General features: G+C 42.2%; 2 protein-coding genes across 28 annotated transcripts; both read right to left on the bottom strand.

Annotated features, from left to right (window-relative positions):
* Positions 1-26,158: 26,158 nt before the first annotated feature.
* kif20ba (kinesin family member 20Ba) lies at positions 26,159-55,748 on the bottom strand. 27 transcript variants are annotated; one of them, XM_028006975.1, is made up of 36 exons: positions 55,610-55,748; positions 55,037-55,139; positions 54,850-54,939; positions 54,633-54,755; positions 53,429-53,567; positions 53,157-53,347; positions 52,441-52,495; positions 51,765-52,007; positions 51,579-51,690; positions 51,432-51,503; positions 51,219-51,365; positions 50,431-50,593; positions 46,978-47,208; positions 46,533-46,672; positions 46,329-46,449; positions 46,135-46,246; positions 45,884-46,041; positions 44,230-45,093; positions 44,116-44,157; positions 43,846-44,073; positions 43,439-43,815; positions 43,218-43,356; positions 42,413-42,535; positions 42,278-42,326; positions 41,514-41,639; positions 41,262-41,374; positions 41,027-41,182; positions 40,791-40,958; positions 39,446-39,559; positions 38,914-39,000; positions 38,016-38,225; positions 35,781-35,822; positions 31,453-31,527; positions 31,272-31,371; positions 30,622-30,779; positions 26,159-29,294 (listed from the first exon to the last, which is right to left on the bottom strand). In XM_028006975.1, exons 2-36 carry the CDS (start codon positions 55,133-55,135, stop codon positions 29,214-29,216), a joined length of 5,448 nt encoding a protein of 1,815 aa, XP_027862776.1. In that variant the 5' UTR covers positions 55,136-55,139; positions 55,610-55,748; the 3' UTR covers positions 26,159-29,213. The 27 variants fall into 27 exon arrangements, with proteins under 27 accessions (XP_027862776.1, XP_027862773.1, XP_027862768.1 ...); XM_028006972.1 differs by having other exon boundaries at positions 43,846-44,043; positions 44,188-45,093; XM_028006967.1 differs by having other exon boundaries at positions 43,846-44,043; positions 44,074-44,157; positions 44,188-45,093.
* Positions 55,749-57,466: 1,718 nt separating this feature from the next.
* Positions 57,467-60,553, bottom strand: ankrd1a (ankyrin repeat domain 1a (cardiac muscle)). The gene is made up of 9 exons (XM_028007081.1): positions 60,397-60,553; positions 59,943-60,104; positions 59,079-59,207; positions 58,820-58,927; positions 58,642-58,740; positions 58,464-58,562; positions 58,279-58,377; positions 57,700-57,798; positions 57,467-57,619 (listed from the first exon to the last, which is right to left on the bottom strand). Exons 1-9 carry the CDS (start codon positions 60,421-60,423, stop codon positions 57,533-57,535), a joined length of 909 nt encoding a protein of 302 aa, XP_027862882.1. The 5' UTR covers positions 60,424-60,553; the 3' UTR covers positions 57,467-57,532.
* Positions 60,554-60,948: the final 395 nt, after the last annotated feature.

Below are 60,948 nucleotides of genomic sequence, written 5' to 3' on the forward strand. Positions count from 1 at the left end.
CTCATTAAGAGATTCCTCAGTAAAAAATTTGCTTTATGATCCGTTTTACACAGCTGCATATCTGGAGCTTTTTACTTTGCTTTTGGCAGAGTTAGCTGAACTCTGGATGGAGGTTCTGGTTCCAGTCGGATTCACACTTCCTCCTGTAGCTCTGACCCAGAGGTAGGGTCAGTACATCGTTTGAAGTTTTGGTCCAAAAGAAAACGCTAAAGAAGAGAAAATGAACCAGAATCTGTTCGTCTTCTTGCTGGAATTTCGCTCTGAATCACCTTCAACATCTGTTCATGTTGTGAAGCTGAAACCAACTTCTGATTGGCTGAAGACGACTTTGGAGCGGCCTAGTCAAAGTCAATGCTGTGGCATAACTTAAAAAGGACTCAAACACGTGACTGCAGTCGCTACTGCTAAAGGCAACACAATCGAGGCAATAATCTTTTTTCTTTCATAACAAACATCTTGATTTATTTTACATGTTATGTTTACTTATGTTTTCTAATATTAAAGCAGGTTTGAAGTTCTGAAACACTGAAGTGTGAAAAACAAGAAAGAAAAGATGAAATCAGGGGAAGTGTGAATCAGTCAGATTTACAAATAATTTTATGTTTTAGCAATCAAAAAGTTTTTAATGTGATGTAGATAAAGGAAGAAAAGTTCTTGGTGTCTCATCTTCAGCCATGTTTCTGTTGAGGAGGGCAAAAGTTGTTGATTAAAAGTTTGTGTTTGTTCTGATGAATTGGAGGATGATCCTGTGATATTCATTATCTCAGAGCGACAGTGAACCCAGCTGGAACCGTGTAATTACGAAGCTCCGCCGTGTAATTCTCTGCAGATCCACTCGTCTCTGCTCACCGCTGCCGGAGCGTCAGCAGCAGAAACATGACAGCGTCAGAGCAGAAAGGGTCAGAGAGCAGCCTGCCAGCCGCAGATAGAAAAGAGCCAGTGGTTCCTCCATCAGCGTCACGTCCAGCTGGACCTGATGGCGACCCGCTCCGGCCCGGTTTCTGCTCTAGGGATCTGCAGCGTCCCAGCAGCACTGAGACGCATCATCACCACTGGAGCAAAGCAGGAACTGTTAAGGTCCAGGTTTTATCACTTCCTTTATAAAATCATTAGTTTGCAGAAAACTTCCAAACTCCTCATCGTCCCTCCAGGCTGCTGCACAGCAGGACGCTCTGACTGATTAAACATTTCTTCTCCTGAGCAGGAAAACCTTTCAGGTCAGATCATTTTTTACTTTGTTGAGTTTCTGAGGAGCTTTAAGGAAGTTTTTCCCCCTTTATAATCTGGTAGACTTGGTTCGAGATCTTCATCATCTGCTCCACCTCCAGCTGCTGTGGTTCTGAGTCAAACCAACCTGTTACCCTCCTGGCCTGTGGGGGCACTGCACCAAGAACCACTGAAGGAAACAACACACAAACCTCTGAAGACACCGAGCGCAACTTCCTTCACCAAATGGAAACAAAATGGAGGCATCAGACTTCAGTTGTTTCTCCTGCTAGCGCTAGGCTAACATGTTTGTTTTGGTTGTATTACCCAGAATCCCCTGGGCTGTAGTCCACTTCCTGCTTTTGGTGCGGTTTACGATCCGCTTGGCGTTCACATATGCATTCAAACAGAACCAGAGTTCACTTCAACCAAACTCAGACCGAGGACTGGAGGACCAAAGGTCAGAGGTCGATTAGCATTCACACCTCACCAACCGGACCAGCAGATTACTTGCCATTTTATAATTGACCCATCAGTGGAATTAGAACAAGCAGGAGGTCGATTCTTTCTCAATTTTTTCTCTTATTAACACTTTCTGTGGAGTTTTGACCAATAAAACCTTTTCATGAGGAAGGAGAATCTGCAGGAACGTTCTGGAGTCGACGAAAACTTTTTCTTTGACCTCTGAACCTGTGAGTTCTTACAGATGATCTGTTTATAACAAGTGTTGAAAGGTCAAACTTTGAGAGAGAAGCCCACTGGGAACATCCAGAGTGGAAAAGATTGTGATTCATTCTGAGTCTGAGTCCCGGCGGAGCGTCTGATGGAGACCAGAGGAGGAAGAGGAGGACGTGAGGAAGAGAAGGATCCATGTTGACTCCGGTTTATTGAGTTCACGCCTGGCGTTGTTGGGTGAGCTGGAGCGTTTGTGCGGCTGAAGGATGAGCAGAACTGCAGCTCATATCGATTTAATCAGGATTTATTTCTGAATCATAATCTGCTGCAGCAGGAAGGACAAAATATGGAGACAATTGTTCGGCTGTAGATTCTGGTTTGAGCTCAGCATGAGGATGATAGATGTTTACTGTCTCATCTGTTTGTTGCACTGGAGGCTTAAAGCAGAGAGAAATCCCTCTACGGGAGGCTAAAAGGGTCAAATTAAACGGCCATGTAATAACTCAGTGAAACTGTGCCTTTGTTAAAATTACTTACATTAAATCATAACATCTTTGAGGTCAGAGTAGCTAAAGCACAACATAAAATCCAGATGTTTTTACCTTCTATCTCTCCTGACATTAACTCCTTATATTTTATGAACATATAAAATAATCCTACATCAGTTCTTCTCTTTTTTCTTGTTTATTTTCTCTGTTTTCTCAAACCTCCAGTCGGTCGTGTCAGACGGCTGCTGGTAGTGAGCCGCGTTCTAGTTCTGGTTCTGCTGGAGGTTTTTTCCTGATAAAAATGGTTTTTCCTCTCCACTGTCGCCACATGCATGCTCAGTAGGAGGGATTGCTGTAAAGTCAATGACAGAAAGCAAGTGACTTTTTTCAGTCGATCCGTCCAGGAGGAATAAATGCTGCTACCTGCTGGATGGAAACTTTTTAAATAATTTGAATAACAAATTGAGTTTAATGTTTAATATGTAGGATTATTGAAATGTCTGTACAACTGAACTGAAATGATTTTTTTGGTAAGGTGCCTCAAGATGAGATTTGTTGTGAAACAGCATCAATGGAATAAACTGAATTAAAACTGAAGCTTTTAAAATGGCAAAACATTCAGAAATATGTTTGAGCAGATTGTGTCTCTATCTGCGTTTCCATCATAAATGTGATCAAATCTTTGTCTGTATTCTGCTAATGTCAAAAAAATAAACAATTTTGAACTTGTGTTATTTCCATTAAATAAGAAATACAATTAAAATCACACATGAATAAGTTTGTTCACACAATTAGTCATTAAAAAAATCAATGGATGCAAACATTTACATGACATATATTCATGACTGAGCTCATCATCTATCAGCCAATCAGAGACGTTGGAGCAGCAAGCCCCGCCTACTTGGGAGCGGCTACGTTTACGGCGATCTGGGGAAACTGTAGTTGGTGGTTTTACAGAAGAGTTATGGATTCAACACATTGGAATGACATAAAACTCTGTGAACTGTGAGGCTGTGATGCTCTGGTGGAGAAAGAAAAAAACAAAAGCAAACCATCATCCTCCTTCCACTTCCTGTTATCTTCTTCGTCGTTTCCTCCAGGAGTAACAGCCAGCTGTTAATCATGACTTGTGTGATGTGAAAATGTTCAAAATACATCATAATGAGGCTGAAAAATCCATCTCACCCTATAGCAAAAACTTTTTATTGAAAAGCTTGTCTTTCAAAATAGGCGATTTAAGAATTAAGAAAATATATTGTTGTGCTTCCAGTTTGCTCAGTTCGATGGTTCATGGAAACAGCTGCTGACACTTCAAACAACCAAAGAAATCAGCAGCAGCAGCTCTTGCGAATGACCTTTGACCTGCAGCCTCTCCAGCAGCTGAAGAGACGGTGAGCTGGAGCAGGAAGTCCCACGCAGGCAGAACCTCAGTGACTGGATCAGAACCAGCAGCAGGAATTCATTCAGCACGTTGAAACTTTTCATTAAGGAAATCTGACCTCAGTGAAGCCGAGAGAAACACACAGCAACGCCTCGCTCGCCCTGATTAACCCGCTGAGAGAGAGAGACCTTCGCTCTGCTCAGAACTCACTGGGTTCTGAAGATCGGATCACATCGCTGGATAAACAAAGTCTGGTTTCTGCTGCAACTTTCTCAGCACATTAAACAAAACTAACTGTTCAGTTTTGTTATAGGTTTAAAGGCAATTATTGCTTCATATGGATGAAAAATATCCAGTTGTATCGTCAGATTATTTATTCATAACATGAAAAAAAATGTCTTCTCGTAAGTAAAATAATATTCCAGCTGAACGAGAACTAATTCGTTCTCAATATTAAGGAATTATTGACTTCAAACATTTTCATATTTCTCTCCTTCATAATGATTTTGTTCTTCAAACACAAAATGTAAAACGCAGCAGTGACGTCTGAGCTTGCCCCCTGCTGTGTGCTAATGTAACTTTGCATCATAAATCAGTTTTTAAGAGCGGCTCCTGAAATAGTTCCCTTATCACAAAGGAAACCTAAGCTGCTTCAGACGGCCGGCTTCCAACAAGCAACCAGGCAAAATGATTAATTACTGCTTACTTGATTCATTAAAAGATGGAAAATGTAAACAGAGCAGAATAAAAGCCGAATCGATCACTTTGGAACCTGTTTCATTTGTAAATGTGTGCAGAATGGCTCTGGAATATCTAATGCTCTGATTTGTGATGCTCTTTTGAAAATGTAGTAAAGTAAAAACTGTTGCAGCAGCAGATCAGATTAGGTTCATGGAGTGTGAGCAGCGTTGTTTATTGATGTGGATAATCTCTGGAGAAAACAGCTGAAGTATTCACCACCTCAACCTGCTGACTAATGAGAGCCGGATCAGATTCACACCTTCAGGGTGGAGCTGAGGAGCCACAGGCTGCAAGCTTCACATTCACAATCAGGAACATATTTTCTTCTCTCGGATGATTAATGCGTTAGTGTTGGATGTAACTGACAGCAGCTCATCAGCAGGAGATGTTTCAGGATGAAATGTGATGAACAAGGTCAGATTCTGGGTGTGAGGAAGATCAGCTGGGTGGCAGAAAACCATTTAAGAATCAGCAAAGATGAATAAAAATTATTCACACCAAGATTTCTTAACATCTTTATGTTTTGAATTTTCCTTCTGAATAATCATATTTATTTGGTGTTTTTCTGTCTTCTGCCAAATGTTAGTGTTTTATATTATAAGTGAAGCCTGGAGAGTTTGAGATGGAGCTCTTGGTCTTTGGCTTTTTTAGTATAACTCATATGGGGGGGGTACATTTATACAGTCGAATTACCAACAATACTTTGAGTTATTTAGCCTGTCAAAAGGGAAAATGAATATTCATTTTTAGCAGGCTAAATATTCAATTTGCACATTAAATATTTAGCTTCAAACTTAGCAAGCTAAATATTTAGTTTAGAGCTAAATATTTAGTTTAGAGCTAAATATTTAGTTTAGAGCTAAATATTTAGTTTAGAGCTAAATATTTAGCAACCAACTAATTAGTTAGCCAGCTAGATATTTTTAGAAATATTTAGTTTCTCACCAAATATTTAGCTTGCCAATTAAATATTTAGTGTGAAACTTTGGCATTTATGTACGAATGAATAATGTGGAGAAAATATCATTTTTGTAAAATGAAAGCCCATTTTTCTCTTACATCAGGCTAAACAACCAGAATCATTTCTGTCTTTTATTCCTTCTCCAGTTTCAGTTGAATGAAGGTGGAAGGTTAAACCAATGAGAAAGAAAATATCAAAAACAATGTTGGGTGTAAAGTTAAACAAATAAATGAAATATGAATCTCATTACTCCCCCCTCTGCAGTAAAAACTGGTTCTATTTATTTTTCTCCTTACAGTAATAACTTTGCAGACCTATCAGATTTAGTTCAGACTATTTTCTCCTGATAAAAGTAATCTCTGTGAGGAAAAAAGTTCTTCAGTTTCTGAGATGATCAATCACCAGGAATAATAACAAGTGTTCACTTTTTATTATTTGTGGACTGCAGGAGGAAAAGCTTTGCACCGCGACTGAGCAGCATAATAAAACATGAACTTTCTTTACTATCTGCAGACTGTAAAACACCAAGTAAGGAGTTTATTACTGAACTAGTGTCCGGTCTTTAGGTGCTGCAGGTTGTTGTTACATTTATTCAGGGATGATAAATTTCTCAGAAGGACAGAGAAAACTTTCCAGAGAGTTTGGATTGCAGATCCTGAGGAAGGGAGCGATGAGGTTCTACAACGGGATGGAAAGGTAAAGGAGTGAAGATTGTTTTCTAGGGATTTAACAGAAATCCACTAAAGCTGATTATTGGAACAATGTGATGTCCTGGTTTGGTGCCTGTAAGACTTTAAGGTGGGATCTCATTGCAGGTTTGGTGAATTATTTGTTTCTAAATTAAATGGGAAACCATCACTGTATGAGATGAAGATTAGAGGTCTGAGTGCAAAGCCCTGAGGAACGCCTGGATTAATTAGAACAGGAAGGAACTTGTTTGCTTTAAAGCGAGCTCAAAGTTTGATAACATGATGAACATTTAAATAGCATTTAATCCAATACTTTGAAACATTTTTTATAAATTTTAATGGGTGTAAAATGAAATTCAAACTGAAAGGGAACTTCAAAGTGAAACATCCATATAAAATACCAAGTACTGCAGCATGCATATTTTGTGCTTTATTTTCGTTGCATCTAATTAAGATTGTGCTCATTTTTCAGGACTCTTTGCCTCACAGCTGTTCCTCCATCTTTTCTTTTTCCTTCCTTTCCTAACAGAGTTATTACTGTGAGCTCACAGAGCATCAAAGAGGAGAAAACCTTTTTCTAAGGTGCATGAAGTGTAATTTAACTTTGATTTAGCTGCAGCAGCTCATACATTCACAGCCATTTGTGAAACAGCAATGCCTGGGATTTACCGTCTGAACTGGAAATGGACTGAACAGTAAACTGGAGATATGGGAGTGCTTCATATCTTTTCATTAGATCCGACAGCCTGGCCAGGAATCCAGGCAGCGAAATGTTCATGAGGCCCATGGAAACGACTCCTACTCAACCCATTGCCAAAGTCTTTAAAATTCTCATTTTTAAATGCTGAAGCGACGTCTGGATGAGATAAAGAGATAAAAAAAAAAAAAACGATGTTTGCTGGTAGTTTGGCTCCATCTCACCTTCTCATCCAGCTGGGATGGACTTTAGCCACAAAGAGTCTCCTCTTCTGATTTATGCTCTGGTTTTAGTCTTAATATTCTGAATTTGGTAGAGATTTCCTGCTGTTATTGAACATGTATACTGTTTAGATTTGAAGCAAATGTTTTAAATATAAATTTCATAGAAAAGTTTACAAAATTAAAACATTAAAACTTCTCCAGCTCAGTGAGAAGAAAACCTTTCAAACTATATTTAAATCAACTGTTAACTTAGTCATTACAAAATTAAAGTAATGTCTCTTTACATTTAATCCATTTTCTAAACAATATAAATGGTAAACTGAATGTTAAGAATAAAAAACATCTGTAAGTAAATATTAAAAGATGAAAACATAAATAGTAAATGTTTGTGTAATAATTTAGACCTGAAGATAAAGTTTTAGAGTCAGAGGAGATGCTGAGGATTTGATGAGAAAATGTTTCCTTCAGTCATTAGAGATTTAACTAGAACTTAGAAAAACTGGCTGGTGAACATCTGTCATCTCTCCACATTAAAATAAAACGACCATAAAACTAGAAACTGTTTATTTCTTCAAGTCTATAAAGAAACGGAGTGATTAAATAATCTTCTCCCCCAGAGCATCAATCCTTTAATCCTCACATTCAAATATGAATTCAGCATGAGGATGAGGAAGGCTCATTGGGACGACTTTGTTTGGCTAATACTCTGCAGCTGGAACCACAAATTTACATAGACCCACACATCATCACTGCCAGACCATAAATACTGAGTCCTCCACTACTTCCTGTCATCTTCCTTGTTGTTTCCTCCAGTAGTAACATCCGGTTGTTGATCATGTGACATGTGCTGTGAAAAAAGTGTTTCCATTGCAGTGGAGAAATACACATAATTAAATACACAGCTGAAAAACCACCTCATCCTTTCGCCAAAACTTTTCATGTAAAATGTGATTTTTTTCAGTTAGTTTCCATTATGCAAAATGTATGTTGGTAATTCTAATTTGCTGCATTAAATGATTAGAACCACAATAGTATTTCTGCTGCATCAGCGATAAATTTCACTCTCACCCTGCCAGCCTCCTCTGTATCATCAGTTTACCTTCAGAGCCTCGTTTTAAAGTGTCGAGTTGCTGGAATGAGTCCGAGTCCAGCAGAGCAGACACAGGTTGTCATTATGCTACCTGATAAACAGACGTGTTCACATGTTCTGACCCGTTCTGACCATAACAGGACGGAGGATCTGGAACATTTCTGAGTGATACAGATGAGAGCAGCGGATGTGAATCTCATCCTCCGAGCTGAGGAATAATAAAAACATTTAATCTGATTATGTTTTAAAGCGACGCAGTGAGCGGCCTCAGGCAGCCACTCACAGTAATTAGCTTTCAAACAAGCATCGTTTACTGTCAGAGATTCAGGAGGAAATCAGCAGTTTTTCAGGAGTAAATAGATTGGATATATGGAGGGGAGGAGAACTTAGAGACATTTAGCTGACAAATCAGAGGCTAAGCTCAGTTTTTCTTCCTGTTCATGAAGGAAAGGTACAGCCAGTCCTCATGATATTCTCTTCTGATGAGAATGACAGAAATCCATCAGAGGTTGAACTTTTACTTTTATAGTTTAGATTTTAGCAAACATATCACTTTTGGTTTTATAATAGCTCCATCTCCAGGGTTATGAAAAGTTTCAGATCATAGTTTTAGTTTCAGACAGAATATTTCCCAGAAGTATTGAGGATTATCAGGATGTTTTTTAATAAATCTCAGACGGGTCTTTGTGTTCTTTTGGGTCGGCAGCGTTCTGACCGTAAAGGCTATATTCTGTCTTTTCTTACTGTGACCTTTGACCTGACCTGGGGTTTGGTGCTTTTTAAAATAATATGGTTTTGTCATGGGGCGACCCATGTCTTCAGATAAATGTCTTCAACAATAAAGACAAGCAGCTAACAGAACAATGATGCTGACTTTATGTTGTTCTTTATTGTGAACGATTCTGGCCGTGCACTGCTAATGTTAATGCACTGCTTTATGATTTGTTTAAATTGCGCTCATCTCTTAGCAACAGATTAACAACAAATGTTGTTATTATTCAAAAATCCGAAGGTTTCTTCTGCTCTTTTGAAATGCTACTGATATTATAGTACTTAACAAGAATTGTTCAGTTGGTGAATTTTACAGAAAAATGAAAATGTCTTTCTTTGTCATTGATATTAAGGCTGATGCTAATGCACTGTCTTGCTCACAGCCCCAATAATAATGAAGAGATTCTACTGACAGTAGAATAATAAATACCTTCCATCTCCTATGCATTGCTACTGCAGGCCCCAATAAATGCATACAGATACAACTAAACTATTGAATTACATCATAGTTGTATTAACAGACCTAATAACTGCTAATTATTCTAAGAATTTTGATTGTTTGTAATATTTCTATAGTGACTGAACTCCAGTTATTAATGGTTTCTCCTGAAGGAGTTGCTTCCAGTATAAAACCTGCAGCAGACTGGCCATCTCCAGGGTTTAAGCTTGTTAGCATTAGCATTGCCTGATGATTTGTTATACGTATTCATTTTGATCATTTTTTTCAATTGTTTCTTTGAGAGTTTCTGTTTTGGTGCATTTTCTTTACAATCCATTTTTCTGCACAATAAATTTCACTTGCAGGGCAGAAAAATTCAACGTTTCTGTCCTGATGGATGGAAACAGTGGAGAGTGAAGCACATCTAGCTCTGGAAAGTTGATTTACTTATTTCTGTATGAGAATAAAAATATTCTGCCACAGAAAGGAAAAGTTTTCTTTCTGTCTTAAATCTGTGTTTCATTTGTTTTCTCACCTCACCGTCCTAGTTAGGCGTCTTAGGGCCGTTGCAGATATAAAAAAAAGAATTAAATTTGGACTAAAACACTCAGAAACTTTGAGTTTAATCTCAGAAGTTTTCTAGACAATAACAAGGAAATGTCTGAGTATTAAAAGTTTAAATCTGCAAGAAAAATCTCAATGAAATTTATATTTCTAGCAAATTTTCAACTTTTGCAGTTCAGAAATTTTCTAGTTCTCTTTTCTAGAAAATGTCTGTTTTCTGACAGAAATGAACTCTTATCCCCCCGTACCTACAACAGCTCATTTATCCCGAGCTCTGCATCATTTCTCTTCGTCTTTTGCATCATTTAGAGTTTCACTGAATGGCAGCCATGTTGCTCTGTGAAAGGAAACATGTGAAATCTGATTTTGTGTTGCTGCTTTGACCTACAGAACCTGAAGCTGTTTTCAGGTTCTGCAGGCCAACATCCTGACTTTAGATGAGCTGCTTTATCTTCCTCTGAGCTGGAATGGCTGCAGCTCGCGGTTCTGGCCTGTGAAGGTCCCTAACAAGCGAACTGATTCTGCCACCAATCATTTTTAGTGGAGGCTGGCCGGGAACGACCTGCACAGTTAATAAGAACTCAGCCAGATCTCCCGGCGCTGGTGCCGGACGGATTGGAAAACGTCCCGATAATGGATCCAGAGAGCAGCCTTTTGCTTTCCAAGGGCGCAGAGGAGTGTGTGTGATTTACAGGAGGCAACAGAGATAAGGATGAACACACACAGGAGCTCCCAGGCTGCGCTTTATTGGGATTAGAGCAGATGAAGCTGCAGGGAAATATTAAAACAACAGATTAGCTTCAGTTGTTTCTGCAGGAAAACAGATGAAAACCTCAGTGGGATGAACACATCAAATAAACCGCAGACAGAAATCAGAGGCCAAAGGAGGGTTTGGTAGCAAAGATGGAGAACGTAGAAATATTTCTGTGAATCAGATGATTTGGTCACATTAGTTATAGGAGGAAGAAAAATATCTGCATTACAAAACAAGGAAGAGTTTCACATGTTCAGATTAAAATTATTAATGATGTTCAAGAACGCAGAAATATTTATCCTAATACAGTCATAAAAATATCAACTCTAAAGGTGAGAATATGCTGTGAGTAAACTCTTAAAATGTGTGATTTTATCAGAAAAACTTTAAAATAGTCAATAAAAACATAAAATCGTGTTCTTATGTTGCCATCAGAAACATTTTTACTGCATCCAGCAACAAATCTGATTGGACAACAGCAGCTAAGGGCTGAGGAAAGCCTGAAAAATAAATGAGGAAAAATTTAGGGAAAAAGTGTTTAAACATTATAGACATTAAAACACAACAGGACTGTAAGAGCAGAAATTAAAACATAGTTCAGGTATTGTTTCAGCTTTTAAGATGTGAAAATAATACATTGTTACCATGGTTACCCATCATAATAAATGTCCAAAAGTAATAATAACAAAAAAAGAGCAAAACTCCTTCCGGAACCAGAGGTGAATAATTATCCAAACTTTCAAAGACTCAACCAGAAACCGAAGAAGGAATCAGAGCAAAGGCAGCAGAGCTGCACTCAGCTGGGAACCGCTTTTAAAGCTTTAAACAGGTCAAACAGGAAGTGGTAGTCGCTGCTTCCTGGTGGCTTCCTCTCTACCTAAACTCTGAGTATGATGGAGGAGGAAGCAGAAGTTTCTGAATTCGCCTCTCTGCGCTCCGGCAGCCGACGGATGAAAACATGCAGCAAACACAAGAAAAACCCCAAATGCAACAGAAAAACGATGTAAACAAAAAATGCTGCAATAACAGGAAGTAGAAACAAACACCTTCAATCAACAAAATAAATGTAAGCAAAAAAAGACTGCAACCACAAATCAAATGCTGCAAATAGTAAAAACAAACCTGTTCTGCAAAACGAGAGTGCTCCAGACCACTAGGGGGAGTCAAACAGTGTCAAATAAATCCGGTTTTCTTGTTTTCATGCTCCAAAAACAAGAAAACCGGATTTACTTGACATTTCAGATTTAGGAGGAGGCCAGGTTTGTTTCTAGCCAATCAGCAACAATCAGCAGCCACTGATTTACACCTGCAGGCTGCTGGTGGTGAAAAAGGTAAGTTTTATTTGTGTTTTTCTCATCAGTCAGATGGAGTTCAGCCTGATGGAGGCTGAACTTTATCATTTCATAGATCTGTCTCTGATGATTTTGTGACCGAGCCGTTAAACCAGACATGAAGCTGTTTCAGTTCAGCTGAACTTGTGATCATTTAGTTTCTGCTCTGCAGCTGTGAGGCCCAGCAGGAGTTCTGCTCAGGGAAACGGTTCTGGTTTCTGGGTCGACATCCATCGTCCAGAACCTCCAGAAATGTTCCCGTGGTTACAGTAACAGTTTTAATAAATGCAGCCTGCGGCCACACAGACAACCTTCAGCTTCACAACACCAACATATTAAACACATGAAACTGTTTTCAGCTCATGTTGACGTTTTTCAGTTTGCAGTAAAATGTTTCACATAAAGGCTGCAGCATGAAGGAAATCTGGTCATTTACCTTCAACTTATTGAAATTAGAGACAAAAAGAAGCTTTTAGTTTCACTAATATCTGCAAAAACACAAAATCTTACTAAGTATTTTGTTCTAGTTTCTACTGGAAACATCTTAGAACAGTTGAAATAAGACTAACTTACAGGTTACCTAATAAATCAAGGAATTGATTTAAGTCAATAACGGCTTGATAAAGTTTTAGTTCCACTGGCAGATTTACAGAAGAGGATTAAGGCCACAAAAAAAGAATTTTGACTTGTTTATTAAAATTTCAAGAGGGAATCTGAAACTAAAGTATCGATTAGATGTTATTGATATTTTGGGTTGAACTGCCCATCTCTACAGTTTGATTCTTCTTCGGTGGTAATAATGAAGGATCCTCTGACTGGAGGTCAGATGTTTTGCTGTCTAGCGTTACTTCTCTCCTCTGGTACCGAGTCCACATCGTCTCATCACTACTGTCTGAACTGTCGGTTCTTGTCGCTGCTGAACTTCTTCATGAATCTTCTGTTTCTGCCCTCAGCGGCTGTAGAGGAGGAGGGAGCAGGAAGCCGACAGGCTGCAGAGATTGATTTCCAAAACGCTCCTCAGATGAAATAAAGCAGCTGCTGGTTTTAATGCAGTTGTTGGAGTGAGTCCGAAGGCGCTGACGCTCCATCGATCGACCAATCAAACGCTTCTCTTAAAGCTGGGCTTCATTAGGAGTGAAAGACACGAAGCCACTCTGCTGTCTAATCAATAAAGCATTCAGTCAGGATCGCTTCATCTGATAAACGAGTCGACAGCTGAGCAGCTCCATGTTGGATGATAACGTTGAGTTTGTCTGATTTCAGCTGAGAGGAAACAACAAGCACGGCTTCAGTTACCTTAAAAATGTCAAGAATAATTGGGTTTTAATGCATCTGTGGAAAACAGTCAGCGGTCTGATTGGGCCCAAACTGTTTGTCCTCTCCTCAGACTGAGAGGCGGCTAATTACACAACAAGCCCGGTCCGCCGCCACAGCTTCTCCAAACACAGCGGCGGCTTTTTGTTTCCCCCAAAGGTCGAGATAACGCCGGCGTGTTGCTAAATGAGCCGCTCTCACTGATCGCTTTGTTTTCCCACGCAGGAAAACGACTCGAAAGCGTAAAAGTGAGCATGGACATCAGGTTGAGTCTCTGACGGACTGTAATGGAAAAATTATGCTGGTTTCTGTCATAAACGAGAAGAATTGAGGAACAGATGAGTTTTGACTCCTGTATTATTCTCCCAGCTCAGACAGAAAACATTTCTACAGCTCCTGGTTTATTTCCTGTCTTGTCCAGAAGCCGATGTGGAACAATTTGGTTTCAGTCACATGAGCCGGAACGTGGTGCGAGGAAGTTAAAGGTCAACAATGAAGGCAACAACTGGAGTAGTGCTCTAGTTCCAACACACAAAAAAACTAATCAACCAATATGTTGGACATGACGACGGCATATAAAGGTCGTTGTAGATAGAGAAAAAAAAGAGTACATTTCTGTCAAAAAATCTCCAAAATTTTCCAGAAAATACTTGGAAATTTTTGTTTGAAAATTCAAACATTTGCTCGAAACAAAATTAAGAAATTAAGAATTTTCTAGAAAAATTTCTGACATTTCCAAAAGTCAAATCTATGACTTTTCAAACTCATAAATTTTCATGTTTTATCCCTAGAAAATTTATGAGATAAATCTCAATATTTCCGAGTTTTCAGCAGAAGTTTACTCGTTTTTTTCCTTACGTGATGGGCCTAGTACACCGCCAGAGGTGACCCGTATCTCATAGATTTGTGTATTATAAACTACCTGGTCCTTAAGCAGCAGTGGAGGCTGGTTGTCATGGTGAAAACTCTCAGATTTAATCAGATTAATACTCCAATCTGCTTCATCCAGAAGCAGATTTACAAAACAAAGATGTTTACACATTTTCTTTTCTGAATTACAAAAAAAATCTTTAAACCTGATTTATACAATAAAATCTCAACTAAAAGTAGAACTAACCAGAATCACACAGATTAATGAGTTTAATCTGATTACTTTGCATAAATGATCAGGGTTTATTAATCTGCATCATTTCCTGTTGCAGGACATTGGAGCAAAAATTCATCCAAAGAGAAGAAATAAAACATGAATTTTAACAGTTAAGCTACTGGAACTGAGAAAAACTGGATGAATGCGACTCGGTCGTTCATGGACAGCAGCTTTTATTCAGAAGGAAATTAAAAACAGATTTCACAACCATTGATGTGCAGCTTGTGAGATGAAGACACAAAGAGGCCCAGCTGTGGGAAGTGACTCTCCATCATTCAGCGAACGCATCATGGCTCTTCCTTCCTGCAGATGGAAACAGAAAAAAAACAGCTGCAGATGGATTATTTAAATCCTCACCTTCGCTGCCGCCCTTCCTCTGCATCTTCTTCATCACACTGGTTCTTTTCCTCTGGGATCTCTCCATCATCGCCGGGTTCTACTCGTCTGTCCGCTTATTCTGTGCTCCTTTCACCTTTTCTTTTCTGCAGTGATTATGGTGCTTTATCCTAACGATGCATTCAGGCTCCAGTCTGATCTCCAAACAGAAATCCTCCAGTTTCAGCAACACATTCAGTTTCACAATCATTTAGGATTATTAACATATTTCCATTCCATCCATATTTAACGGCTCATTAAATCTGAGGAGTAGAGTCCTGAATGTCTCCGTTTCCACTTGTTGAACTGATCGTTCCCGACCCGCTGGAGGTTTATTAGTTCTTACAAATAATTTCAACAGATTTCACATCAAGTCCGACTCAAAAACATCCAGAAAAAGAAACCAGAATTTTGCCTCTTCACAAACATGGATCAACTTTATTTCAATTTTTAAATAAATATACATGTTAACTGGTTTATCCTGGATTAATAATAAACCTAACTTTTCAAAATAAATGGGTTGGTTTCTGTCTAGTCACATTCAACAAGTTAGAATATACTGTATGTCACAATGTGTCTCGTTTGTCAGCTTTTGAATTTAATCTTTAATAAGTTTTTTTATTGGTCTGATGTAATATTGCGATATTAAATGTTATGTTTCCATTGACTGTTAGCAAAAATGAACACAATTAGAAGAAACAAAAATGTAAAACATTGTCTAATTAAGCTATACAATGTTCAACGTTTGTGAAATAATTGAACTTTTCAATAATATTCTAGTTTATTGTGTGGTCTGTAGGATTTCTTTGGAACAAACCCAATGAGGACCAAATGAACCTCCGTTTCTAGAAGATCTAGCACAAAACAAGACAGTTTTATTTTTGGTTAGTAATTTCTGGTTTTAATAAATATTTATATAAAAAAAGTCAATCAATGGAAAAATGAAGACAATAATCAGCAGGATGGTTGAGTTTCAGTTTTTCAGCTTTAATTCAGGTTATTTTTGCAGCACCAATTCCTGACTGTAGTGCAAAGGCATCTTCATTCTGAGTGAAAAACCTAGAAATCTTAACGTAAACTGGTTTAAACTCAGTAAGTTAAATAATCTCAGAATACTTTTTTTCAGTAACTTCATGGTAAAGTGAGGTGATTCGTTCTGAATATTTCTGTTTTTCCAGGCTGAAGCAGTTGCAGGGTTTCTCAGGAGAAAAGCGTTTCGGATCTGTGCTGACGCTAATTGCAGCTGATCAGTGGGTTTCCACCATGTTGGTCTCCATTTTAATGACTCATTTAAATCCTCGTCTGCCTGCAGGTAGAAACCGACGAAGCCGGCCCTGTGGGATGCATACTTAGCATCCTCGGCCCCAGCAGAGCTCATCGTCGTGTTTACGGCTGCAGCTGCTCTGCAGACGCCGAAGAGACAAAAACTCTGAAAAGGCTCAATATCCAGTTTTATTAGAAACCAGGGAACGTTAATGGAAGGTTCTGGCTTCCCTCGTTCAATCTATTTCTGTTTAGAAAGTATCTGAGGAGGCGCTTGCCTCCTTCATCTTCATCTGAAGAAGACAGCAAGGGAGAAGAAAACATTAAATCTTCCTAATTACGTCGTCTGGGTTTGAATTTTTGGGGAAAACAAAGTTGATCATCACTGCTGAGATGAAAGATCTGAAAAACAACAGAGCTGTGTGAGGTGGGCCAGGATGACCTGTTGGAGATAATTACTAAAACTGCAGAACAAGAACAGATCTGATCAGCTGCTGGAGTGAAAACTGGAAGCTTTCAGAACCCGGTCCATCTCCGGTTCCGGCCCACTACCTCAGTGTTAGCTGTAACACCTCCAGCGTTTGGGCCGACTGACGTCAGGAACTGTTCACACTCGTATGTGTGGACAACGTGAGCAACAGTTCAGTCCTTCCCACATGCTAACGGCACATTAATGAGCGACGGCGGCCGAGGGGTCAGTGGGGTCCCGTCCGGTTTGTAATACAAGTAAAAAACAAATAAAATCAGAGAGGAGCAGAAAGTTAATCCGTCTGAATGTCACGGCTGAGTGGAAGCAGCTGGGAACAAAGTTTGACACCGAGCGCTGTGAAAAGACACGAAGCTCCTGCTGGAGTGGAACAAACGCTGCTTTCTTTCATTCAGAGATGCTTAATTATCGAGTGGTGAGGCCTTCTGCTAAACTGAGGCTGAAACCAAAAACAACCTCAGTGTTGCTCTGGAAACCAGCACCGAATTCAGCCCGGAGAACGTCACGCCGAATGATGCATCCGAAAAGGCTCAAAGGAGGCAAAGTCCTACAAACATCCAAGTTCATTCACACCAGTCCAGTTTAGCTGGACTGGACTGGATCCGACTCTGGTCCGTCTGCCTAGAAAGTCCGGTTGGGGAGCTATGAACTCTGATCCTACAAACCTAGGTCTGAAGTGAACTCTTGTGCGGTTCAAAAGCATACAAACACCAAGCGGATCAGAGACTGCGCCTAAAGGAGGGAGTGGACCATTGTGCAATGCATTCTGGGTAACGGATTCTGTTTTGGGGCAATTGTCACTGACAATTTGCACACATTACATTGATATTTGGGTGTGCCAGTTGTCTCATTTAAAACAAGTCCAAAATAAAAATGGAACATCAATCAAACAGAACCAAGAGTCTGTCCTCTGTGCTACCATGTCAGATTTTCCTACCTTAGCGTGGATAGATGGCCGTGTCTGTCGGTGCTACCCGTTTAAATCTTCTACAGTCATGTTTACAAGCCAAAAGCTACAGCAGGTTGTGTTAATGCTAAACATTATCATTGGAAAACATTCTTTGAGTGATGAGACTGAAGCGTAGGAGTTATGCTTAGCATATCATTAAAACAATTTACACACTGCCGACCCATTTAGCTGATCACTGACGGTACCGGAGTCCGACTCCATCAAGCTGCTGTAGGACCGCTGATGAAACTCACACAAATAAAAAGGAGAAACAGGAACTCAGATGAATTATTTCCATCAACATTTATTATGATGTTGTAACGGAAAATAAAAATAACAAAGAAAGAAGCTGCTGAGTGAAGGACCAAAGAGAAGAATCTTCATTTTCACACTTTAAATTACAATGAACATTTAACACTGGAAGACATTTAAAATATCCTAAATAAATAAACAGAAACTACAAAATAAAAGGAATTATGAAGGCTCTGGTCTCCATTAAACCTCTCTTTTTTTAAAGAACACTTTTGTTTATAAAGCATCCATTTTTGTCTATAAAGCTACACCTGGTCTGGCGTTCTGATTGGCTGTGGTTTCTTCCTGGAGGAGGACATTGGCTGACATGATGCTGCCATCACCAAACTGTTCTCCTTCTCCATTTCACTTCCATGAACATGGAAAGTTCTCCTGATCGTTGACCTGTTGTTGTGTCTCTGCTCTGTCTTCTCTCACCTCCAGTCGGTCGTGACAGATGGCTGCTGGTACTGAGCCCGGTTCTGGTTCTGCTGGAGGTTTCTTCCTGTTAGAGGGGAGTTCTTCTTCTCCACTGACGCAACATGCATTCTCTGGATGAGGGACTGCTGTAAAGTCAACAGCGATTTGCTGTCGCCCCCTGCTGGTCAGGAGGAGTGAATGCTGTAAGTGATGACTCCATGCAGTCTGCTGGGTTTTATTTAGTACAAACTTTTTAAACTACTTTAATAATTAACTGAACCTAATGGATTGATTATTTGGATCAATAGTAATCTGACTAAATTGAAATTACTTTTTTGTAAAATGCCTCGACAACATTGTTGTGAATTAACGTTATAATTATAAGCTTTTGGTATTTACTTTTGGGGTTTTGAAATCTACTTTGGGGGTTTTGAAATCTACTTTGGGGGTTTTGAAATTTCTTGTATTAGTTGTTGGGGTTTTTGTTTGTTTTTTATATTGTTTATTGGTGGGGCTCATTTGTTAGTTCAAAAGTTCAATTTTATATACTGCCAATTCACAACAAACGTCATCTCAATGCACTTTGAAGTAATTTTAGTTCAATCACATGTACTCCAATTGCTAGTACAATGATCTCAGTTAATTATTAAAGTAGTTTAAAAAGTTAGTACCAAATAAAACCCAGCAGATTGTATGGAGTCGTTACTTACAACATTCACTCCTCCTGACCAGCAGGGGGCGACAGCAAATCGCTTGTGTTGAGTTGTGGACTTTTCAGCAGTCCCTCATCCAGAGCATGCATGTAGCGACAGTGGAGAAGAAGAACTCCCCTCTAACAGGAAGAAACCTCCAGCAGAACCAGAACCGGGCTCAGTACCAGCAGCCATCTGTCACGACCGACTGGAGGTGAGAGAAGACAGAGCAGAGACACAACAACAGGTCAGCGATCAGGAGAACTTCCCATGTTCATGGAAGTGAAATGGAGAAGGAGAACAGTTTGGTGATGGCAGCATCATGTCAGCCAATGTCCTCCTCCAGGAAGAAACCACAGCCAATCAGAACGCCAGACCAGGTGTAGAATCTATGGGAAAAAAATAACAGAAAACAAAAACAGTTGAAATAAATAATGTAGTAGAAACAGAAAATGACAAACCGCAGCAGAAATACAGACAGATCACAATAAACCAGTCTAAGCCATTTCATAATCAATGTCATAACCATGGCAACGCTAAAACGATGCAAGAACACAGTCTCAAAAATAAATAAACATTAAATTCTAACATTTAACCCTGAAATTCAAAGACATTTTAAATATCTAAAATAAATAAACAAAATTAATTATGAAGTCTCTAAACAAAATTGTCCATTAAAAACAACAACAACAAAAAACCAATGGCTAGATGAGTTTAAAGTACCAGACTGAAAATTATCCAGTTTTTGGTAGAAAGAAGAAAAAAAAAGAAACTGAAGTCGCTTTAATAAATATTTTAAGTTCAGTCTTTTTCTCTGTCGGCCGATGTGAGGCGATGAAGGGTGAAATCAGAGACAACAACAAGATGATCCAGGAGGATTCCTGAAGGACAACAGGACAGGCGCAAGTTTAAGGTCAAACCCTTAACTCAGAATGAAACTGTCACTTTTCAAAAACATGCAACTATCACTTCAATAACAGCAAAATACCTGTAGCATTTCATGAGGAAGACTGCTGAATCCAATGGTAGGGTCACCAAGGTCATCCATCAGCAGGGTGGCGATGAGGTTCTTTTCCGTTGTAGCTTGGGCAATGATCCAGGAGTGTTCCTGAAGACCAGGACAACAGGATGGGTGTTGGGTTAACCCTTTAATAACTCAATGAATAGTCACTTTTCAAAAACTCACACTTGCAAATATCAAACAGTAAAAATACCTGCAGCTTTTCTGGAGGAAGACTGCTGAGACTGATAGTAGGGTAATTAAGGTCATCCATCAGCAGGAGGTGGCTGAGGAGATGAGGGCTTCTTCCGTCGTCGTCGGGGCGGTGTGGGCTTCTTCCGTCGTCGTCGGGGGTCCAATGAAGGGCAAAATCCAAGCCGAAAAACCAGATGATCCAGGAGGATTCCTGAAGGACAGAAAGACAAGACGGGTGCAGGTTTGAGGTCAAACCCTTTGACAACTCTGAAATCATCACTTTTCAAAAAAAAAAAAAAAAAATCAAAAGACCTCTTAAAACAGCAAAATAACTGCAGTATTTCTTGAGGAAGACTTCTGAGCCCGATGGCAGGGTCACTGAGGTCATCCATCAGCAGTGGGTTGTGATGAAGTCCTTTTCTGTCGGTCATAGTGAGCAGTCAGGGAGTGGGTGAGTGACTTGAGGATTTTCCTCCCAATGAGTCGGTGGTCCTGTCGGTTTTTGTCGTCACTCCAATGTTATTTTTATTGTTACCTTCTTAGTAATCTTTATAATGGATTCGATACACATATTTGATTGAAGAATTTAAGATTGGTTGATTCGTTTTCACACCTTTACCCGTCGGGAGGGTTTGTTTTCACACAAACCCGCCTGAAGGGCAACTAACCCTTTACCCGTCGGGAGGGTTCGTTTTCACACAAACCCGCCCGAAGGGCAACTAACCCCTTACCCGTCGGGAGGGTTCGTTTTCACACAAACCCGCCCGAAGGGCAACTAACCCCTTACCCGGCGGGAGGGTTCGTTTTCACACAAACCCGCCCGAAGGGCAACTAACCCCTTGCCCGGCGGGAGGGTTCGTTTTCACACAAACCCGCCCGAAGGGCAACTAACCCCTTGCCCGTCGGGAGGGTTCGTTTTCACACAAACCCGCCCGAAGGGCAACTAACCCCTTGCCCGTCGGGAGGGTTCGTTTTCATACAAACCCGCCCGAAGGGCAACTAACCCCTTGCCTGTCGGGAGGGTTCGTTTTCACACACACACACTCAACCGAACAGTAGCCCAAGCCCTTTACCCGGGCTCTCTTTCACACCCCTACCCTTTTGTAACCAAGATCAGAATTACCTTTCAAATAGCCTACCGTGTTTTTCTTTGGTGGAGCATTGTGCATAGAGTGGATTGATCCCTTCATTGTACTCGTTTGTTACCAAATTCCTTGAACCCATTCGATGACTTCATAGCCTTGAGAAGTGGCAACAGGAGGTACCAAACCACATTTCCTGGTGCTGGATTCACATCCCTACCTTTCACAGTCCGAGGCCATCTGGTGTCTTCAGAGTTTTTGTTCCATCTCAACAAAAACTGTTGATCGGCTTCTATATCTTCCCAGTCCATATACCATGTGCATATACCATGTCTTCACGGTCCATATACCATAGCTTTCAGGTCCATATACCATGTGTTGACAAGGCCTTAAATTACCAACCATGAGCTCAAAACCATCATCCACCAACAGACACTGAGGATGCATGTTGTGACAGTGGATAGAAAAAACTGCCGTTTAGCAGGAAAATTTCCTAAACAGAAACTTCCCTTTAACAGGAAGACGTACAAAAAAAAAACAAAAAAAACTGCAGTTTTCAAACATTGATTAGAAGTTATGCAAGCTGAAGCATAACTCGTACTCAAGATGTCTGCTGTGACAGAGGATAGGAAAAACTTCCCTTTAACAGGAAGACTTTCCAAAATAAGGTTAACACTGCACCAATTATTTAAATTGGTTAAAAGTTCAGCTAAAGCAATGACTTGTACTGAGGATCCCACCTGGTGACAGTGGAGAGGAAAAACTTCCCTTTAACAGGAAGATTTTCCAAAAGAAGTCAACACTGCACCAATTTAAATTTGTTAAGTTATACAGGTAAGCTTAGGCAATGCCTCATAATGAACATGCATGTAGTGACAGTAGAAAGGAAAAGCTTCCCTTTAACAAGAAGAGTTTCCAAAACAAAAAAAGAATAAAAGGTTATCAAACATTGGTTAAAAGCTATGAAAGCTTAAGCAATGCCTCGTGTTGAGGATACCTCTGGTGACAGTGGAGGAAAAACTTCCCTTTAACAGGAAAACTTCCAAAAAATGAACACTGCACCAATTATGTAAATTCATTATAAATAAACTTAAGCTATGCCTCCTACTGATGACCCACGTGGCAACAAGAATGGAAAAACTTCCCTTCAACAGGAAGACTTTCCAAAATAAGGTTAACACTAGACCAATTTAATTTGGCTAAAAGTTAAGCTAAAGCAATAACTTGTACTGAATATGCATCTGGTGACAGCGCAGAGGAAAGACTTCCCTTTAACAGGAAGACTTTCCAATAAAAGGCTGACACTGAACCAATTATTTAAATTCATTAAAAGTAAAGTAAGCTTAAGCAAGGCCTCCTACTGAGGATGCAAGTGGTGACTGTGGAGAGAAAAAGCTTCCCTTTAACAGGAAGACTTTCCAAAATGAGGCTAACACTGCACCAATTATTTAAATTGGTTAAAAGTTAAGTAAGCTAAATCAATGCCTCATATTTAGGATGCATGTAGTGACAGTGGAGAGGATAAACTTCCCTTTAACAGGAAGAACCCTCCAACAGAACCAGAAGTTGGTTCTGTATGAAAGGCCATCTGTCACGACCCCCGGGGGATTTGAGAGGACAGAGCAAAGAGAGAGACAGAAAAAGAAAAAGAGCTGCTCCAGGAGTGTTTCTATAGGAGAAAATAATTAGTTGTAGTAGAAGTTCCTTTGGTGGCTTCATCTATGAGAAAGAAAGTTATTTGCAACACCAGGTCCACCGGTTGCCTAGTCTAGGAGAGAAAATGGGTTAAAACAAATTTAAACACTGAAGGACAGGTCCCAGTCGATCCTCTCCAGAAGGAAAACATGGAGTTCAGCTGAAAACCTGCGAATAAGAGATGGTGGATTACAGTGTGAACATTCCCTCTGTGACCTCCGACCTGCAGCTCCAGGAGATCCCTCCGTTGTCCGTTGTTGTCCAGAAGAAATGAAGTCGCATGACGAAATTGCAAGAGGCCACGCGTTGTTCCGGCGCAAAAATTAATCTTTTTTTATGTTTAAATTGAACGTAAATTAAATTTGTTTGAGTTATTGAGTTATTAAAGTATGGACCCTACATTTCAAACTATTAAGTAGGTACAAAAAATAAAAAAAATTGTGTATGTTGAAATATAAAGACCTCATGGTCACCCAAAAACATATCTGATACTCATTGGAAAGATAATTATCCCAATGCAGCTATACTAATGTCAACATAGCCACATTATATTGGTACTAATAAGAAGGTACTGTATGTTATCAAGGTTTATTAGTGATATTTACAAAGCCTAAGCTGAATAATTTCCTACAGCATCTAAACTCTACTTGCCAAGTCCTTGGCAGCCATCTTTCTTTCACATCACAACTGACTTTAAGCCAGGAACTTCAGATTGTAGATATCAGATTCTAGTTACACCTAAACCTGAACAGGTCACAATACCACAGTAACCACAGTCACTAAAAACCCAAAGACAGAAGGATTTACAACAGCAGATCCTTCTCAGCTCATTGACTCTCAGCAGAGAATCAAACCAAACCAGCAGAAGGAGGCCTAGCGTTGGCCTTCAACAAACAGCGTTAGCATCAGCAGCGTAGCAAAACCCCAACAGCTCCTACCCTGAGATGTCTTCTGGACCCGCCATTGGAACAGTTCTTTGACTTAACCAACCTTTGATGGGTTGGGCGGATCCGCCAGGCACCTTGTAGCGATTCCTCAGCTTGACGGAAGCGATCCTCAGCTTGATTGAAGAGAATCCTCAGCTTGATTGTAGTAAATCCATAACCAATCATCTGCTAGCACCAGATGCCATATCTCTCCGATGTTTCAGGGACGCCAGTAACCAAACAAGCTGCCGCTGAGAGGCCTTGGTCAGGTCTCTCCTTGTGTGCTGCTCTGTTTAGACACACACAAGAAATGGCTTCACTAACGTCATCGGTGGAAAAAGACAAACAACTTAGAATAAGGTTTCCGAAAAATAACTTACCGAATAACCAACGCAGCGACTTCAAACATGGCGCTCCCGCGGCCTACTTGCCATCACTGCGGCCTGCTCAGGTCAAGTACAAGACGCCACTAGGCCTCGATGAACAACGACACGATTTCAATCGGATCCACCAAAGTTTCCGTCGACAGGCTGAGCGTCCACTCGGATTCCGCGTCTTTGAGATCAGAAAATATCATTTTTAAAGGTCCAGGTCCCAAAGTTCATGAGTATCAGACCGACAGTGTCGCGTCTCCATGCGGCCAGGTGCTAACAGCAGCTAGTTTTTAAAAACGCTCACGTGGAAGCTGCGTCATATTTCTACCCAGCATGGCGCATGCGCGTCACGCTAATTAGTAACAAAAATGGCGCCAATCTCCACTGTTACCAGATTTGCCATTTTCCAGTCCAAACACGGTAAAACTAAACCTGTAAAACCTGTGAAACCTGCCCAACTGCAAAGAAACAGTCCAGATCTAAACCGCTAATAAAATTCATGTTGATAGCCATCCATCCATCCATCCATTTTCTGTTCACCCTTGTCCCTAATGGGGTCGGGAGGGTTGCTGGTGCCCATCTCCAGCTACGTTCCGGGCGAGAGGCGGGGTTCACCCTGGACAGGTCGCCAGTCTGTCGCAGCATGTTGATAGCATTATATGTTTTATTCATAATCTATCCCGAATATAGTTTTAGATTAATTTAGAGAAACATCAATTTTCTTTATTGTTTATAATGTAGGACTGAAGAATTTTAAGTTTTCAAAATGTAAATTTTTCTAAAAACAAACTACTACTATATATATATATATATATATATATATATATATATATATATACTGCTCAAAAAAATAAAGGGAACACTCAAATAACACATCCTAGATCTGAATGAAAGAAATATTCTCATTGAATACTTTGTTCTGTACAAAGTTCCATTTGCACAACAGCAGGTGACATTGATTGTCAATCAGTGTTGCTTCCTAAGTGGACAGTTTTATTTCACAGAAGTTTGATTTACTTGGAGTTATATTGTGTTGTTTAAGTGTTCCCTTTAGTTTTTTTGAGCAGTGTATATGTATATATATATATATATATATATATATACATATATGTGTGTTTGTGTGTATCCATTGTTCTTAACCTTAAAAATATATGACATATAAACTTGCTTTTTATATTTTCAAAGCTTAACACCAAACTGCTGCTCCAGTATGTCCTGACTCCTAAGGAGAGTGAAGAGAGTCAAATACAATAAATAACTTATGTAATAATTATTTAAGTATCCTTACTTTAATAAAACTCTTCACTCTCCATAGATCTGTCTTTTGATCCGTCTTTAAATAAGTGTATTCATAAATTGCTTATTTAAAAATGTACAGTAAAATAAATTTTTCTTTATCTTTATCTTTAATTTATGCAAATATACATCACCAGATCTTAATTACATGTTCAGCTTGGATTCAATTTAAATGTAAATCATGAACGTCTTGTTGTTTTGATGTTTCTGGATTAAATAAACTTTATTCACTGGTCAGAATCCAGATCTCTACAGAAACAGAGCCGCTCGGCCTTCAGCATAACCACCAGTCAGATCCACTTTTCTGTCAATATTTATTATATTATCTTTCAAGTCCCTTACTTAACTATGAGCCATTTACTTAAAGAAAATTGTAAAATTGCAAAATAAAAACAGAATTTTCCTCCACTTTTCTCTGTTTTGAAAAAAAAAAATCAACTTAAAATAGCAGTAAAGCTGAATGGATAATGTACAGTTGTTGCATAAAACAACATAGTGATCAAATTGTGTATCAACATGCAAGAACAGCTCAGTGTGGCGACACGCCCCCGTCTGTTATCTGGAATGATGTCACGGCGTCACGGCAGCTCAGAGCTTCACATACATGGAGGGAAAAATCACAGCAGTTTCTCAGGCCATAGAACAGCAAGCAAAGAGATTATTATATTTTGATACTATCATAAACCACAAGTACTGTTAAAATGTAAATTTTCTGTGTGTAACTAATGTCACATATGTTCTACGTTGGACTAAAAACAATAAGGACGTCCCCTTGTGGATTTAAATAATCCCTTCACTCCTTTCAGAGCCTGAGATTTATTGCTGGTGTTTTATACAGAGAAGAAAAGCAACACATAGAAAACATTTAAGACCCACTACATCAGAGCAGTAAACTGTCATATAACAGAAGCATGTTTTCTGATTGCTGGTTCAATACAAACATGTTTTCTGAATTAAAAGCTCCAGTTCCATCAGTTTTCTGCAGCTAAATCTGTAAATGTAACCATCAAAAGCCAAATAAACTCATATGGTATTTTAAAACTCAAATGCACATTTTACTTTACGGTCATTCCAACTACGAGCTGATCTCATTCATCAAATAAAATGTTATTTTCCTACATTTCTTTGTTGGATAATAAATTAAGGAACAAAAAATGTGAAGAGCCAAAAGAACAACGGGAACCGAAAATAATTTGGTTCATCCAAAGCGACCTAGAACAGGAAAGTCTAAATTCACGTTAACAAGGACGAGATTTTGGGTCCAATGGTGTCGGCCTTCAGTCAATAAGTAAACGGGATAACGAAGGGCGGATAAATTATTTTAAATTCTGGTTGACATCCAGCTAGAACTTCCTCTAACCGGTTCAGATTGAATGTTTGTGCTGCTGAATGGTCAGAAGTCTTTGGAGCCTTTATTCAGTCTCTTGCTGTTCCACCTCTGTTGATCCAGGCAGCACATTTCTTCTGACAGTTAAACTTTCTGAAAGCGTGGCGTCACAAGGCGGCGGGTTCGCAGCGTTTCCTCTGAAAGCTGAACAGAAGAGCAGCTTTGCAGCCTTGATCCCTTCAGAGAATCGAGAGCAGAACTTCTTCAGACTTTAAGATCCAGTTGTTCATGAATCACATCGACATGCTCAGAGGTGAGGAGGGTTCCTGTCACGCAGCTTTCAGGTTCATGTTTTCCTGGTTTTCTGTGCTGAACATAATTAGACGGAAAAGCAGCTTTCTGACATCTGAGTGCTGGAATTCAGTCAGAACGCCTCCATGATTGATTTACTGCCTGTTTCTGTGCAGTGACTGATTAGCTCCCTGCTAGAAGTAGGGAGCTAATTTACAGGAGGGAAATATTCTTAGCAGAACAACTGCAGAACCGTGAATAATTAAACAAGAAACATCAACGATACAGAGGGAAAAAACATTTTGAAAGAAAGTTTAAATTTCTGAATCAAGGTTTATTTTAAATCAGTTTCTCAGGTGCAAACAGGGAGAATAAACATGATAAACATACAGAATGAAAAATAACGTAACCTCTAAAGGATCAGAACCAAGGAACCCAAAGACCCAACTCCAGTTTACCCACCAAGGTAAACTGGAGTTAAGCACCAGTAGAGCTCAGACTTAGAAATTAGAATATTGTGTTAAAGTGCAATATGTCTAGCCAGTCGTCTCAGAAAGTCTGTCATTTTTTTATTATTTTATTCTATTTAAGATTACACATAAATTAAGCTTTTACTTTTTTAGTCTTAATGATTATGGTTCACGATTTAAGAAAACCTTAGTAGAGTCTTAGAAAATAAGAGCATCACAATTGAATCAAAAATAGATGCTTAAGCTGAAATGTCAGGTTTCTGATAATTATCTGTAGTCCTGTGTTACCCATAATCATCACAATTACAAATTATTTCCCAAACAAAGACCTGTAAAATATTATTGTGCGATTATAGAAATGAGTTTCACTTTCTGAGATGACCAACAAGAAATATTAAACTTTTATGATGTATTAAATATATTTTTAGATGCACCGGTACAGAAAAATGACTGAAACATTTTCTAACAGCAGAGTCAGCCTTTATGTTCGTCAGCCTAAAGACTGGAAGGAGATAAAGTGGAGCTGAATCGGTTCAGAGCCGAACCGGGTCCAGAACCAAACCGGGTCCAGAGTCGAATCGTGTTCAGGATCGAACCGGGTCCAGACCTGAACCGGGTCCAGACCAGGAGCCAGTTAAACTCATCAGACTTCACAGAACTCGTCAGAGCTCCAGAACCTCTCGGTTCTTCTGGGATCAGATCTTCAATGTAGAATCATTTCTGTCCTTTAGATCTGAACGTCTGCAGGAATCTTCAGAACAGATCATTAAAGAAAAATTAAGTGCTTTAAAATATTAATATCAAATAGTTTTAAATTTAAAGACAAGTGGTATTTTGTTGCAGGTCTTACAGGATGTTCCTGCTGGTTAGGGGCGGAGTATGTGACCGTCACTGTTTGTGTTTAATCTGTTCTTGTTGCGGTTTTGGGAGGAGGCGGCGTCTGACGGCCACGTTGGCGGTCCGGAGACGACATGCGACACCGGGAAGCCCGGATGAGATGGCATGAACAGGAAGGAGGGAGACGGTTCTTCTGGGCTCTCGGGCTGCAGGCACCACTTTTCTTTATTATAGTTTATTTTATAATAAATGCCTTTAATAGGGCTGAAAATAAATTTGTTATGGCCAGGATGTAACAAAAGATTCCCCAGAACATGATAACTCAGAGCTTCAAGGTTATGTGAAGTCCAGATGGTTCAGAAAGATCAAACTATGGTAGAAAATAATGTGACTTTATAGCAGCTCTCTGTGGAGAAAACATTAAATAAACTATATTAGGACAGATGAGGAAACTCTAAACAGATTGCACATTAAAATAACCGGGAAGGGCTTGAATGCTTCTAGTGTCTTGAGGGCGGAGTCATTTGATCATAAATGAACAGAAAGTGTAACATGAACATAAAAATACTTGGTGAAATAAACATATCAGTGACTACAGGCAGCATGCTGCAGGAGGGTTTAAGCGTTAACCAGATTATTGCTAATCCTCCTGCTGACCTTCAGCTTAAAGGTCAAATTAATGATTAAATAAAAGCGTCTCAGACAGAGAGATATGCTCGATCATAAGCAGCTTCATTAAGACAGTAATATGAAAGCTAACAGGATACGGCGCTAGCATTTAGCCACTCTGGAGCGGAGGCGCAGCTTGATCTGCTGGCTGCCGTCGCCGTCCTTCGTCTCCTGGTTAATAATCTGAAAACACAGACAGGAGAAAACATGGCAGAGGAGGGCGGATGTAGCAAAGCAGATAATTAAAGAACATAATCAGGAACAGATGTTCCCAGCGGACGTGCTTTAAAAAAAAAAAATAAATGTTAGCCACTAATAAATTCAAGATGGCCACTAGGGTCACCAAGGTAAAATTACTTATGCACTAAAACTAACAATACTTACCACAAAAGAATACTTTTTGTGTCAACTCATACATAATAGAACCCATAGAAATGATATTTACTGATATTTTTTTAATTTATTTTTCAAGATGGCCACCATTGTTGTCATGGAAGATAAACTTTTGCAATAAAATGACCAAGTACCGTACATGAATATGTTTGGTGTCAAATCAGAGCCTATATCTTTTGAACTGTAAAAATCATATTTTCTTCATCTTGTGTTTGACATTTCTGGTTGACATTTTTCAAAATGGCCACCATAGTTGTATTGGAGAATATGTTTATGCTGAAATCGGCAGTGGTTGACACAGCTAACCAAAAGGTTTGGTTCACTAACCACTAATTCACTAAACAACAATCTGAGCTCCACCAACGTTAAACACATAAAAAAATAACCAGAAGCTGATGTCAGACCACTAAATATAAAAATTAAGTAAATGCTAAACCCATAAAAAAAGAAGCAGACGGGACAGCTAAACAAAGTTAGCAGAAGTTAGCGCTGAACCACCAACACAAAGTCTCTCAGTCCCTTTTCACATCTAAATATCCTTCCAGTTGATAACTAGTGAGAGATTCCTAAATTGTTCAGTTTCGTGTTGGATTTTGCTACATTTTATTTCTTTGAAGTTGTATGAAAACAAGTGATGTGACAAAGTTTATCCAGGTCATAAAATACGTAACATTTTATGGCAATAATTGGTTCTAAAGGCTCAAAAATGTCTGCCATCTTGAAATCCAAGTGGCTGATGGGAAATATGAAAATCATACAGCCTGAGTGGAGAACAAGGCCTTTGAAAAATATGCAGTATAATTAAAAAATTCTTTCAATACAAAATGGTAGTTTTAATATTTCGTGGCTGGGATTTGAACCCAGAACTTTCGTGCTGCAGCGATACCAACTCCTCCACTGAGAAGTGAGCAAATAAAAACATTCATTTTCATTCTTTCCATAAGACAAACCTACATATCCAGAATTACTAAGGTTATCAACACAGATTAAAGATATAAAAATAACCCCAACATCTCATTTCCCAGGACTCATAACCCTGCAGTGTATTCAGAGAATTAATAAATCAGATGGGGATATGAGCCGCAGCCCCTCTTCACGCTGCCTCGGCTCCACTCACCGGGTGGGAGGGCATTTCCATGGGGCAGGAGATTTCAGGCCTGTAGAGTTTCTTTCTGCTCCTCTTGGTCGTCAAACGGAGGGGGGAAGAGGAGGAAGAGGAGGAAGAGGCTGACTGGGCATCCACACGGCCGCTGACCAGGCTCATCATCTTCTTGGCTGCAGCAACACATCAGGAAGCTTTCAGGGATTTGATCAGAATGAATAAACAGCAGCACAAAGATCCAAGGCTTGGGAAAAACAAAAACTCATTCTGAGTCAAAGAACATTTAAGGGAGAATAAAAGTTTCCGAGCTCTGCCTCTGTGCAGATGATACTCGGGTTTATGTCACCAGATCACATCATTTACTCCAAGCAGGTAAAACTCTGGATGGTTAATGTTTCCCAGTTAAATGAGAAGTTAAAGTCTAGTCCAACACATTTTAACCAGTCAGGCCTTTAGCAGGACCCAGAGCCCATGTGAAGATGTTTCCTCATGTGACTGAGCTGTGTTGGAGTTTCAGGACACTCAGGACTCCTCACCCTACTGGTACCAGGCCTCTTCAGCCTCCAGGGCCATGGCAACCATCTGCTTTTGACTGTGGTTGAATTGTGTTTAGTTCTGGTGAGGTAAAGCTCCCTGCTCTGACTGAAAGGTTGTGTGTTTCTGACCTCCAGAGCCCAGCACGGTCGGGGACCTCTGCAGGAAGTCTCCGATCTTCTGCAGCGTGCCGTCCTTCCTGCTGCGGAGGCTGCTCTGGGAGGTAGCGCTCTGGCCACAGGGAGGTAAAGGTGGTCAGCAGTTTGTCTCACAGCGTCCAGTTTAACAGTGAGTGTTTGTTCTGGGTGGTACCTCCTCTGTCCGTGGGCTCAGCTTTGGTGTGAGTTTGGTTCTGGTGTTCCTCCGGTTCTCCGTCTCCACTTCCTCCTGAAAACCCCGACATGACTCATCTTTAACAAGGAGCTAAAAACAACGTGTTTCATAATGACAGGTTGGAACAGATGGAGGCGGTTCTAATTCAACACAGTGAGGAGCAGCCGCGGTGAAAATATATGTCATTAAAGAGGAGAAACAAGCTGTAATTTATAGTTAGAGGCCAGGCGGAGGAGCTGAAATCACAGCGAGGTAAACTCAGCCATTATCTGAGTGTCAAGAGTTTGGCTTCCACTGCGCCTGGAGGAAAACCTGCCGTCAGCGAGAAGCACAAAACTAACCAGGTTCAACGCATTTCAGATTCAGACATCCAGCAGCAGCTTAAACACACCAAACACAGATCCAGTCCAGCCTTCAGATGCCAAACGGCCACCGAACGCATCGTTACTGAAAACAATTGTCTGCAGATAGCAGCAGCTCTCCACTTCGTTTGACCACTTGGCCTGTTTACTGCAGTGTGATTCAGTTATCTCTAAATACAATTCAACCAGGAAAAGATGCTGTTCTACATGTTTATTTATTTCCAGACAAACAAAATGAGCTAAACAGTGAAGGTCTAAATGACAGATTAACATGTAAACAACAGTTGGATTATTCCAACTGTAATATTTGTTCATCATCTAAAGATATTCCATTATTATAGGAGTGTGTCAACCTTTTGTCATATTTAAAGATTTTCAAAAATAAAACTGGTTTTAGCAGGAAAGAGGAAAACATTTATTAATGTCCGATCAATCAATCAATGATCAGGTTTCTTTTGATTCAGATTCATGGCCTGAAGCTCAAACACTGGAACGCATCCAAACTGAAAACTATTAATTATTTAGCTACAGCAGTGCTTCTTCAGCTGACTTTGGTCATTTTCATTTCTCTGCTGAAGTAAAACTGCATTTACATTTTTTATATTATAGTTTTTAAAGAGAAAATTGCAATCAGCAGATCAGAGTTTAGAGAAAACAGTAAATCATCAAATAAAAGCCTGATCAGTGGAAACAAAGAAGGAATGTGAAGGAGAAATCGGGCAGTTTTATTCCTGCTGGCTCATGTTTTGCCCAAACTTTAGATTCAGTCTCTGCTGTCGGCTCAAAGGCAGGAAGGAGTTTTAAAGGATTGTAAAGTTACAGCAGTTTAAAGCCTCAGTGGATCAGGGATCAAATCTTCTCCTTCCCTGCAGAGTTTTGCCACATTATCAAATCAAAGAAATGTGAATCACAAACAGCCGTGGAAGACGAGGCCAACCTGCGAATCGGCTGATTGGTTGGGGGGAGGAGTGGGCGGGGAATCAGGGAAAACAAAGGTCACGACCTGTGGAGTCATCAATGACTCACTGGATGGTTTGAGAGATAATCAGAGAGAGAACGGAGGAGCGGGGCAGCAGAGAGGAGCTGAGTGTTTGAGGCACCGTGTGTGTGTGTTGGTGGGTGTGTTACAGCGTGTGTGTGTGTGTGACAGAGGGTGTGTGAGCGAGGCGGAACAGGCGTTAACATTGTGGAGGCGGAGGGATGAGAGCTGATGAGGAGCGGAGATAAGCTGGGAGTGGACTGCGTGGAGTCAGTAAACAAGATGGAGGGGATGGAGAGAAGGAAGAGATGAGAGAATGAAGAGAGGGATGAGAGAAAGAAGAGATGAGAGAATGAAGAGAAGGATGGAGAGAAAGAAGAGATGAGAGAATGAAGAGAGGGATGGAGAGAAGGAAGAGAAACAGAACAGAGGAACAGATGTGATCTAGAGACGGTGAAATTTGTCTTAAGTTGATTTATTTCCTGTTCTGGAGTGGATCACAGATCCCAGGTGAACCCATCAGAACCTGAAGGTCAAATCAGAACCTGAAGGTCGATTCTTTCTAACCAGGTTTATCGTCTCTAACTGAGCTGATACAGAGGAACACAGACAGACGAGGAGTGAGGAACCGTCATCAGTTTTCATGGTTACCAAGGTGACATTCTGTCTGGTTATATTTAAGACTTTAGACTGAAGTACTGAAGAAGAAAACTTGTTGGAGATGTTTGCCTACACAGAACGACAGGTACCTGCTGCTACTTCAGCTAAAGGACAGGAAGAGACCGGACCGGACCATCTGGACCGGACAGAACTACGGCCTCAGACTGGACCTACTTTGCTGGCATAACAGTTATTTTCCCCAATCTAACGAGCGTCTTCCCAGGAACCAAAGGTCTAGTTTCCATGGTTTTGAATTCGACAGGACGTTGTACGGTTAACTCATCACAGTGACGTTGCAGTTCTTACCGACGTCTGTTTAAGAACATTTTGGCTCATTTGTTCTTTTCAGGCAGAGGAGAACTTCCAGCCAATAAAATGAGAAACATGGCGGCTAGAAGCAGGAACTTCTGCGTCTCTAGTAACTTCAGGATGTAATTGTACCGTTTCCTCTTCCTCAAAACCTTTTGGCAAGAACATAACTTTTACCAAAGGCTAAAAGACCCAAGTAATGTGATTACACTTAAGGATCACAGAAGGTCAAAGTTCAAATCAACGTCCATTAAACTCCATGAACACTCCATGTCCTTCGTGTCTCTGCGTGGTTAAAGCTACAAACTCCAACTGGAGCCTTCAGGTCGTCAAACCAACATCGACCTGCACGTTTCTGTTATTTTATTTTAAATTTTTGTCATTTTCAAATCTGTGAAGTTTGCTGCTTAATTTAACTTTCCAAGCAGATTTAAGAAGAGTAAATCCAGAGTCAGAGTTAATATTCCTGCTGTAGGTCTGATCTAGTAAAGACGATCTGGAGAATGAAGGTCCTTTAACACGAATCCTCAGTCAAGTCCTACAGAGAGATTTACGCTCCTTTTACAAAGCCACATTTATCATCATGTATGTTAATAATCCCAGCCTATTGAGCCAGAAGAGAGAAAAAAGCATGTCTGCACCATAAAAGGCAGAAGCTATTGTAAAGATTTTCTGGGACAGCAGCAGGGATGGCACTCCTCAAAGTAAAAGCTTCGTCAATAAATCATTAGGAGACGGACAGACGGACGGACGGACCTCTGCCTGGCAGGCAGAGCTGGGAGTTGAGCAGGACTGGAAGAAGCAGTTTATCTTCATGTTTAAAGGAAACCTGAACCAGTCGGATCCGTCCTGATAAGAACCCGCTCAACCATGTCAGCCCCAAATTACAGCTTCTCCTCCGACAGGCAGCAATTACATGCAAATTAATCGGTTGATTTAGACGGCTTTAGAAGATAAATGACCTGAAGAGCTGGAGTCAGAACATCTACAGATGCCAATGCAGAGACACAGCGCTTCTCATTTCAGATCGGGTTCATTAATACGATCGTTTATCCACTTCTGTTCAGTCTGTAATCAGCTTCCAGGAACCAGTTTGACTCCAATGTGTCCACATTCAGGTGGAAAGAAGTGGACCAGTCCACTTTGGTCACTTAGTTTTTTCAAATAGTTAATGGTGAGAGATGTCAAATTCTGCTCAATGGAAAAAGCCTAAATAATAAAAACATTCTAGACAAACATCTAGACACATCTGTACCACCTCAGTCACAACTCAGCATAAGTTGACCTTCGATGACTATTGAGGTATCAAAATCTGAATTTGTGTGAAAACTGGTTAAAGTATTAATGCTAAATCAGAAATCATGAATGAGGTGAAAATGGCCTCCAGGAGTCATGATGTAAACACCGTACGATTATTCTGGATGGAGAAAACCTAAATGTAAAAACAAGGTCAAACTATAATGTTCAAACTGATATGTAGCAGGACGGAAGTCATCACAGAAGAAGAGCTGGTTCCCGGTGAGATCTCCAGCGCTCAGTGAGATGTGTGAAAATGTAAAGCGCCTGGAGTTTTACAGGCGCTGACTGAAATTTCAAGACAATTTTCAGTCTTGAAATTGTTTTCTCTAATTTAATTTTAAAACAACAAAAAAATCTAATTACCGGTATTAATTTTTTGTCGTCTTATTTTGAAATGCAAGAACCAAAGAACCAGACCGATTCAACACCGGGCCCCTGAACCTGGTCACTGCGCTTAAAGGCTTTTACCTTATTCTAGATTTTATGTTGTTTTATTTTATGGAATGCACAGAAAAATGTTAATTTATCTTTAAACTAAATGAAAGATGATGATCAGGTCAGTAGGAGATGGAGACCTAACATGGCGGATGTTGATGGGAACCATTGAAACCCAACATGGCGGATGTTGATGTGATGGTGAAATGGTTCTGTGGGTTCTGGATGAAAACACGGTTCTAATGAGGTAAAGCAAACGGTACCTGGCGTGCTGTTCGTCTCTTAGTCCTCCTGAAAATGTGAGACTTAAACAAAAACAAGAATTCAGTTAAAAAGCTGCTTTAATTTGACTTCTGCAGTTTAACGGTAGCTGACTAACTTATAAACTGGGTATTTTTCATCTAATGCAGTAAAAACTAATAAGTGAAGACAAAAGATGAAAACATGAGCAGAAACTTTTTGAAGAGCCTGTTGGGCAGACCAAAACTTTGACTGGTCCAGAAGTGAAGGTTACAGTGCTGTTGGGTAAACACTGGAGCCTCAAGAGGAGACTGCTAACACTGTAGCAGTCAGTGTTACAGTAGCTCTGCAGAAGCTTCTGACTGAAGTAGTTCAGGTGTCTCTAGTTTTTGTACTTAATTTAAATAATTTTACCACCTGGTCAGCCTTATTCTGCTCTCAATCTTACTTTTTAAATGACTCTAAACACATTTGGTTGTTTTATCACCTTAGAGTTACTGCTGTAACATTTCTAAAACGATAGTTTACTTCAGCGGCACGACTGTTGAAAATATAAATAAAATATTAAAAAAAATACTACAGTGAAGTCTGTTCTGGTCATATCTGTTCCTGGACTCAAATATTCATACAGAATATTTATTAAAGCTCTTGTTACTTTAGTTTCTGCAAAGGACAAAGAAGAAGCTTTTTTCCTGCATTTGTCATCTCTAGGGACCAATTCAATTTTAATATTCAAATGAACTTGAGCTATTATTATTGAACAGAGATTAGTTTTTCATTTCAGATACTATCTTCATATTCCCAGCTAGCTGCTCTGGTTTGCCAAGCAGTAAATTGGATTCTTCTGATGGTTTTTATGTTAATCTACAGTTTTAAGTTTCCTTTAAAATACACTGAATAACTGGACGTTTTAATTAGCTGAGTGGCTCCAAACAATGGAGAACAGCAGCTTAATGTGACGCTGTGGGTTTAAAATAAAACATTCAGACAGTTAAACTCTCCTGAAGCTCAGCCTAGAGTCCAGATTCAGAAAATCTGAACCAAGGAGGAAAACTTCACCTGAACTCGTTGTTTAGTTTTAAATCCCTGGGATCCGACACAAACTTCCATCTTCATCTACAGGAGCAGCACAGAAACCCAGTGGTGATACATCCACAGCAGGATGAGGTGGGAGGTCATGTGGGGTCACCGAGGCGACCCATGTGTCACCCCGCTCCACTGAGGGCGGGTCTGACTCACTCCCAGTTAAAAATGGGAGCTGGGACGTCTCACCGTCTCCTCACCTCCCTGCTGCCAAACAACAAACCCTCTGCAGCAGGAGCTGAGAAAAAACCTTTTAAATGCTTTTTCCTTATGAGTCAGAGGGAGACCTCGACATGTCCCGGGGTTTGATCACCTACAGATTACAGCAGAAATCATTATGAATAATATCTGATTTGAATGGTGGGACAGTAAAATTCCTCCATAACTGGAGTTTTCATAAAATATTTTATGTTTCTGACTGGTTGTGGTCTGCATGCACATGGTAACAAACTGCTTTATGTTTCCAAAAGACAACCAGCAACATTCTGGCTCTTTAATCCAACATTATTATAGGAACAGAAAGACGCTGGTGACCTTCTAAAGCTGGCTGAGAAAACATTAAGGAGGAGCCGATCTGGGCCTCGGAGGAGCCATCATTCACGAGAAGTGTTTAGCTCTGAGAAGACGGCCTGCTGTCAGCAGGACAGACGGACCTCCAAGTTTCCATGGTGACCCCAGCAGACGAAAAGGAAAGCAACACTTCCTTCACCTGAGCAGGGATCAGACACTCAGCTGCTGTCATCTGGACAGATGAACAGATCCGTCTTTTCAAGCTTCTTCCTTCGTTCTACAGACAGGTTTTCCTAAAGTTCAGACTCTTCACTGAGAGCGCCCGGACGGCGTGAACCAGTGGAGAGGACCAAGACATTTTAAGGTCTTAATTTAAATACAAGAATTTAAGACATAAGGACGTGTGGACGCTCTCTAAAACAAAATTATTTTTTCAGAGTTTTTCTGCTTTAGTAGGAAGGAACGCTACAAACAGCAAACTGTTTGTTTAGAGCAGCAGCAGGTTTCCATCAGGTCTGCTGCTGTTCCTTTAGCTCCTGCTGGAGCCCCGAGAGGCCTCTTAGTTAGAATCATGTTTTATAGTTTTACTAAGTGACAGTTGGACTGTACTCCTCCTGCTTTCTCTCAGGTAAATCTCCAGGTGAGTTCAGTCTGAATCCTCCTACCTTCTCCATCTCGCCGCTCTTCCTCTTGCGTCCAGTCCGGCTGATCTTGACGGTGACGGCGCTGTCGTCGCCCTGCCGCCGCAGCGCCAGGCGGTTGGGCTGCAGCGGGCTGAACGAGATCTCCAACTCCGGCCGGGGGAAGCGGCTCGTCCGGCCCGTTTCCGTGGAAACCTCGGAGGACTCCAGCACCGAGGGGAAGCCGGACGAACCCTGGGGGAACAGCAACATTGAACTCAGCTCCAGCACCAAAGAGACCCTGACACTTTGACTAGGCCCTTCTCCTCCTCTCCTACACCCAGTTCACACTACACGATTCTTTGCCCCAATTTTCCCCTTTCGACAATTTTAGAATGTCCAACGTTCAAATACTGGCGCTTGCAATAATTGTAACCGATCATCCTGCAGTGTGCTTTTGTGTTACGACTGATCGGGTCCAGACGGTAGAACGACGGGACCGCTCCCATCTAAAATCTGTCATACTCAACATGTTGGATTGTCTTGGCCAGTTTATCACTGTAGCCTGAAGGGTTTTCCTTGACTGAGAGCGAAAAGGCAGCCTGTTGAATGTGACAGGTAGCCAATCAGAAAACGCAATGACACAAGTAGGGAGGAGAATCCCAAACAGCTGACCTGGCGCAACCGAACACATGAATGTATATTCACCATTTCATAGCCACAGAAATGACAAGGAATTTGACAGATATTGCTGGTTTTTACAGGATATTCTGTCTGGAGTCTGAATGTCGGTGAGAGGAATCGGTCCATGTGGTGTGTTGCTCTTGCCGTGTGGCTGGACACATGATCAAACCCGATTGAACCCGTCATACCAAAGATATTTTTGTCGGCTAGTGTGTGGTCTGTCAGGTTTTGAAAATCGTGCAGTGTGAAGTGGACTTACCCGACTGCTGGCAGACGATCTTGTCTCCCTCCTCTCTGGCTGCAGCGGTTCAGCCTTTGCTTTCTTAGCCAGAGCAGAACTGTCACTCTGTGGAGGGAAAAAAACACATCATTTCACATTAATCACCTAAATTCAATACGATATGTTATATGTAAAACATCTGGACTTAATGTAAGGATTAAAAAATGTGATTCAACCCAACTTTCTAAGGAAACATCCAGGTAAAAAGAAAAAAAACAGATCTGAAGTTTTTTCTTCCAGGAAAACGTGGATGACACTCTGAACGTTTTTGCTGCGTTTCATCCGTCTCCAGAAATAGTCAGTAATATTTGAAAATTTTTCACATCTGCATTTAAAGTGTGGGGAAAATCTGAGATACTGAAGAGGCTCTACATATTTACAGGTTATAAACTATATGAGTGTTTCTGCAGCAGTTTAAATGCTTTAGTATTTGAAACTGGTTCATCTTTTTTCCTGTGCAATGTCAGAACTCTCCTGCTTGTCAGATAAACTGAGCGAAGACGGTTCTGACCTGCTCTGCTGTGTTTTTCTGGAGGTTTTCCTTCAGCCGCTCGATCTCTGCTTCCTTCTCCACTAGAGCTGCCTGCAGCTCTGCCACTCTGAGAGAACGACGGCCACCATTAGCCTGCAACACACACACACATTAGAGCCACTGAACTACAGGAGCCTCTCCAGGCCCCATTAAACTCCTGAGGCAAAGTGAAAGGAAATCCACTAAATAAACGACTAAAATGTTGGAATTATTCCCAAAGCTGTAGCTCAACTGTCATCTCGTTGTCAGGACAGAAATATTGTCCTAATTAGACACATGTTCCACAATACGAAAAAACTAGTCGACTAACAGTTTATCATCAGAAAGTCCAAACCCAGAGTCCAGCCTTCAGATGGTCCAAAACACGCCAGCTGTCTGCTCCGTCCAGAACAGAATCCATCTGATTGTTCTGGTTAGCTCGTTGCTAGTTATTAGCTGTGGAGCCCCAGGTGTGTGTAACACACACCACATCAGTCGAGTCTCAGTTTAATTGTCCAGCCAGCTGTGGCGCCATCACCAAGGTGAACTGGTCCTGCTGACACTTCCTGCTCTGGTTGGAGCGGTTTGGCTGATGAATCTCTCAACTTGATGAAAACTTGATTTAAAAGTTGCCATATTCAGCTCTGAGTCGCTATTCATCAACTCAATAACAGCATCCACAGAAAGTTTGTTTATAAAACCATTTGTTGTTCTGAAATGTGACTGTTGTTTAGTTTTGATAAATATTTTAAGTGTTCTTAATAATTTGGCTCTGTTCACTCATTGATCCGTTTTTGTTTTGTCTTTAAATTATAACGTTTGTAGCATTGTTATCATGTCACCATGGCAACAAAGCTAATTTTTAGCCTTATGCTAGCAATTTTTGTTAACATTGTTCAAATATTTCAAAATGTATTAGTTTTTATCTTTATATTTTCCCATTAAGATGCTGCTTCCCTCTCCTCGGTCATAAACATCCCAGGCCAATAATTTAGTCCTAACGTAATTATTTTTATTTAGTGTTAAACGTTACGCTGGTTATTCTACATAGAGAACTGTGGACGGAAAAAGTCCAATGAGAAAAATTCATGATTTTTAACGATTAAGTTATTTAAGCTCAGCTATAATCCTAAGATCTTCATTTTCCTTCATTCTGCTTCCAGTCAGACAGACGGAGAGCAGAGGTAGAAATATGGAACCTTTCAGATCAGATTTCTGATTTACTTCTTCTTTCACCAAACCCTGATCATTTTTGATCATTAATAACATCTGATGGGACAGATTTATCACTAAACAGACATTCAGTCGGTCAGGTGTGAGGAGGGAGGTGTGGCGCTGCACTGACCCCAGCTGGTGATGCTGCGCTCTGCTGCTGCAGCTCCTTGATGAGCTTGTCTTTGTCCGCCTGGCTGGCCAGCAGCTTCTGCAGCTGTACCTCCAGAGCGGCGACCAGCGTGTCCCGCTCCGCCCTCCAGCTCTCCATGGCTGCCTCCTTCTCCTCCAGCCTGGACTCCTGGGAGCAGACGGAGACGTGTTGGAAAAACATCTGGAGCTGCAGATGAGTCACAGTCCGGCTCTTACCAGGAGGCTCTGCTGGCGACAGTAGCGCTCTCGGTCTTCAGCAAACTTCCTCATCTCTTGGTTCCTCTTGTCCTCTGCCTCTTTGGCCTGGCCAATCAGAGACAGCTTCTCCTCCTGCCACTTCCTGCGTTCAGCCTGCTGTTTCTCTGTCAACACCTGCAGGAGAAGCAGACGTCCATCTGTCCACATGTCCAACGTTTCTCATCCAGACAGACTCCAGCTCTGCAGCTTCTACCTTTAAGCTCTGCTGGGCTCGGGAAGCTTCGTCTCTGGCCAGCCCGAGATCGTCTGAAGGTCGGCCGGACCCTCTGTTCTGCTCCAGCAGCTTCCCCTTCAGCTTCTCCACCTCTGAAACAGAACACAACCAACGTTGTTACATCATTCTGTCAGTAAAATCACCAGTTTGTGTCGACAGATCTGAAGTTTTTGGTGTTGAATGATGGAGTGAAGGTGTTGACTGGTTTTTATCCAGGTGTTGGCGTCTCACCTGCAGAGAGCTCCTGCATCAGACGCATCTTGTCGTCCAGGACCTGCTCCATCTGCTGCTGCGTCTCCTCCTGCTCCGTCAGCGCCAGCCGCATGTCCTCCATCACCTGCTGCTTGGCCTGCAGCTCTGCAGAGGAGCAGATAGGAACATGGCTGACCTCAACCGTTTCGCAAAAGCAACAACCTGAGGGAGGACTCAGCTGGACTGTGGCCCTGAATGTTTTCACATTTATTTCATGCTTCCTTGAATAAGTACAGGTTAGGGCTGTAAACGTGTTACATGTTTTGTATAAGATCATTCTCCGATGATGAGATTTCACCTCCTCTGTTCTGCATGTTTCTTCCAGAATGAGTCGCTTTAGTGTTCTGTCACTTTTATGCAAATAAGCTGCTGCTGGCCACGCCCCCAATCTCAATATTTACGTTTTAAACATATTAAAATGGCTGAAACAGAAGCTTGACAGAAACACCTGCAGACAGTGACACTGTTGTTAAAAGTGATTTTTTGTTTCAAAATCCCTGATTTTGTGGAGCTACTTAATTTATAGCTTATAATTTTGCAACATTTCTTCTTCAAACTTCTTCCAAAATCTACATATAGAAGAAAGAAATTATGAAATGATGATCATTATCATGAAAATTTTGCAATAAACTCAGAATTATGGATCAGCAAACATCAAAACGACTAAAGTGGGGAAATATTTTAGCAGCCTGATGGAGACTAATCCATCCCAGACTAAGGAGGATCAGGGAGCGGTTCTCTACCTTTACAGGCCTCCTGGTAGAGCTGGGCAGCCTTAGAGTCCTGTTGCTCCTGGAAGAACAGAAACATGAGGAGCTGTTAGGATCCAGCAGACCGGGAGGAATCAGACACAGCCAGAAACATCAGGGTTGTTTTACGGCTCTGAGCTGCTGGATGGTTCTGTCTCTGCTGCTCAGGTCCGACTGCAGCTGCTTCTTGGTTTTTTCCGAGTCAGAAAGCTTCTGCTTCAGGGCCGTCTCCTCTGCTCTCATGGCCGACACCTGAAACCAAGACCAGTTTCTGCAGGTTTCACCAACTCACATTTCAGACTTTTTAAGACTTTTATGAATTCTCTCAACTCCATGCTCTACTCACAACTTTGTTGAAATAAAATTCTTCAGTAGGTCAGAATGTTGCCATACCACTGTGTTTAAAATCCACTAAACCTGAAACGTCAGTTTGTGTCGCACCAAATGCTGCTCTTAAACCGATGCTAACAGCAGCAACGCAGACCGTTTCTGAGCCAAAGCATTAGCACTGAATGCACGCAGAATCAAATGGGTAGGCAACAGAAGTGAGCGAATGTTGAAGACTAACTTCATCCAGCAGGCTAAAAATTTGCACTCACCCATGAGACAGAAAAAAAACCAGCTAGCAAAGGTGCAGCAGGTAGTTAGCAGTAGCCTGAACCGCATTCAATACGAGATTAAACTGCGACAAAATATAAAACCTGTGATTAAAGTATTTAAACCTGACTTACATTGTTTGTGTGTATTTAAGACGTTTTATGTATTTTAGATCTATGAATTTAAGACTTTTTAAAAATGCACAGACACCCTGAAAACATACAATGTGCTCCAGATTAAGATATTCTAATTTACAGAGGTTTAGTCAGCCTCGTTTAAAACCCGGCTGGATGTGTGGATGTGTTGACCCAGTATCCTCCAGTGTTCTGATACTGACCTCCTTCTGGACCTGCTGGACCTGCTTCCTGTAGTCAGCCAGCTTCTCTCTGAGGTCGGACGAGTCATCCTCCTTCCTCTGAAGCTCCAGACGGAGGCTCTTCACCTGCTGCGCCTCCTCTTGAGCCTCCAGCTTCAGCCTGGACAGAGACACAGGAAGGAGGAGAGATCAGGAAGGAGGTTCAGGAAGAGATGAAGAAGCGGCTTCATCTTCGTCGTTACCTGCTGATCTCCCCGGCTTTCTTCTCCAGCTCGGCATCCTTCTCAGCTAAGGCCTCATGAGCCACAGCCAGCAGCTCCTGCCGCCGCTCCACCTCCTTCCTCCTCACTTCCTGGGCAGCAAGGTTCTTCTCCTCCTCCCGTCGCTCTGTTTCCTGCAGCTTCTCCTGCAAGGTCGCCACCTGTTGCTCAACTTCCTGCAGTTTCCTTTGCAGAGTTACGGCCAGTTGTTGTGACTCCTGCAGATTCTCCTGCAAGGTTGCAATCTTTCGTTCTGCCTCCTGCAGGGTTGCGACCTTTTGCTCTGACTGATGCAGGGTCTCCTGCAGGTTCACAACCTTTTGCTCTGACTGATGCAGGTTCTCCTGCAGGGTCGCGACCTTTTGCTCTGCTTCCTGCAGGGTCACAACCTTTTGCTCTGACTGATGCAGATTCTTCAGCAGGGTCGCAACCTTTTGCTCTGACTGATGCAGGGTCTCCTGCAGGGTCACGACCTTTTGCTCTGACTGATGCAGGTTCTCCTGCAGGGTCGCGACCTTTTGCTCTGCTTCCTGCAGGGTCGCAACCTTTTGCTCTGACTGATGCAGGTTCTCCTGCAGGGTCGCGACCTTTTGCTCTGCTTCCTGCAGGGTCGCAACCTTTTGCTCTGACTGATGCAGATTCTTCAGCAGGGTCGCAACCTTTTGCTCTGACTGATGCAGGTTCTCCTGCAGGGTCGCGACCTTTTGCTCTGCTTCCTGCAGGGTCGCAACCTTTTGCTCTGACTGATGCAGGTTCTCCTGCAGGGCTGCGACCTTTCGCTCTGCTTCCTGCAGCTCCTCCAGCAGCTCTGCTTCCCTCTCAGCAGATCTTCTCTCCATCTCAGCCAGCTTCTCCTCCAGCTGCCGGTCCTTCTCTCGTCTCATCTGCTCCATCTCAGAGGAAGCCTCTTCCTTCAGGGACGTGATCTCCTTCCGGAGGTCAGAGTTCACCCTGTGCAGGTCTTCAGCGCTGGTTGAGGCGGTGTTGCTGTGGAGCTCAGCTTCTCTCAGGTCGTCTCTCAGTTTCTCTGCAGCTTCCTGCTGCAGTCTGAGCTTCAGATGCAGCTGCTCTGCTTCCTGATTGGACGCTTCCCGTTGGGATTCCAGCTGGACTCGCAGTTCTTCCTGCTCCTCAAGCTTCCTCTGCAGCTCTCTGACCTGCTGCTCTATTGCGGCCTCTCTTTGTTTCCTCTCCTCATCCAGCTGCTGGATGAGTTTCTGCTTCGTCTCGCTCCTCTTCTTCTCCTCCTCCAGCCTCTTGCTGAGCTCAGAGACTTCCTTCCACAGCTGGATGTCGACGCCGTCAGAGTAAGAGAAAACAGGCGTGTGCAGCTGCTTTAGCTGCTGCAGCTCCTCTGTGAGGACGTGGATCTGGTAGGACTGATCCTGGATCTTCTCCTCCAGCTCCTCCACAGCAGGCTGCAGGTGGACTGCAGTCTGCACCTCCACCTGCTCCGCCACTCGGGGCTCCTGCTGCTGCCGCCGGCTCTCCTCCAGAGCAGACTGCACCTCCTCCCTGGCTCTGCGCTCCTCCTGGAGGGAGGCCAGCGCCTCCTCCTTCCCCAGAGTCTGGTACTCCAGCGCAGCCATCAGCTCCTCTCTCTTCGTCTGCTCCTTCTGAAGCGCAGTCAGAGCTTCCTGAAAAGAGAAGAATTCATCATTTCTGAAGAAATTTAAATGAAAACACTGATGCTGCTGGTCACACAGTGCCGCCATCACATGAAAAAGAGACTGAAGTTCTTCATAGAGACGCATCAGCAGAATGCACTAAACTTCTGCAGGTGGGATCGTCATGGAAACCTGTTGTTGATCTATAAACTCTGTAAAGATGCAGGAGCGTAAAATAATGTGTTCTGGGTTCTTTCTGATAGATTGTGGAGATTTTCGTGGAGTCTTAAGACAAAACTGAATTGTTGCCAAGTGGAACAACTAAGTTCTGGTGTTCCTCAGGAATGTGTGATTGGTCCTCTTGGATTTTTTTTTAAACTGTGACACATTCCTGCTAAAAACCCTGAGGTTTAAGCATCACAACTGTGCATTTGGCTGAGAGAGCAGTTAGCTCTGATAGCTAGCCCAGCACAAGACAACAGGCCTGATGGGAGAAGATGACAAAGATGCTGTTGCTAAATCATTCTGCTGCTTGTGGGCTCAATGTTGACGCTCAAGACGTAACCGACAAAATCCGGTTAAAGGATTTTCAAAATAAAAGATTCTCCAGACTCAATACGTAAAACGGAAGTATTTAATTATTTCTTGCACGGCCGGGTACCGGTCCGCGGACCGGGGGTTAGGGACTGCCTTACTACAGAACAGCAGTGTCCCTCTATTCTCCATAACAGGGGGAAGTATCAAAAAATATCAGAAAATTACTTTCAAATATTTTTTGAAATAGCACCAAAGTTCAGTCTTCCTCTCAGGTGTTTCTTACCTGGAGCTGATCTTTATCTTTGCCTCGATCAGAGCTGTTCTGTGAGCCCAGTTCTGTCTTCTTCTTCAGGTCCTCCAGCTGCTGCTCCAACTGGGCCACCTGCACTGACTTTTCCTGGAGCTGAAGAAGAAGCCATTTCTTTTCTTCTGCTTCATCAGCTTCACAGGAAAAGAAAAAAGCAGAGAAAACAGTATTGATTTACAGTCACTGCTGGACCGTTTCCTCCTGATGCCTTCAGGTATCATTGGTACCTCTGTGCTCGTGGTTCTGATCGTCTTCAGGTTTCTTTTCAGTCGGTCCGGATCCGAGGCTGAAGTGAGATGCACCTGGCAGCTCAGAGGCCTGACAGCTCAGAAATCTGTCCTGAAAGGAAAAACACATGAAAAATATTAGAGATCTAGCCACAGGTCCAGTCAGTGTACATCCCATGGTCAGAAGGCATTACCATGGTGACCGAGTCCGAGCTGCAGCCAGCTGAGGACAAGTTCTTGACCAGGTTCTTGAAGATCTCCAGCCTCCTTTCACCTCGCTCCTCCAGGATCTCCCTCTCCCTGACCAGGCGCTCACTGACACACACACACACACAGACACCAGTTAGTCGTTCTGGTTCTAAACCAGTTCGAAGAAGAGGAGGGAAGCAGCGTCTCACTCGTAGTCCTTCTGCATGTCGGAGAACAGCTCTGAGAACTCGCGACTGATCTCCTCTCTGACCCGGGCCTCCAGCAGCAGGTTCTCCGAGCGCTCCATCTTCAGCTGGACCTGCAGTTGCCTCAACAGCGCCACCTGCTGCTGCAGGAACAGCAAGGAGAGAGACGACACTGTAACAGCAGCAGGATTTGTTTCTACAAACCCAGTCAGTTTGGTTCTGAGGTTTATCAGCTGTCCCGAATCGCCTCACATTTTGACCAAAATTAAAACTCAGCTGAAGCGATAAGCAACGACCTCCAGTTGGGCTGGGAGAGATGGACGCAGAATTTTATCACAATGTTTTGTGGTAGTATTGTGATAACAATAAAAATGGCCATAAGAGCTATTTATTACCTTTTTTTATGGCTGTGAACGCTAAAAAACGATACAATAAATGCCCACCCTACCTCATGCATCCCTTTGTTGATGACTTCCTCTTCTTCTCCTCCGTTGGTCGTCTGATCCATAGTGTCCTCCATGACACTGTCTTCTTCTTCCTCCTCCTCCTCCTCCTCATCCTCCAGAACGTCCTCCAGACTGGTCTCCCAGCCGGCGCTCCTCCTCCCTGAGGCTCTGAAGGAGGAGGAGTCACTGCAGGACGCGACGGCAGGGAGCGGCCTGGAGATCAGGACGACCACCTGGAACCACGGGAACAACAAACCTCAATCAGTAACACCTAATGTGGCTTAGGGGACATTCATATATATTCCTTTATTTAATAGGGTAAACCCAGTTAAGATCTAGATCTCATTTTCAAGAGGGACCTGAGCAAAAAATTGCAATACATAGCAACCTGGTTACAAGATAAAAACAATTAATACATATGCACAAGTATAAAACAATAAAAACTATTTAAAAACAATGACACTGTTTCATAGAATCTTGTTGTCTATCTTTAAGAACTGCTCGAAATAAGTCCAGTGAAATCATTTCCGACATCTTAAGTTCAGACTGCAACTGATTCCACGCTGTGGGGGCAAAACACTGAATGCCCGCTTGGCAGGCCTTCATGGCAGCAGTCTGTAACCTGCAGCTCTGGAGAAGTTATGGCTCTGGAAAATCTGGCTCAAAAAAGTGCAGAACCAACTAATTTTTAATTAAAGAAAAATATTAATATAATAAGTGCAGAATTCAATAGTTGTTTTTTTTTTGAGTTTTTGTAAAGAATAAATGTGGCTTTGAATTTCCACCACAGAATGACAGAAGTTTGGTATGTAAAGGTTTAGGATATAATACGGCTGTGATCTGGTTAAAGATCTGTAAGGACACCAGCTGCATTCAGTTATGTATTATGTATAAACTGAAAAGTTACCGGGTTTATCAACTCCAGTAGCAATTTCGCTCCAGCTCCTCCCCTTGTCTTTTCTATATTCTTTGCAAATGTTGAATAAATATTAATGTTGTTTCCACATATCATCTCCAATGTCCGCTGGACTTCGGGTTGTGCAGTGTCAGCTGTTTGGGATTCCCCTGCGCGCCACCCGGGAGAAAGCACGGAGGGGAATCCGCGCTTTCCTCTCGGAAGGCATGGAGGGGAATCCACGCTTTCTGATTGGCTGTCTGTCACATTCAGCATGCTGCGTTCTTGCTCCCAGTCGGGGGAAACCCCTGATTTAGATCGGAGCGGCCACGACGTTCTACCATAACACACCACACACTACATAATGATCGGTTACGAAATCGCAAGCGACAATCTTAGAGAACGGCCAACGTTCTAAGACAATCATAAGGGGAAAATCGGGGCAAAAAATCATGTAGTGTGAACTATTGCATCAGGTAGTCGATGTGCCCATCTTTTCTATTTAAATCTAATTATTACTGAAGGGCAACATAATATACAGACTTTATAATCTGCACTCTTGGTTGAATGCAGTATTTATTTCCACTTTGGCTTTATGTTGTTTAGTTTTTATTCAAGTACATTTTTTGTTAATGGAGACTGAGAATCCATTTTATTTTTGTTTTGGTTGTTTTGTTTATTTTGTTAATCAGTTCCAGTGTTAAATATTCTTTTGAAAATAAAGTGTATCTATTTTTGGCAGGAAATCGCATGCATTATTACGTCATTTCCATTATCCATCCATCCATCCATCCATCTTCTTCCGCTTATCCGAGGTCGGGTCGCGGGGGTAGCAGCTTCAGAAGGGAGGCCCAGACTTCCCTCTCCCCAGCCACTTCTTCCAGCTCCTCCGGGGGAATCCCGAGGCGTTCCCAGGCCAGCCGAGAGACATAGTCCCTCCAGCGTGTCCTGGGTCTTCCCCGGGGCCTCCTCCCGGTGGGACGTGCCCGGAACACCTCACCAGGGAGGCGTCCAGGAGGCATCCTGACCAGATGCCCAAGCCACCTCAACTGGCTCCTCTCGATGTGAAGGAGCAGCGGCTCTACTCTGAGTCCCTCCCGGATGACTGAGCTTCTCACCCTATCTCTAAGGGAGAGCCCAGCCACCCTACGGAGAAAACCCATTTCGGCCGCTTGTATCCGCGATCTCGTTCTTTCGGTCATGACCCAAAGCTCATGACCATAGATGAGGGTGGGAACGTAGATCGACCGGTAAATCGAGAGCTTCGCTTTTTGGCTCAGCTCTCTCTTCACCACGACGGACCGGTACAGCGCCCGCTTGACAGCAGACGCTGCGCCAATCCGCCTGTCGATCTCCCGCTCCCTTCTTCCCCCATTCGTGAACAAGATCCCGAGATACTTAAACTCCTCCACTTGGGGCAGGACACCCCCCCTGACCCGGAGAAGGCACTCTACCCTTTTCCGGCTCAAGACCATGGCCTCGGATTTGGAGGCACTGATCCCCATCCCGGCCGCTTCACACTCGGCTGCGAACCGATCCAGCGAGAGCTGCAGATCACGATCTGATGAAGCCAAAAGGACCACATCGTCTGCGAAAAGCAGAGATGAGATCCTGAGGCCACCAAATCGGATCCCCTCAACACCTTGGCTGCGCCTAGAAATTCTGTCCATGAAAGTGATGAACAGAATCGGTGACAAAGGGCAGCCCTGGCGGAGTCCAACTCTCACCGGAAACGAGCCCGACTTACTGCCGGCAATGCGGACCAGACTCTGACACCGGTCATACAGGGACCTGACAGCCCGTATCAAAGGGCCCGGTACCCCATACTCCCGGAGAACCCCCCACAGGGCTCCCCGAGGGACACGGTCGAACGCCTTCTCCAAGTCCACAAAACACATGTAGACTGGTTGGGCGAACTCCCATGCACCCTCCAGGACCCTGCTGAGGGTGTAGAGCTGGTCCAGTGTTCCACGACCAGGACGAAAACCACACTGCTCTTCCTGAATCCGAGGTTCGACTATCCGACGGACCCTCCTCTCCAGGACCCCTGAATAGACCTTGCCAGGGAGGCTTAAGAGTGTGACCCCTCTATAATTGGAGCACACCCTCCGGTCCCCCTCCGGTCATTTCCATTAGATCAGTGTAAAAAGGTCTTCAAACAATATTATCATTTATCTCAACAATTTTTGAGGCAGTTAATTGCTCGGCAAAATTTGTGATTGTGACAGGCCTAGTCACTGGTTGCCATGGTGATTCCTGACTGTTCTAGAGAGCAGGGGGAGCCCACAGCACCACTCCTCCTCAGTCAAAAACATTTAACCCTGCGGCGTGCCGTGGTGGCGTAGGACGTAGTGCGACCCGTATTCGGGTTCGACTCCCGGACCCGACGACATTTGCCGCATGTCTTGCCCCCTCTCCTTCCCTGTTTCCTGTCGGCCCACTATCATATAAGGGACACTAGAGCCCACAAAAAAGAACCCCTGGAGGGGTAAAAAAAACCCAAAATAAAAACATTTAACCCTGACGGCTCTGTAGGGACAGTGAGGACGACTGTACGGACCTTCTGGGCCACGGCGGAGAACTTGAGGACGTTGAGGGTCTCGTCGTACATGGAGGCGCACTGGTTGATGTTGACAATCATGCAGGCTCTGCCCCGGCCGCAGAAGAAGCCCTGCAGGTAGTGTGTGAGCTTGCTCTCCCTGAAGGGAATGTGCTGCAGCAGCCTGAAGGCAGGAGACGACAGACTGCTGGTGGAAACACGATTCAACCCAAACTTTAAGAAAAAAGAAGTGTGTTGAGTTTATATATTTCAAAATTTGTATCGCACACTCGTTTTGAAAGTTTCTCTTTCCCATTCTGGTATGACTCTGCCATCTTTGTTTCTGTATCAACTGGCTCAGTTTAAGACGACCAGCAGCGCCCTCTGCTGGATGGAGGAAATACTACAACACTGACAGAAGGTCTAAGCAGACATTATTATTATTATTAACTAATTTTAATCAAACATCGACAATCATAATTCGGCTAATTGCTTGCTTTCTTAATTTTTTTGTAAAACAAAATTAAATGACCCAAGATAAATGCAAAAACAATAGCTAGCTAGCTAGCTAGCAACAGTATATTAGCAGCTAGCTACCTGTAGCTGCCTGTGGGAGCCAAACTTCTGCCTGACAGTTCCACAAGAATATTAAAAAAAACACTACATATATGAGAATAAATGGACCTCCCACAATATATTTAAGGCCAAATAGTTCTTCTAGATGAATTTCAGACATTTTAAGGCTTTAACTCTTTTTCCTGTGAACAGGTCAGAACCAGCAGGGGGAACTGGACCTGGAGGCGACTCACTTGGCCTGCTGGTTGTAGCGTAGAGCTTTGATGCACTTCCCCAAGCTGAGCAGTGAGGCGTTGATGTTTCCTGCCTCCTTCAGGCGCTCTCCTTTGTTCTGAGTCTTGGCACATCGCTCGGAGCCAGCCAGGTCACACAGACACAACCTGCAGGGCAGAGCGGCCATGTTTAACCTGCACAAGCTGGAGCGGGTGAGCTTCCCCTCTACTCACTCGCTGATGGTGTGGACTCTGGGCGGGTCGCTGTCCTCTACGCTCAGAATCCGGATGGAGAAGATGCTGTGACTGGAAGCAGACAGTCGGCCGTTAGAGAACAGCAGGAAGCAGCTGGACGTGAGGAACAACGGTGGCGCTGCTCACCTCCTGCTGGAGAGTTGGTTGAGGCGGGTGGAGGAGAAGCTCTGGTTCCTCCGGCCCAGTTTCACCACTCTGAACGCCTCCTCAGCACTGCTCACCTGGACCCAGCGTAGATCTGAACACACAGCAGCCATCAGTCACTTCCTGTCTGACATCAGAAAACCTTCAGCTGCAGCTTTGCGCCCTGACCTTTCACGTAGGAGTTGCTGTTGGCGTCCTGTGCCAGCCGCAGAGCCGGCCTGCGCAGCGCCCCGCTCTGTGCCACCTCCAGGAGGTCGAGGATGTTCTCGTTGTAGATCTCACAGAAGGAGACCCAGACGGAGAACTTGGTGTTGGGTTTGACGTCCAGGATGATTCTGTCTTGGGCTGCAGTACTGGGCTGCGGCGCCGTGGAGCCTGCAGACAACAGACCTTCTAAAACCCTACAGACAGCTGCAGAGAAACACGCTGGCTTAAAGCTACATCTCCAAACATTCACAAAAAAATTATTTCTATGTCCTGACAGTAAAATATAAAACAGTTAATGTGATCAAATTAAATCTAATCTCCTCTGCCATCTGCAGAAATACATCGTTTGGTAAAAGACAACCAGTTAGAGCCAGGAGGAGGGTCTTAACGCTGTCAATCATTCTGGTGTATACACTGGCTCTGATTGGTTGTTTCTGACTGTAGAGGTGTTTTTCTGCAAATGGCACTAGGACCATTGGGAAGAGTTTGATTAACTCTTTCATATTATTCTGTCAGGACAAAGTGACAGTTTCAACATGTATGTAAAACACATTTTTATAAAAGTTGCCTACTGCAGCTTTAATCAATAAAATAATTAGAAAAGCTGCTGGTTGAAATAAACAGATATCAGACTCACCTTCAAACCAAGTCTTGCTGGTCGCGTTCTGCAGGCTGCTGCTGCTCTTCTCATTCTGAAGGAAACAGAAACAAACAGATTACATCCAGCATCAGGTGACCTCCAGAGGTCAACAGCTTTCCTAGCAACGCTGAGCAGAAAGTCAAGCTTTCTTCTTAAAACTGAACCTTACTGATCCTGATTCTGTTACCGTGGTAACTCGGTCTGAACTCCTGAGTATGAATTCAGTTTTAACAATATTCATTTGAATTTCTCTCAGAAATATCTGCCTAAAAATATAAAAATATTTTGAAGGAAATGTGTTGTTGATATGGTAACTGGGTCAGTTCAGATTATTTATTCAGTGGGAATTTACTACAAATGTTGCCTGAAGGAACTTAAAAAAAACCTAACTTAAAACAGAAATCTAACAAATTCAATCCAAGTCATATAAACACATTCAAATCTTGAGAGAGAAACTCTACTAATGTAGGCTTCCTGCAGAACTAATGCTTGTCATTAATAATGTAATGCAGATTAGAAATGTATGTTCAACCTCTCACTGTTAGATAATCAGGTTTATTCATCTGACTCAGTTCATATACAACCATAATAAAATCATTTCAGAGTCTAACTGAAAGCTTGCCTCCTGTAAACAGTTAGTTTTGCTTCAGTTGGGCCCAACACCCAACTGGGCCCGTCTGGGTCCTGCGGGGGTCGGGCCCGGAGCCGCTCACCTCTCTGAGTTGTTTGAGCAGGCTGTTCTTGAACAGCGCCTCGTCGGCCTGCTGCTGGCGGCTCAGAGCCAGGAACTCCCTGCAGCGGTGCGGCTTGACGCTCAGGCCCTGGAACACATTGTCACCGATGCTGCTGAAGATGAGGTGCAGCGCCCGGGGCAGGATTCCAGCTTCAGCTTCAGAGTCGGGACCTTCAGCAGCACAAACAGCAGCACAGTCAGCTCTGAGCGCTCCCTACAGGCAGCAGGCCTTCACACTGCGGGTTGCAGTACCGAGGAACGTGAAGGTCTTCCCAGAGTTGGTGATTCCATAGGTGAAAATCAGAGAGTTTTCTCCTTCCAGGACATTTTTGACCAGATCTTTGACGGTGCCTTCAAACAGCTCACTTTGTGTCGTTTCTGGGCCGTAAACCTTAAAAAGACAGAACCGTTAAATCAATCCTCAATTAGCAATAACACACTTAATCTGAGAAATATTCAGTAAAAGTACTAAAAGCTGATAAGTTTTTATTCATTTAAAAATTAACACAAATATATTGTTTACGCTGCAATGCATCCTGGGACTATGACGTATGCTAGGTGCTACAGCGTTAGCTCCATATAGCCAGAACACAAATTTTTGTGCAATAAGTAACGTTCAACACTTTCAGTTTGAACCAGAGCACATTGAAACAAACGACAATGCAGAAATGACAGGAGGAGATGAAGATGAGAAGGAGGAAGCTGGTGTTGGTTCTGCTACCGGCCCAGAAGGCGAGGGAATGCTGAAAAAAGCTGAAGTTTATCATTCAAAATGTTTACGTTAGCATCGGGATAAAAACACTTTCAAATATAATAGAATGGTTTGTTACAACGACTTAAAGATGCTTCATAATAAACATCTATTCGTCTTCCAATTTCTTAGCTCCTGCTAATGGAGTTAGCACTACCGCCTGCTAGTTGTGCTAGTTTTAGTTCCTGCTAGTGGCGTTAACTCTAACTCCTGCCAATGGTGCTAGCTCTCGCTAATGCAGTTAGCTCTAGTAATGATTAGCTACGGTGAATGGCAATAGATCTTGCTAATGTGTTAGCTGCTGGTAATGATGTTGGCTTTAGCTATTATAGTAAACAGTAGATAGGCCAATCACATTAGCTTGTTTCCATAGATAACTTGCGTATGACGGCAAATAAAAACTTTGAGGCGGCTTGTCTCCATCCAGACGTTTTGTGGCCCTCACAGCCTCCACCACCATTACGTTTTGTTTTGTTTGAATTCACTATGACCTAAATGCATCATCGGCCCAGAAGGCATTACACAGCTGAGAAAGTTGCAACTTAAACAAGTGGAAAATATAATAAAGATACTGTTACAACATAAAGATTATGGCTTTTTACGCATAACAATAACATATGTAGTGTAACTAATAACTAACTAATTGTGGATCCATTTAACAAGAATCAGATGGACTTCCTGTTTATGTCCCAGTCAAAGTCTCACCCTGGAGAACTGGAAGCGCTGGCCGGTCTGAGGAAGGGATTTATCACTGCTGAGCCGGGCCAAAAGGGACAGACTGGGAGGCTTCAGGAGAACCGTATCTGGGGTTTCCATGGCAACACAGTCCTGCAACAAAAGCAAAAATACGATCTGTGTGATCTGCTGCAGGTCGTCTTCCAGATTAATTTAACAATGTCTCCACAGTTAGAAGCATTTCTACCTGTGACTCTCCATTGCTTCTTTCTGCTGAGGTCAAGGGTCGGATTCTGAGGTAAACCTGCAGGTGTTCTTTATCCTCCATGCAGGAATGCTGCAGAACAAAACAAACAAGAAAACAGTTACAAACATAAAGCACTGTAGGTCAATGAAGGCAGATCCCAACAGGTGGAATTCAAGCTCGGTCTGACCGGTAGTTCTGGTGAGGGGATGAACTCTGCTGAGAGTTTATTTTTCCCATCTTCAGCGAGTCTTCGTAGGTCAGTCTGGTTCAGGCAGGAGTCAGTCATTTTTCTATAGAGACAGAAAAACAAAAACACTAATTATCTAAAGGCAGAAACTTATTGATGGCAATTAAATGAAAGGTTCATCGAACTGACAAATCAATATATGGTGCAAAGCCCACTGCCTCCATGGTGTTGAAAACTGACCAGAATTTCTTGTTTTCTTTTTCTCGAAGCTTTTCGGTAAACAGAGAGAAAATTCCTTCTATGTTTCAATGCTAGATAACAATGTCTGCGCTCAAAATATATCTAAAATACAACATCCTCTCAAACAATTGTTTTCATGTTTGTTATCTTTCAAAAATCTTTCCTAAATTTGTTTTTGTTTTTTTCCCCTGACGACATGAAACGGTGTCACCTGTCAACGGCTAACACGGCTAGCTGGACACGGCTAAAACTTTGCTAAAGTTCGGTAAATTTAAAGAAAAAACAACCCAGCTTTCATATTACAACTACGCCCAGAACTGAAAATGTACTCACATAGCAGCTTTACATTCATAGCATTTACACACAAGCAAAAATAATACGTTTTCTTCTTTTTAAATTGACATGCTAACTGTCGTCGAGCTAAATCACACTAAACAGTCGCGGTTCTGCGTTTGAAAGAGTCCAATCGGTGCCAAACAGAAGTTGCGCATGCGCTATAGCTGTGTGGCGTTCATGAACTATATTTGAGCTCGGAATGTGAAATTAATCACCGGAAAGCAACAGTCAGACAAGAAGACAGTAATTTTAAGCAGAGGTGTCAAAACTATTCACATTCTCTACATAAGTAGAGGTAGAGACACTTGTATGAGCAAATATTCTAGCAAAAGTAAAAGTAAAAACTTTTTAAACTTTACTAAAGTTAAAGTTAAAAAAGTTTTAAAATGTACTTAAGTACAAAAGGTAAAAAGTAATTTTCATTTTTAAGAATACAAAATGACTTTCGATAAGTCTAAAGTACTTAAAAAGTTCTAGTCATACAAAATACATTATTTTTTCTTTTGTTGACAAAATAAAGAAAAACAGAAAACCTAATCCAGATTATACAATTTCAGCCGATAAAGCTCTGTTGGAAGAAACCACAGAACCAAGCTGATTAAAGGCAGCCATTTTACATCAGTTAATACTGTCAGGTTTTCCTTTACCATCCTTGGACTAACACCAGAGCGCCACCTAGAGACCTCTCTCCAGATCGGTTAACGACTGTTTCTGGTTTTATTTCCCCCCTCCGTGTGCTGCCACCTCATCATGGTGGAGGGGTTTGAGGGTCCCAGAGATCCTAGGAGCAGTCAGACGCTTCATGCCAGGCTTTATTTGCCCCCCACCAGGCTTGTTTCTCCCCACAGCAGGCTATGTGTTTAGTGATATTAAATAAGGATCTTTTTCCACCAGTCACAGTAAAGACGGATTAAGCTACAGGTTTCTAGTTGAAGCATTGAACTGGCTGTGAGGGTTATGAACCAGATGTGCCGTCCCTTCAGCTGCCTTTTGACTTCACACGCTGTTATTTCTGAATTATGATGCCTGATCGTTCATCTGACCTTCTGTAACGTACATTTTTTTTGCCTAAACACACAGTTATTTTTTACCTTAAGTAGACTGAAAATATGTTGAGCTAGTACTGTTAGCTGCTAACTGCTCTACATGTCTGCTGAAGACAAACAAGAATAAAACACGTTCAAATCAAAGACAAGTTTATTACATATTTATATTTCAATCAATAAAAACCAACAGTTACAGACATCTTACAAAATCCATTTGTTTCAATAACTTTACATGCAAACTTCCTCTGAACCATCAGCAGCGTTCCAACTCTGTCTCTCTGTTTATCAGCGTCATAATTAGAGGTGGAGCCTGAATATCCTAACGGTCGCCTGATGGGAAAACTTTCTGAACAATCTATCAGTTTTTGTCCCTAACAGAAGGTTGGGAAGAAGCAGGACGGCCTTTACATTAACAGATCATCAGAATGAATAAAAACTAGAAGGAAAGGAGAGAGATTCTGTCCAACCTGGAGAGCAAACTTACTTTGTTCTGACTTATTTCCCTTAAACAGCACAAAAGCAGACGATTTGCTTCAGGTGCAGATCGATCAGCACAACAAGCCGCACACTGTTAGAGCTAAATCACGTCTGGCAATAAATAAACATCTCATTCATCCAGAAATGAATCACCTTCTGGTGCATCGTCACTGAACTCAACTCAGCTCAATATTAAATAAAGAAAAACTGAAGAAATTGTCTTCTGTCAGCTGGACACCGACCAGCAGCATCCAGCTGACTGAAGAGACAAAACTCTTCCTGCCTGGACTTCACATTGTTGGTGAACATTCCCTGATGGAGACCAAAGGTCTACTGAGCCAGCGGGTTGCCGGTTCAGATCCCTGAATCGTCTGTTTCCTGCAGACAGTCCAGGGCATCAGGGCTTCTCCTCGTTGAAGTTACACAGCAGGCTCTTGGCTCCGTTCTGCCATGAATACAGCGTCTCCATTGGAGTTTTTCCATCCTGCAGAGAAGGAGCAGACCAGACTGAGCTCTACTGGACCTGGACCCATGCTGGAGTCCAGCCGCGCCGATGGGACTTACGCTGTTCTTGGTGATGAGGCTGGCGCCGTACATCATCAGCAGCTTGATCATCTTGAATCGGTTTATCCTCACAGCATCGTGCATTGGTGTGTCTCCGTCCTGCAGGCAGACACAAAAACAACCAGAAACATTAAATACACTGCAAAAACACAAAACCCTACCGAGTAGTTCTGGTCTACTTTCTGCTCAAAATAAGTTGCTACACTTGAAATAAGACAAAACTAACTTACAAGGAACTGCTCAGCAAGACATACAAGTTATTTTTAGTCAATAATTCCTTAATATTCATGGAAAAGTACAAGTTCCACTGCCAGATTCTTTCACTCACTTTGCATATTATAAGTGAAATAATCTGCCAGTGGAACTTGTAGTTTTTCACCAACATTCTGAAATTATTCACTTAAAACATTTTCTTGCTGAAAAGTTACTTGTAAGTTAGTTTTGTCTTATTTCAGGTGTACTAAGATAAAATACTTGGTAAGGTTTTTGCATTTTTGCGGTGTATTTGAGAAATCAGAGGCGACCTGAAGGTTTATGGATCTAACAATCAGATGAGTTGTTGAGTGTCTGAATGCTCACTCTGTCTCTGGCGTTGACGTCGGCTCCACAGTGGATCAGATGCTCGGCGCACTCGCAGTGTCCGGTCCTCACAGCGACGTGAAGAGGTGTGCTCTGCAGCTGAGCGCATCAGGAGGAGGAAACATAATTTCTACACATCTGCTCATGCAGTCCCATGTGTCGCCACCAGGGAGAGGCAAACTAACCTTGTCTCTGCTGGTGAACTTGGCTCCCTGGTGGAGAAGAAGCTGCAGGGCTGGCAGGCTGCCTCCCCTGCAGGCCCAATGGACGGCTGTGGCCTCCAGCTGCAACACAAACACACACACTGCACTGTCAGGCTGTGTGTGTAATGGGTGTGTGAAACAGAAGAAGAGAGAGTAGGACCTTGTCTTTCTGCTCTATGGCAGCGCCGGCCTCCAGAAGTTTTCTCATCACCTCCACATGTCCTTTGAAGGAAGCTTTGTGCAGAGCAGTTCTCTGAAACTGGAAAATAAAAAGCATTTTATTCATAAACTCCGTAAATTAGAGATGTTTCCATGGTTTTTAACAGTTTCTCTCTCACGTTATCGGCTGCGTTTGGGTTTCCTCCGTCGGCCAGGTACTTCTCCACCACAGGAAGTTTGTTCTCCATAACCGCCGTGAGGAACAGCTGCTCATCCACCGTTTCTGGCTGGAAAACACACAAAGCGCCACAGAGTATAAACTAAAGTGACGCTTTGCTGCTGTAACCAGTCCAGTCCGGAACCTTCCATCCTGCAGGACCAACTGGTCCAACTGGAACCTGTTCTGGTTCAGGTGAAAACAACCTGACGATGTCCTACCACTGTCTCTGGTTCCGGTTCAGTTTTCTTGAACACAGAAGACTTCCTCTCCTTCCTCCTCTTCCTCAGCTGCAGGATGTTGAACAGATCGTCCACCGTCTCCAGCTTCAGCCTCCCGCTTCTGTCCGTCTGACGGAGCAGAGACAAAGAAAAGTTTTTAAAATGCCACAAAACCCAGTGGAACTAAAAGCAGGTTTCAGAGAGTACCTTGAAGGTATTGAAAATGTTCCTTAGATTCATTCACAGCAGACTTGGGAAAACACCTTAACCTTTTTAGAAAGGATGGGTTGGAATGTGTGTTGCTACCTTTCATTTAAAAATATTATATAGTGTAAACTATTTTCTAAATCAATATTCAGCTGCAAATATCTTCTAAAGATGATGGGATTAGCTGTTGGCCTGGCAAATATTCCTCTAAGTAGGTAATTGATAAATCCAAGTTGTTGTGCACTTCAGTACCTCCAGGGGGCAGCACAGACAGGTAAAACTGCGCAGTAAGCCTGAAATCAAACGGAGTTTCAACTTTGTCCCAGTTTAAGTTCAAGGAAGAAATGAAGAGCAAAGAAGAAGCTGCTGCGCACAAAATGAACATATGGAAGTTGAGTAATATATTTAATATTGGCTTTCAATACCAGCAAAGTTTCTCTTCTAACATTTTAGCATGTGACATCAACATTTAAACTTTCTTCCTGGAAACTGGTTGAAAGATTTGAAATGTTAAAGATTTTTTTTAAACCTCCTTATAATAACTGAGATGTTTTTCTTTAGAACCAGGAATGTGACGGAAACAAGCGTTTAGTTTGTGAGTAAAAAAGCTTGGGTCTGGTTCTGGTTCTGGTTCTGGATCCAGCAGAGGAGACTCACGTTCAGAGCCACCACGCTGACCTCCTCCTCCGAAGCTCCGCCTTCCCCCGGCAGCTCCTGGAGCGACCGACGGTCATCCCGCTTCTCCTGGTTGACGGCCGCCTCGTACTCGCCCCCCTGGAAGTCTCTGGGCTCTTTGCCCTCTGACCTCTTACCGGTCACCTGGAGCGATGAGTCACAACGTTTAAGCACACAAACCTCATGGTGTCTAAAATACTGTCATTTTTAGTTCAAATATTTCTGCTAAATTACTGCAACTTCTACTAGTTTGTCCAAAAGTTCAATAAAATTATTTATTTTAGGGACTGAAGTAATAAAACAAAACCATCATTTATGGTGAAGATGCAAAAATACTGTAACTGATGTTAAATTTAAATATTTACATTTGAATAAATTAATTTACACGCCTCTAATCCAGCACACCATCATTCCCAGTTAACGGAGCAGAACCTACCAGTTCTTCCACACTCAGCAGTCCCATCCTGATGAAGCTGGGAGGTTCTGGGACAGATTTGGGTCCTCTGTGTCCCTCTGGTGTCCCTCTGTGTCCCTCTGTGTCCCTCTGTGTCCCTCTGCAGCCTGCGGCTCTTTTATATCAGGCAGGAAAAACGTTCGGTCGGAGTCGTGTTACCGTCCTCGTGCTGCTGCGTCGCGTCCGGCCCCCAGTCCTCCCAGTTTGGACATCAGTGTGTCAGCATGCAAAGATGGAGGACAGGACAGAGGTGTCACTCTGCTGACATGTCAAGGTGAAAACTCTTTTCATCTGAGAACCTGAAAATGTTTAAAAGAAAAACTTTTCATTTTATAGTTCTTATTTTGTTTTTATTTTATTTTATTAACTTGTAAATGTCAAATTTAATTTAAGTTTAAGTTATAAGAAAATATATTTATCTTATTGTATTACTTTAACTTTTGATTTAGGATTTTAGCTAATTTTGCACATGTACATTTTAATTTGGACTGTACTTTATTTTGTTAAATCCCTTACAGCTCGCTTTTTTGAGAA

Source organism: Xiphophorus couchianus, chromosome 22, assembly GCF_001444195.1.
Source record: "Xiphophorus couchianus chromosome 22, X_couchianus-1.0, whole genome shotgun sequence".
NCBI lineage: Eukaryota > Metazoa > Chordata > Actinopteri > Cyprinodontiformes > Poeciliidae > Xiphophorus > Xiphophorus couchianus.

What these genes read in the sequence shown, in the direction of transcription:
- kif20ba (XM_028006956.1), bottom strand. Translation starts at nt 55,135, where the DNA reads ATGACTGACTCCTGCCTGAACCAGACTGACCTACGAAGACTCGCTGAA. An exon ending in GAAGCAATGGAGAGTCACAG is followed by an intron (nt 54,756 to 54,849) that starts GTAGAAATGCTT and finishes CTTTTGTTGCAG; the next exon opens with GACTGTGTTGCCATGGAAAC. An exon ending in GAAGACCTTCACGTTCCTCG is followed by an intron (nt 53,348 to 53,428) that starts GTACTGCAACCC and finishes GTGCTGCTGAAG; the next exon opens with GTCCCGACTCTGAAGCTGAA.
- ankrd1a (XM_028007081.1), bottom strand. Translation starts at nt 60,423, where the DNA reads ATGGGACTGCTGAGTGTGGAAGAACTG. An exon ending in AGTTCACCAGCAGAGACAAG is followed by an intron (nt 58,378 to 58,463) that starts GTTAGTTTGCCT and finishes TGATGCGCTCAG; the next exon opens with CTGCAGAGCACACCTCTTCA. An exon ending in GCCTCATCACCAAGAACAGC is followed by an intron (nt 57,620 to 57,699) that starts GTAAGTCCCATC and finishes CCTTCTCTGCAG; the next exon opens with GATGGAAAAACTCCAATGGA.